This window comes from Lynx rufus, unplaced genomic scaffold, assembly GCF_022079265.1.
Source record: "Lynx rufus isolate CCGP_SWC_20201006 ecotype Redwood Valley unplaced genomic scaffold, mLynRuf1.p SCAF_6, whole genome shotgun sequence".
Classification (NCBI taxonomy): domain Eukaryota; kingdom Metazoa; phylum Chordata; class Mammalia; order Carnivora; family Felidae; genus Lynx; species Lynx rufus.
In genome coordinates this window covers 48637987-48710075 of record NW_025814878.1, presented here as the reverse complement: position 1 = coordinate 48710075, position 72089 = coordinate 48637987, and the positions used below count along the sequence as shown (strand labels likewise).

Here is a 72089-nt window from a genome sequence, read left to right as displayed (position 1 = left end):
GGGCCACCACTCAGTCAGGTGACTACCCTAGCGTCAAGGAAGCTGGGAAATGTCTTTACCCCGGGAAGTCACGTGTCCAGCTCAAATTTCTATAACTATAGAAGAAACGTAGAACAAATACTGGGGGCAAGGAGCAACTTCTGCCACAGACATCTTCCTTTCCACCACTCTTCTTCCTTGCCTGAGTTAGGAAAAAGAGAGGCAAAGAGATTTTTTAAAAAACCAGTGCCATCTTGACAGTAGAAAAGGGCACTTCATTATTTTTTTAATGTTTGTTTGTTTGTTTGTTTATTTATTTATTGAGAGATAGAGGCAGAGAGAGAATCCCAAGTAGGCTCCTCCCTGTCAGGAGCAGAGCCAGATGCAGGGCTTGCATTCATGAACCATGAGATCATGACCTGAGCTGAAATCAAGAGTCAGATGCTTAACTGACTGAGCCACCCAGGTGCCCCAGAAAAGGGCACTTTAAAGTGTTTTTCAGCATCTCAGAAATGGTATGGTGTGAAATCAAAAGGAAACTGGAAAACTGTCATGCATCTTACTCTGCCCCGCCTCAAACTCTGCTCAGATCAGTTTCCAAACATGAGCAATCAGTAGACCTTCTTTTAGACCATTGCCCATACACAATCAGAGCACAAATCTATATAAATATAACATTGATAGTAACTGCAAACACAGAATACATTTTATATCTGAAAGATAAGAGACAGCCTAACAAAACAGTCTGATGTTTATCTTTAACCATTCAGACATGGATTCAGCTGGTACCCATGGCAAATGCCTGGCAAATCCATTCTGTTGCCCAGTGGCCATCTCCATAATTCATAGTACTTGGGTGTCATAAAGATTTTTGAGTACATGTGCAAATAAGATCAGAATTATGCTCTAAGAATATTAACCTGGTAAAGTATTAAGTGGTCAGGCAAGAGAGAGAATGGAGTTGACACCAGTGAACAGATACTGCAGTGCTAATGATAAGTGAGGTATACAATGGGAATGGGAAGCTGGTTACAGATAGAGATCTACTCCAAAGGACTCAGAAATAGACTGTTTTCAGGGGACACACTGAGAAGAAGTTTAAAGAAGGAATCTGTCAATTTTGTGTTTTTAAGAGTCTCTTTTTGTAGATAATTGTTCCTCTGCCATTCTATATGATTATGGCAAGGCTGCCAAATTGCAGGACCCTGCTGTTTAACAGATGAACAGAGATGTGAGTGTGTGTGTTAGTAGTAGGAGCAGCCAAGCATAGAATCTTAAGCCCAGCCAATCATAGTACTCCATTCTCTTAGGCACAGTGATTGGTCCAGGGATGGACAATACATGCCAGTCTGGGCCAATTAGAGCCCTTTTCTGAGACTTTTTAATTTGGAGCTGTTGGGGAGGAGGCAGGAGTGGAGAAGAGGTGTTGCTTATTGGAAGTATGTGAGTGAGGAGTACCAGCAGCCTTTCTCTCTTTCCTTCTTTTTTCTTTCTTTCTTTCTTTCTTTCTTTCTTTCTTTCTTTCTTTCTTTCTTTCTTTCTTTCTTTCTTTCTTTCTTTCTTTTTTCACTATTTGGAGAATACCTGTCTGCAGTAGGAAAGAATGAAGGCAACATAGACAAGTGGGCAAAGGGTACATGGGGCAACCAGTTGAGTTCCCGGGTCCAGTCAAACTAGAAGTTAGATCACTGCCTGGACTTTCCAGCTATGGAATCCAATAAATCTCCTCTTAAGCATAAACTAGTTTGAGTTGGGTTTCTGCCATTTGTAATCAAAACACATCTGAGCTGGAAAGAAAGAAAGAAAGAAAGAAAGAAAGAAAGAAAGAAAGAAAGAAAGAAAGAAAGAAAGAAAGAAAGAAAGAAAGAAGTTGAATAATATGCTCTTGCTATTAGAAATAGACTTAATAAACATCTAAGAGTCCACAGTAAATTCAATGAAATGAATGCTTAAGCACATTGGTAACTAAGAAATATTTATTAGCAAACTATAGACAAATCAAAGGTGTTAGGAGAATGTTGAAGAAGCCAGTTTTGCTCATTTTTGTCATATTCCTTCTGACACCGGTAGTTTTTGCTTTTGAAATTATAAGAGGAAGAAAACAGATGTGTCAGTCAAGAGAAAAGGAATTGATTGAGAGGCAAGAAAAGGAGGTATGGGAATAAAATGACGGGAAGGGAATGTTGAGAGATGGCATGGCATAGCAGTTCTAGTCTGGGAGTCAGGACCTGGGTCATAGCCCTGGCTTTGTCACTACTGTTCCACCAACTTGGGTAAACCACTTTGACGAGTTGTAATTTCTACACCTGAGAAATAAGGAAACCTGGAATAAAGGATGATAAGGTCCCTCTTGGTTCTAACAATCTATCATTCTAGCATATCCTGTTTCTGCCAGAAAAATGAAGGAAGGAGGGGAATAGGGTGCATCACTATTGGATTTGCAGCTGTCAAGAGAGTGACCTAAGTTTTCTGAAGAGGTACAGCTTGGATGTCAGCTGCTCTGAGACACCCTCACCAGCCTCAGATCATCCCATGGGCAACTGAGGCTCTGACTTTACCCTGGAGGGTCAAAACATGGTCAACAATTATTGGGCTGGTGATAGAAGTAGATCCAAGGCAGGGCTCCCTGTTTATAATTCATTAAATAATTTATCTAATTCCTTAGGCAGAGAGAGAACCAACCTAATCTCCCTCTTCTCTCCCCACCCTCTTCCTACCCACTAAGGAATCCTGACCCACACCAAATCCTATCCAGAGGAGCATACTGGAATCCATCCAACCTAGCAAGTGGAGCCTGCTTGGCAGAGACCTGAGCAAACCAGTTTCACACAGGAAAATTCAATAGCCTGCTATTATCACAGCCAGGGAGGCAGGGGAGGAGCAGTCCCATCTATCACAGCAATCTGAGGAGGTGGAGAAGTGAGAATGGGAAGAAGAGGTGAATAAACAAACAGGGAAAGGAAGAATTATAGAAGGTGCTCCTGCCCAAAAGTTGGGGCTGAAGGATACTGTGTGAGAAGAAAGGAATTTCCTTCGAGCTCTTTCAAACTGTTTCTCCATTCTCCACCAAAATGGTCAGCAAGAAGTTTCTCAGTTCTTAGAGTTCTGAAAAGACTTGGTACACAGTAGGCATTTAATATATATTTACTGAAAGAAAAAAAAAAGAATGGATGTACAAATCTATTGGTCACCATGTTTACTCTCTTTGTCTGACTTTCTGATGAACCACAAAAATGGAATATACTCCATAGAAGAGAAGGCATGATAAGGATAGGGGCTAATTTCAGGCTCAGCTGAGGCTGACAGTCCCCACTGTGGACTATCCAGGCTGAGTCATAATAGGTCACCTCACACAGAGGGTGTTTCCTTCAGTCAATGAGCAATTGTTAAACAACATGCTCTTATGGACCCAGGACCATGTAGATGTTAGTCCTGGAATTCTAACTGAAGAGGGTGTTAGCCCATATAGAACAATGATATGAATCACATAAATGAATAAATAGCCTTGTTTAGGGAGAACTAGAATTGCAATTAAAGTTCAAAGAAAAGAGAGATGAATGGGGCTGGAACAGTCCAGAAAAGCTCCACTGAAGTGGGATTTGACCTTGATGCAGAGAACAGGCAAATGTTCATTCACTTGGGACAAACTTGGGTTAACATTCTGAACTCTGATCCCACCTGGGTCATCACAGTGCTATTTTCCAGCTGCATGGCTAACCCCCCTTCCAATTTGCCTTTCATAATCTGCATGGCAAGTGAGATTTCCATCACCATTAGAGCAGAGGGGAACCTCACAAGGAGCAGTGCAATTTGAGCGGTGATGAAGCCAACAGGTTTGATTCTGAAGGTTATTATTGCTGCCAGGCTGTAACCTAGACATATAAACTTGCTGCTTCAAATGTTCCATCAGGAGAATCGGCTGGGGTGCACTAATCCTAAGTGAAACCCTCTTGATTACAAAGGAAGAAACGACAACACCGTATCATTTAACCACTGAACTTCATAATGAAACACAAAGCGGCATTAAAGTTCTCTGCCTGTAATGCCTCGGTTTAAGCAGTTAATCTTATTTTAGCTGAATGGCATGTTCATTACAGCAAATAAGTAGGTAATATGTGGGATTACTGAAAGGAAAGATAAACCAGTTATGGGCATCATGTTGATTTTTTTAACTGTCTGATTTAACTTGGTATTTTTCATCAGTCAGAACTAATGTATACTCATCTAGCAGAGATTAAGTAGATGGGACTCTTGCCCAGAAAAGCTATTATATACAACTTAAGATACTAGTTTTAAGGGCAGCAATCCATGGTACTCAGCACTAGTTCCAGCTTGGAATCTTCAGTGCTTAAACTGGAGTGTTCCTGAATGGTAAGATGGCATTTCTCTCTTTTCTATTAAGTATGTTTTCACCATTTATGCTTCTCATGGGCAGCTGAAGGACTTTTCTTCAAGGTCTCAAATATCCTTCTGGGTGGAACTGCTACAAAGACGCCTTCCAACATAATGCATAGTGCAGGGATGTATCTTATCTCATTCATACATGCTTTCCTCAAGGAAGTACTGCTCTTACTCCAAACGCCATTCACTGAGCAAAGGATACAAAAGGGAGATATATAGTCCCTGAACTGGAGAAGATAACAATCTAGCCAAGAGAGAAGGGATAATAATCACAAATGTAAGGAACCCAGGAAACAATGTGAGAGGGTGTATAATCCAATGCCAGTTGCACAATGCAGTCCATAAGGGAAAAAAACTAGTACTTACTGAGCAATATGAAGCACTACATATTGGGCATTGCACTGTAGGCTCTTTGTATACTTAATCTCATTTAATTTGCACAATAATCTTGTGAGAACAGTATTATTACTTCCCATTTTCACAGCCCTCCCAAAGTGAAGGCTCAGAGAAGTAAATTGCTTGCCCAAATAAGGGGAAAAACAGGAGTTTAAGCCCAGGTCTGATTTATTCTAAAGCCCTTGTTTTTTCTGTTATGGCAAAGTGCTTCCTTAAAAAATATGAAGAAAGAGCAGAAGAAAATCCTAAAAGATGTAGTGAAAGGAGGGGAATTGGATCTGAGTCAGAATGTATCTTCAGTCCAACTTAAAAACAACAAAGTTCATTACTAGTACCTATTTGAAAATCAATTCTACTTCCAGAAACAGCCTAAAGAAATAAGCTTTCCAGGTAATGCAATGACCTTAAAACATTTTAACTCCAAAAATAATCCCCTCTTGATGTTTATGCCATTGTTGTTTTTATCTATTCATTCTTTCATATACATAGATATATGAATATCTATCTATATATTAGAGAGAGAAAAAGAGACATCCCACAGAATATTATTGTTGTGTCCAGTCATTATTATTTAAATTTATCTATATATTTTACCCTTTTCATCAATCTTTTCTTCTTATACCTGAGTTTCCATCTAGGGTCATTTTACTTCTCCCTGAAGAACTGCCTTTAGTAAATCCTTTAATATGTAGGCCTGCTTGTCAAAACAAAACCAAAAACAAAAACAAAAAGAAAAAAAATATGTAGGCCTACTTGTGAGAATTTTCTGTCTTTATGTCCATAGATGCCTTTATCTCCTTCTTAATTTTGTTTTTTTTTTTATTTTTTTTAACGTGTATTTATTTTTGAGACAGAGAGAGATAGAGCATGAATGGGGGAGGGGCAGAGAGAGAGGGAGACACAGAATCGGAAACAGGCTCCAGGCTCTGAGCCATCAGCCCAGAGCCCGACGCGGGGCTCGAACTCACGGACCGCGAGATCGTGACCCGGGCTGAAGTCGGACGCTTAACCGACTGAGCCACCCAGGCGCCCCTCTCCTTCTTAATTTTGAAAAACATTTTTGATTGGGCGTAGAACTCTAGATTGTCAATCACTTTCTTTTAGCACTTTGAAAATATTCCATTTGTCTTCTGGCTTTCATTTTCTCTTGAGAAATAAGCAATAAGTTTAGTTATTGCTCTTTTAAAGGCAATATCTTTTCTCCAGCTGGTTTATAAGATTTTCTCTTTGGTTTTTATCTACTATGAATGTGACTAGGTTGTTTTGGTTTGTTTTAAATTCTTCTTGGGCATCTTCATTTGCGGCAATGTTTTTCACCAGTTTGGAAAATTCTCAGCTATGATGTTTTCAAAAATTGCTTCCATCTCATTTTCTTTCTCCTTTGCTTCAGGGACTCTAACTATATTTATATTAAATTTTTTAATGCACCCCCTCTATCTCTTACCTACCCCCTCCCCAATCTGTATTCCCAAACTTTTTTCTTTCCCTGTTTCCTTCTGAAGATACTCTTCCAACATATTGTGAGTTAACTCTTTAACTATGTCTTATTTGCTATAAAACCTTTCCATTGAGTTAATTTCAGCTACCATATTTTTGGGGATTTGGTTCCTTTTAATGGCTTCCCTAATTGCCAATCTTACTTTTTGTTTTACCTCTTTACCTTTTGTTTTGTTTTTGAAAGAAAAACTATTTTACTTAAAAAAAAAAAAAAGTAGGCTCTGGGAACAGAAGATTAGTCCATTTGAGCCTTCAGTGTCCTGGTGATAATTTTGTCCTTCTCAATGATGTGGACAATGGCACCCATGCCTGGCATTGCATCTTGATCCACAGCATTCAGCATGGCTTGTAGGATGGTTTCAAACAGTGTTCTGGATCCATGTTAGGCTCCCAGAAGGACTCATACATCCCATTCTTGTTTGGAGTAGATGTCACTGACCACAAAGTCGTCAGTCACCATGGGGTTGCTGATGAGGTCTAGAGATCAAATGAAGAGCTTAAAGGTCTTCAGGTTCAACCCAGGGATTTCTGGCTCTGTGTAGTAGGGGCCAAACCATCTCTGTACAAGAGGTTGGCCATGATGCTCATGAGGGTGTAAGCCTTGATCTCCCAACCATCCTTCGGCTCATACAGGTTCAACCAGAACTTGAGTTGCTGGGCAACAGTCTGGACATCAGTGATACGCCCAGTCAGTCCTATATACAGCTGATTGCCCATGGGAAAGAACTTCTGAAAGTCCGTGGTCACCATCTGGGCCTGGATCCCAAAGTGCCTGTCAGCAGAGATAGCCACACAGTTCTTCCCTTTCAAGGCCATGACGGCCCCTCCATTATAGGACATAATAGACATAATTGCAGTATACTGGGACCTCCAATAGCCACAATTCCAGTCAACTGGTTAAGGCCCTCACTGCCTGTTTTACCTCTTTGAATGTATTAAACAAATTGTTGAGCAGTTTTCCATCAAGTAAAAACAGTTGACAATAAAGAAGCAATCAGCGAGTTCTAGTCCCACTTAGGATATAGAAAGCCAGTAAACACTGCTCCTACCAACTATTTTGCTTTGGGAAGAGTACAGGAGGAAGAGTAGCAGCCAAAAAAGTAAAGGTAAAAAACCCGAAATGTTAACAGAAGTTTAAAGACCAAGTATGGCTAGAATGACAACTTAGAACTCCTGGGAGCCATGGATACAAAGTGTGTGCCCCATTTGCCAGCACTTTTCCATAGGCCTCCCTGGGTATTCACAGGAAAGACTGGGTGCAGATCAGGAGAACTGAAAGAGCCTCCCTTTGGTGAGACAGGCATGCAAATGACGGCCAGCTATCAATGCGAGACAGGCATGGGGCCCATGTCCATCTTCCATACAAAGAAAAAGCCATCTGCCACTAAAGGAGTAGTACTAAATCTTCTTGCCCCTGGTCCCAAGATAAGGTTGGCTGTGGCAGAAGAGGAGTTGAAGCAAAAGCCATCAGATGCTGGAGGAAGGCAAGAAACCTACCAGTCACCAGGATCCCTCACTGATACAAAGCAAGGTCTACTGTCAGTGAGAAAGGGACAGAAAACTCACTCCCATTTAAGACCTCCCCCATTACAATGCAGTGTCCGATTGCCATGGGGGAGAAGGAGGCCCACCCTAAAGCTCAAGAGCCCAGGACCTGCATGAAACTGAGGTTAGAGGGGGGAGAAACAATGCCTGCCCCTACCATAAGCCTTGCACAAAGAAACAAGCAAGAGACCCCTATAGCTGAGGAAGAGACAAGACCATGGAGAGAGATCCCACTTAGCACGGTTATACACAGTCTGCTGAAAGTTGAAGTAGGAACACTGAGAAGAACTCTCTTGGCATTCTAGGCCACACACCAAACACAAAGTAGCTGCACAAATTCCATCACTGTAGGAATTTGACCTGTGATATACTGAAGGTAATAATACTAACAATAAAACTCAAATCCAGATCAACTACTGATGGGAGGTATTCAACCCTCACTCCTCATACTAATAGTCTGATAGAAATGTTTGCTCAGTTGTAGGTATGAATACTAGTTATTTCAGTTTCTACTGTTCTTTTTCATGCAATGTCTGGCATTTAGGCAAAAATTGTAAGATGAATTAAAAATCAAGAAGAAAATGACAATGATGTATTGTTAAGAGATGAAGTAATCAAAGAACCAGATCCAGAGATGGTTCAGATATTGATACTATCCAACAAGAACTTTAAAATAACTGTGATTAGGGGCACCTGAGTAGCTCAGTCAGTTAAGCAGCCAACTCTTAATCTCAGCTCAGGTCTTAACCCCAGGGTCATGAGTTCAAGCCCCATGTTGGGTTCCACACTGGGCATGGAGCCTACTTAAAAAAATAAAACATAAAATAATATAAAAATAACCATGATTAAAACACTAAAGGATTTAGTGGATCTAGGAGAATGCAAAGAAAAATACACCCAGACACATCACAGTAAACCTGCTGGAAATCAAAAATTAAGAAGAAATCTTGAAGGTAGACAGAAAACAACAAAAACATTACATACAGAAGAACAAATACAAGAACTATAGCAGGACTCTCTTCAGAAACTTTGCAATCCTGAAGGCAAAGGAATGATTTCTTTAAAGTACTGAAAAACTTAGACTTTACCACAATCCCATCAGGTCATTTGAATTTTTGGTGTTTGTGAAGCTAATGGGGACAAAGAAAAATGGTGGCACTATGGGAACAAGAGTAAATGACAGGGCTTAAATCCAAGGAGCTGGGTGGACTTGAGAGCCAAAAGTGACATGGATATACCTCGTGAAAGCAGACTATCAATAAGCAAGGATCTCAACCCCCAAAAGGGTTTTCCAGAGCTTGACCAGGTCAGTGACTGCATTCTCTAACTCACTTCCAGCATGGTGGGGTTGGTTACAAGCAAAATTTCAGTACCCATGTAAGTAAGCACCTATCCATGGTGTTTCAAAGACTCAGAATGAGTGGTGCAGATTTGGTGATAATAGCTAAACTACAAAGGATAGTTCCTATGATTCCATCTATTGTGGTATTAGGAGACAGGGGGAAAAGCGAACAAAGAAAAGAGGACATAAACCTAGCAGGAGGAGCCAAAGCAGCTAAACAACAATTTCATGTTTCTCCTGAGATGCTGGGTTGGAGCAGGAGTAAGTCCTGAGTGGATGGTGGGCAAAGTGTGGCAAGCAGTGTAATTTCAAGCAGTCTTAGCCCTTTCACAATGTCCATCATTTTCCAAAAGCCTCCCCCAGTAAATATACAATCTAATACTACTCCTAGAGATTTCCATTCCTAGGTCCCTCCTATATAAATATTTGGGAATCACAGGGGAGAGGTGTGAGGGGAAAGAGTAAATGTGGAGATTCTACTTGCTCACTCACACTCTTTACATCCTGTGCTAGCTGTTTGCCCACACCATAATTCTCCAAACCCATAAGTAGAAAAGCAAGAGAAAGAGCATGTGTATGTGTTGGGGGGTGAGGTGGGAAATGCTGGAGTTTGACTGATAACAGCCCCTAGGTTGTAAAAACAAAACAAAACAAAACAAAACAAAACAAAACAACAAAAAAACACTGCCTTGTTTAGTGAAGAACAGCCAAGATATAAAGAGGATTTGGATTTTATTTGTTTGTTTACTTATTTTGAGGATTTGGATTTTACAAAGCCATGGTCAAGCCCTTTATATCTCAGCTCCTATTACATTACTGGCAATAGCACTTCAAATGAACATAGAAAATGAAGTACTAATAGGAGGGAGAAAGAGAAGACATAACTTCCCCTCTGGAAACAGGGATGACTGTCAAGCTTTCTCTTGTGGGCCTCTGCCTCTGAAGATACACATTCTGGTGACCAGAAACCTACTTCCTTCTGCTTACTCTTCTGCTTCAGAAGTCAAAACAGGATAAGCTAACAACTTCCAATCCTCCTATCTACATTCTAGTTGTCTACAATTACTCCAGAAATTACAGTTGTTGAATTGTTTTTCACTTCTAATGCTATTGGGCAAAACTTTTGGATACAATTCTGGTACTTAGGTATGACAATGGAGGATTTACTACAATATCTAGCTAAAGATGGGCTTATCATTCATTCCTTTTAAAGGTTTGAAATATTTTGATTGCATTTAGGTACTGGGATGGATGTTTTAAAAAATACATCTGTTTATCACAGGAAAAATATTTTAAAAATTATTATGGAGGGGCGCCTGGGTGGCGCAGTTGGTTAAGCGTCCGACTTCAGCCAGGTCACGATCTCGCGGTCCGTGAGTTCGAGCCCCGCGTCGGGCTCTGGGCTGATGGCTCAGAGCCTGGAGCCTGTTTCTGATTCTGTGTCTCCCTCTCTCTCTGCCCCTCCCCCCGTTCATGCTCTGTCTCTCTCTGTCTCAAAAATAAATAAACGTTAAAAAAAATTTAAAAAAAAAAAAAAAAAAAAAAAATTATTATGGAAAACCTCCCTACTTTAAGAAGCATGAATTAGTCATATTATCTTCTAAAAGCCCTCTTTAGTTCCAAGGAGACAAAGAAAACTACTGGTCATTAAGTATGTTACATATATGACTAATATTTATTATACCCAACGTAATAGTTTAGAACAAGCAACCCTGGTAGAGTTGTAATTTTTATGTGTTACATGTATAATTCAGCATATGCCGAAGCTCTTTTTATAATCAATGTGATCATTTTTTGGAATTTTGGATGAGCCGAGTAGAAAAACATTTGATTAGGTATTTCAAGTCTCAATTTTAGATTTGACTATCAAACAATGGCTCAGTCATAAATAAGGAGCTCCATGATGTTCTGCTTCCTCAATTGAGAAGATAGGAAACAAGTGACACACTTTTTAGAGGGAATTCATGCAGTGGATGGGTTAGATCCAGCTGTCTTTAGGGATCCATCTGGCTCTCGGAGTCTGTGACCAGATGACCACTAAGGTTTCTTGTAGCTCAGAAAACAATGTGCTTGGAACATAATTTTTTTCCTATCTTCACCAGGTACATAGGTTACTGGTGTAAATTTTGCTTTTTTAATTCATTGCTGCTGATGTCTATTATTTATAGATGTCAAGTCTTTCATCAGGAATGCAACCCCAATAATAACGTTCTGGAAAAACATTTCGGTTTATAAGGACTACACTGCAGTAGAAGTACAGCTCATCCATGAAACATTAGAAAATGCTGTCCCCTTAGAAGTAAACTTTACCATCTACACTCTGGTGGTATTGATTTAGAGTCACATTTTAAGATAGCTAGCTGATGCTAGTTGTACATCTCAAATCCAAACAAAAAAATAAACAATCCAAAAGTACATTTTTATTAACAACAAAATGATTAGATGGTACTTTTAAAGTAGGCATTTAAACTCAATGCCTGAAAAACTGATGTGTGACGTTCAATTACATCTGAAGTTTTAAAAATATATCTTAAAAAAATCAAATATGGTGCACTGCAATTTTTTTAAGTTACTTCCTTTATTTCAAAGTGTCAAAAAGCTAAAGATGCACACACATATGCTTGTGTCTCAGAATTTAAAACTATGCAAAGAATTTATCTGTATGACTAAAAAATGAAGTATTTACCCACTTCAGTGTAATGCTTAATACTTATTTTTGAAATCTATTGCTGATGCTATGTTGAAAGAGCAATGACTCAACCAGAAAAATAGCAAAGGCTATCTTTTCTAAAGTGCTTATTTGCAACCATACCCAAAAGCAATGGTTTTTAGAAATACATAACATTGAAAGGTGATCAAAGAGTCACTACTTACAGATTCAAATATGCCATTTTGTAACTTTGCATATGTAAACTGGTTTTATCTGCATTAATGAAAGATTGCTTTCAATGGCCCTCAACTATATGCTTCAAATCAAGACAGTGTTATTAGTATCAGCAGCATGAACAATGACAATGACAGAATAAACCCCAGCACATTTTAAATGGATCACAGCCAACTAGAAAAACTGTAACGGCTTTTGGATGTGTTACATATCCAAAGATAAGCCTTCTTTTTCAACTCTACATACATAGTAAACATTAAAAAAAATTAAAAACACTTTCTTGCCTCTTTATAGAGCATTTTACTATATATGAAGGGATTAAAATTCTTGTACTATTTAACCTAATTCTTGTTTCTATACAGAGCAGGCTTCACATTCTCAACATTTAGAACAAAGCCTATTTCCACCAAGAAAGCAAGAAGGAATTAACAAATGAAATACCTAACACTAAAAACCTGAGGGAAAAAAACTGTGAACAATTCTGAAATGAAGCTTTTTTCTAGAAAGGTTGATACAAACATCCCAAAATAGAATTTGCTTTCTGACAGTGAAATATCTGACTTCATTTCTATCATATCTCGTTTAACTGATTTAAATAATTTAGAAAAAAAACAGGCATCTTAACCTAACTGCTTTCTGTATCAAACTCATCTTAACTCATGCCCTCAACATGAACCACTCAACAGTCTTCTCGTGAGCACCCCTCACGTCCCTATTTTCTGAACCTTAAGGTTTTTTTACCCCTCCTCTCTCTCCCCTCCAAAAATCTCCATATATCCCAAGAGAATCTCCATTAAAAAAAAAAATAACAACTTAAATACATATTGTGAGAATGCTACATTTGATTTAAAGTAGTAATAAATTATAAATTGCCAAATAACTTAATGTAATTCACAATGCAAATCCCTGGTAGAAAAAGAATCCATCTTGCCCTGAATATAATACAGCAGTCCAGTGATTTCAAATTATTTAAGAAATAAAGGCAAAAATAAGGTGTAAAATACAACACTATTTATAAAAGTTAAGTAAGAAACCAGTTACTGTAAATCTTTTTACAAAGATAAATGTAATGTGCCTTCCTGCTTCTAAAAATTGTTAGGGAGGTTTCTAACTAGTGGTTTCAAAAATCACTTAAAGTAAACTAGAGATTGAATTACATATTATTTGTAATGTGTGACATATTAAATATATATATAAAACAATAATACTGCAATGCTAATTTAAATTAATCTTTGGACCTGCTACTTTTTGGCAAGTATATTTCTTTTTCAAAGTCTTTGCTATAATTAATTTTTAAATGTTAGTTTTCAAAAACTTTGCTACTAAAATACTATATTAATAAGGAGATACCAGAAGTCTCAAATAGTAATAATATGCCTACAAAACAAAACAAAGATTGTCCTTGCATCTTTTGTTATTGTAACAAATACTCTTTAAAATAGACAACACTACTTGGCCTGGAAATTAAAAATACCCAAACCCTTAAAAAAGGAACAAAAAAGGAAAGAAAAATTGAAAATCCTTATTTAAAAATAAATCTGAAGTCCTTGCATTTCTTAGGAACTTGACTTGTCAAATCAGTTTATCTTCTTTTGGACCAAGCTGCATCTCCTACCATTCACCCATGGAACAGGACGTTAATTCTCCGTTTTGTAGATTTCAGTTTGAATTTTCTTGAATGTTTGCAAAGCTGGTACTGGACTTGAGACGTTTGGCTAGATAAATCAAAAGTATTATATTTTAACTCAATTGTAATTCTCTAAATGTAATTATTCATTATTTTTATGTAAACTATAGTATTCATCTAATAATTCTATGTTTGAATCAGAATAGACTCAATCTTCTAAGAATTAAAACCCAAGTCTATTTTTTTCTACCAACCTCAAAAAACCTAACTTTGCTTGAAGCCACACATGACCCTGTTAGAAGCAGCACCAAATAAAACAGACATAATTTATATCATCTTGAACATCACAATCTCAAATATGTAATATAGGTAAGAGTATTCTACTTAAAAATTGGAAGTGTTACAAGGTACAATAATAAAATTGTATATTTAAAAGTATAAGTTAGTAGGGTGCCTGGATGGCTCAGTTGGTTAGGCATCCAACTCTTCATTTCAGCTCAGCTCATGGTCTTTTATTTTTTTTTTTTAACATTTATTTATTGAGAGAGAGAGAGAGAGAGCGTGAACAGGAGGGATACAGAGAGGGGGAGTCAGATTCCAAAGCAGACTCCAGGCTCTGAGCTGTCAGCACAGAGTCCGACATGGGCTCAAACTCACAAACCGTGAGATCATAACCTGAGCCAAAGTCAGATGCTTAACCAACTGAGCCACACAGGCGCCCCAACAGCTCAGGTCATGATCTCATGGTTCGTGAGTTCAAGCCCTGCATCAGGCTCTGCACTGACAGAGGGATTCTGCTTGGGATTCTCTCTCTCAGCACCTCGCTTGCTCTCTATCAAAAATAAATAAATATGTGGATCCTGAGAAACTTAACAGAAGACCATGGGGGAGGGCAAGGAAAAAAAAAAAGGTTAGAGAGGGAGGGAACCAAAACATAAGAGACTTTTTTTTTTAATTTTTTTTTCTTAATGTTTTTATTTATTTTTGAGACAGAGAGAGACAGAGCATGAGCAGGGAAGGGGCAGAGAGAGAGGGAGACACAGAATCGGAAGCAGGCTCCAGGCTCTGAGCCATCAGCACAGAGTCCGATGTGGGACTCGAACTCACAGACTGTGAGATCATGACCTGAGCCGAAGTCGGACGCTCAAGCAACTGAGCCACCCAGGCGCCCCAAGACTATTAAAAACTGAGAACAAACTGAGGGTTGATGGGGGGATGGGAAGGAGGGGAGGGGTGGTGATGGGGGGCACCTGTTGGGATGAGCACTGGGTGTTGTACGGAAACCAATTTGACAATTAATTTCATATTAAATAAATATTTTTTAAAAAGTCTAACTTAGAAATCCAAATCTAGATTTCTCTTAAAATAATTCTATAATGTCAAAAAATTGTCAAAAAAAAGTTGAAAAAAACTTAAATGACTTACAAAAAAAAGTTACATTGAGTTATATTACATGTGCACAGACACACAAATACATATGGCTGCTAATAAAATATGTGCAATCAATTTGATTATGATGCTAATGGGACTGAATCATTAGGGTTAATAAAGGAAATCATGGCTATTTTGCTTGGTAATGTTCGTGCTTATAGTTAAATGTGAATGTTTCTCATGTTCCATAAGTGAAAAACAATTGTGCCATAGTAAAAGTATCTTACATTGGATAGCTAGGAATCTATCTACTTCAGAGGCTTTTAACATGAGAGTAGAGGTTGTGGTCAGAAGGTCTGCGATGGGACCCAGGCGTCTGTTTTTATGTTTTGTTTTAAAGCTCTGCAGACAATTCTGATATGTGTTCAAGGATGAAAACCAGTGTTCTGGTTTCCGTCAGGGTCTCTGCTAACCACCACTCTAAGATGACAACATGACTTTCTGGACCAGTGTATTGCTTCAGGCTAAACTAAAGGGCAACTTAACCTAAAAAACTGCCTAAGCTTGAAGTCTACTCTTAAGCTTCTGTGGGTTTGGGAGACAAACTAAATCAAGAGGGTTTCTTCCTATGTTGTTTAAAATTACTAGAAATAATCTAGTTTCTCACTAATTACCAAGTTTATTAAACTAACCAGGTGCAATGCCAATGAGTACATGTATCTACAACCTCCTTGCTTCCTTATTCTCTAATAAATCCCTATATCCTTCAAAATTCTACTCCAGGGGATATAAAAGGAGAGGGGAGGGAAGGGGAGGGGAGGGGAGAGGAGAGGAGAGAAATTCTACCCCAGAGATCTAGGGATGAATTCCAACAGCCCTAATGCAGAGTTGGTCTTACTCTCTGTGGGCCAACCACACTGTATACCTTTAACTACATCTGTTGTAATAATTGGATTATGGTCAGTGTGTTCTTTGAGGGCACATATTGTGCCTTGTTCCTTTTTTTTTCTTTTTTAATCGCTAATTCCTACCACAGGACTTAATAAATTGGGGCATACAAAATTGTGACATAAAAAAAAAAACAAAAAACAATGTCCATGAGATAACAGCACAAGAATTGTTTGCTTACACTAGCATTTCCTTAAATTCATAAATCAATTCATAAACATGAAACATCACAGGTAATATGCAAAAGTTCTGTCAAGTTTTGGGAATATAATCTCAGAACCTTTAATTTATATTCAGGTACATTATGGAGATCATAAAAAGGAATTTCACAGGACTAGTTATTTTAAGGAACACACCCTAGGAAATGCTAACATTAGATACACGTTCTTTTATCCAACAAATATATTTGAGCACCTAATATAGGCCTGGTACTTTCTAGATACTGATATAGTGGTGAACAAGATAAAATCCTTGTTCTGATGGAGCCTCCAGTTGAGTCAGGAGAGCAAATAAGATAGAATATAAATGAAAAAGTTAAGTTAAAAAGTGTCATCAAAGAAAGATGATAGATATAGGAGAATTGAAAGAAGGATGTCTTAAGGATGGGGGTCATAAAATGTATCTTTGAATAAGTATCTTTGGCCTAAGACCTGGATGACAAGGAGCCAGTCAAGGAAGGTAGAGAGGGCCAGTGTAAGGGCTTTGGGAAGGGGGCAGTGTGAATGAGTTTGGTGTTTGAAGGGAGCAAAAAGGCCAGTCTGCCTACATACAGCATCATGAACAAAGAAAGGAGTGGGTGTAGTGAGTTTAGAAAGGTAGATGGGGCGGGAGGGGCAGGTCACACATAGCTTAGAAAGCAGACCCTGGAAAATGTTTTGAGTTTATTCTAGATGCAACAGGAACACAGGAAGGTTTCAAGTGGGAGAAAAGCATAGTAAAATTTGTGTTTGAAAAATTACTCTACCCACTATATGAAGAATGGATTGTTGTGGGTCCAAAAAATGGAAGCAGGGATACCAGGTAAGGGACTCCTGCATTAGGGCAGATAAGAGATGGGATGGCTTGGGCTAAGGTATTATCAGTGGAGGTAGAGAAAAGATAATTTAAGATACATTTTTGGAAGTACAGCTGTCAATACTTGCTGATGGAGTGAAAAAAGGTAGGGAAGAGAATATGGGAATGGGGAAATAATAAAGAAAAGAATTAAGAAAGTAAAGATAACAAGGTTTGTGGCTTGTACAAGCAGATGGATGAAAGTGACTTTGAAAAACCCTGATCAGAAGCAATAAGTATCTTCCACAGAGTTAAACTGATTTGCAAGGCAAATACGATGCTAAACTTTAAAAGTACACTAAGCCTTGAAAAAGAAAGTTTCTCAATAGTGAGGTCCCTGCAATATTTTGTTAAAACTGTAAGTAAGTGCTTTTAGGACTCATTTATTACATATTTTATAGAATGCTAGCAATCTTTGAAAAGCTTTGCCAAATACACTCATATTACAGACTTTCCCCTCTATTAGCTAGCTTTTCAAGGTGACAAGACATTACAAATTCAGTTCAAGCTGATCTGTAAGTAGCTTTTTTTAGTTAAATATATTAGTGAGGTTAAATAAACTGTGAAGAAGAAAGGCTAGAAAGAAATTTATAAAGGAAAGAAATTTTATATCATAGGTTCCTAGACTAGGAATAACATTTAAGAGAAAAAAAAGCCTAACTTTTTTCTACAAAAGACATTCTCTATTTTAAAAATTAAAATTATTAAGGGATAAGCCCATACCTTCATTCTGATCATAAACAAGAAACCCACTAGACTTAGAAACCACTCGTCTTCAGCTAAATAGGAACTTCTAGTTAGTGCTTTTTCTGCTCTGCCCTATTTGATGGGGAATATGTGTGAGCACATGCTGTATGTGAAGTAACGTCCTTGCAACTACAATTCCAATTTATTCATAAACAAATTGTCTGTGTGTTCACTATAGTTTCTCCCCGCCTTTTTAGGTGGCTTTCTAGGTGGCTCCGCCACAGCTCTGATGGGCCTGAGAGCTGTCCACCTCTCCCTACCATGGCCGTTCAGGTCTGCAAAACCTTTGTTGCTATTCTTCTGTTGTTGCCTACCTAATTCCAGAGCTAGCTCTCTCAGTTAAAACATCTGAAAAGATACTGTATGTTGACTTTTGATTATTTGTACTTATAGACTTCTTACACATCTCTCCTATTAGTAAGTATTTACTGTAAAATTTGAAGCAGAGAGCTGTTTTAGTCTAATACAGTTTGAGTTTTCAGAGTATACATCATTTCTAAAACAGGCTTAAGTTTTTAAAATACAGGTTTTAGTTAAATAAATAAACAGTCGTAAAAAGAAACTTACGTAGAATGAGTTTCCGTTTCTTTTGTTCTGAGTGAAGAAAGCTACTAAGGTAGAAGACAATGGGTAGAAAGAGAATGAATACAGAAACAGCAATTACAGGCACTGTGTCACTGCAAGGGACAGAACAATTGAAAGTTCGACTCCAAAGTTTTCGAGTAATGTTCATCTGGAACGATAGCAAATAAAATTACTTTGTTTTACATTTAATTTGTCTTCAAGTCATACAATTCTTTTATTAGTAAAATAACAGGCATCCAGAATTTAAAACTAAATATACATCCCTAAAAAATCTATTGATAGTTGAGGACAATTTCTTCTGCCCAGGAAATTAGCTAGTTTACAATCAGTCACCGTGTAAGTTTATATCATACAGAAATTTCATATTCTAAATTCATAACACCATCCAAAGAATGTCAGCCTTTCACAGATCTCAGAGAACTTGTATCAACAGAAATATGGTTAGACCATGCTTCATTCATTAAAGAAGATTTAAAAGGGTAACAATGTGAGGTGATGGATGTGTTAATTAACTTGACTGTGGGAGTCCTTTCACAATGTATATGTATATCAAATTATCACGTTGAACACTTTAAATATATTACAATTTCATTTGTCAGTTATATCTCAATAAAACGGGGGGAAAAAGGCTCACAAAAACAAATTTTTTTTATGTTACATGTGTAATCTCACTGAGCTTGTTGCAATATTTTTAGAATGAAAATAAAAACATCAACTAAATATGTAAATACAGCTGTTCTTCAAGAGATGATATCTATGAAATGTTTAGTACCTTACCTAAGATATTATGAAAGATTCATATGGCAAATAATTGTTTAAGTCCATAATATCTAATGAATCATGGAAACTTTTTTAGGTAGTATTTCATTTAGCACCATACATTAAAAACAGATATATTTAGGGGCAGCAATACCCCATTTTCATTGAGCTTACAGTTTCTGTCAAACATGGTAAGTGATATAAGGAAACTATCAAATTTAATGTAGAAAACTGTTCTTGCCTGAATTTTGAGATATGGTTTGCAAATGGTGCTTTGTATGTTTACTGTAAGCTTTGCTTACTGTAAGAAGGACGTTCTAAAAACAGGCAGTCATGTTGATTTCCTATGTAATCCAACCTTTGTCAGGGAATCAATATTCATCTTTCTTCTTCATTTTAAAAATGATGAAATAGACTATTATTCTTAAAATAAATATTTAGTATTTACTGAGAGCCTACTAGAAGCAGGTACTCTTCCAGACATTAGAAAAAGAGCAGTAAAAAAATAAAAATCCCCATGGTATACCCATTTTAAGTTGATAATAAGTGCTTTTTGCCATCACAAATATTATTGATCCACCATAGTTCACTCTGAGCTGCTATTCATATTCATCATTCTCAACCATTAAGTTTATTAACTCTGACCTTTAGTTCTCTACTTTTAGCCAGTAATTCCTATTTCCTTTGATGCCTCAACCCTCAGGCACCATATTCCCATAAAAAGGCATGATCGCCATCTAGTGGTGCCCCACATGAAGGCTGACTATACAGTGGAGGAAAATTCTTTCTTGTTAACCATTTAATCAATATACATTACTAAAGGCCTACTATATGCTTGGCACTGTTCTAAATACTGGACAGTAAACAGAAAAGGACAGGAGGTCCTTTTCCTCATGTGGCTTATATTTCAGTGAGAGGTAACAGACTGAAAATAAGTAAACTAAAAATTTCAGATGATAACAGATATAAAGAATAAAAGCAATGGGATAGGAAGCAATTCAAAAACGGCTTCAGAAACACATGGTAGCAGGGCACCTGGGTGGCTCAGTCAGTTAAGCGTCTGACTCTTGATTTCGGTTCAAGTCAGGATCTCACAGTTTGTGAGACTGAGCCCAGCGTTGGGCTCTGTGCTGACAGCGCAGAGCCTGCTTGGGATTCTCTCTCCCTCTCTGCCTCTACCACCCCTCAGCTGTTCTCTCTCTGGAAATAAATATATAAGCTTACAAAAAAAAAAAAAAAAAAGAAAAAAGAAACACATAGTAGCAAAACCATAGACTTCTTGAATCAGCAATAGCACACAAGAAACTGAAATGTAAACATATAACAACACCCATGCCTCTGAAAATGACACATTTTATCAACCTTAAAACACCAAACGTACCAAATTGTCAACTCATTTATGAAGTACTTGATTAATGTTCATTTTAGTTTGACAGATCAGGATATTCTAAAACTCTACTACTTTATAACTAGTTATTTCTGGTTGAAGACAGCATATACAGATTCCAATATACCTCTAAAGGGGATAGTACTACTGAAGGCACAATCAACAACACTGCAAAATATGCATCATATCACAAGTAAAGTACTTACTGCATCTTCCACATCAATGCATAAATGTGTTCCAGATTCAGCCTTATTTTCAAGTTCATTCATTTTTTGCATTTCATTGTATAGACTACTCAGAGTTTTGTATGCTTCACGACAGTTTTTGCAAACTTCTGAATAATTCCTTAACTGCGTAAGACTGTGAACGCTCACCTAAAACATTAAAGGCACATTTAATACACACAATAAACATTACATCTCTTTTAACATAAGCTATTTGACCTCCTAGCAGACAGGAAACACTATAGCACATTAAAGTACTGAGCTGTGTGATGTTAGACAGGTTACTAAATCACTCTGAGCCTGTTTTATCATCTATAATATATTGCTACCACTACCTGTATTATAGGTCTCAAGGATTAGAGAAGCACGCACATAGCAAAATATTTTCGCACTTTCTAGTTACCCTTAAATTTTGAAAACCACTGCACTAGTCGCTGGTAAGTGAGAACAATAGCTCCGATGCCAAATTACTAATGTCTAAATCCCCCAAATGTCTTAAATCATCTGGTCATTTATATGGCTGCTCTTATCTATCCTACTCTCACAGAATAAACCAAATATGCCGTTCCCTGTGCTGACTTCAACACTGAAGTCTGCCTCATTGATGAAGCACTTTATTAATGCGGAAGGAAAATGCACCAAAACTGCATCCCCACTCAACCCTCTTATGTCAAGTCTTGTAATCCAGACCTCTCTAGTCAACAAAAAGGGACTAATGCCAAAGGATTATATAACCTAAAATGAAGGTAGTGGATATAATATGTAAGCTATTATGTTGCTGAATCTCAATCTTTTCCATTTCCGCGACTGACACTTGTCTTTTCAAGAGCAAGTTTGCTAACCAGTCAGTTCACATCTTTGCCTTCTCTTCCCTTATTCATTACCTTGTAGCCTGAAGAAATGATATTAACTGAATATTGGAATGAAAGAGAAAAGAAACAATTAAAGGAAACTGATGCAGCCCCCACAATGTTACCCCCCCCCCACCATCTATTTAACAGAGAAACTAAGTCTCCCTTTAGTTCTGCCACAAGAACCTTACATGGCCTGTTTTTCACAGAACAATTGTGCATTTCGCTAAATGTGTTCAAAAATTGAGCACAGAACTTTGATGGCGGAGTATAATTTAGCCATTTATATGAAAATTTAAAATGCATATATCTTTTGACAGAGCAATTTCACTTCTGTTAAAGTCATACAAATACTCAAAAAAGACATGTTTGTAATAGTAAAATACTGAACCAAAAATCTCCATCAACATAGGGACTGACTGAATAAACAGTGGCATAGCCAAACAATAAAAAGACCTACAGTGTTTAAAAGGAATGAGGAAGTAGGATTCTAGAAAGAGGATGATATTAGCACATGCCTTGTGTCCTGACTTCTTCACAAGATTCAAGAAAAGAAAGGTAAATCCAGGCACTTGAATAGCACCTTAAATACAAAGGTATGACATGCAAGTCTCACATCACAGGAAGGTTGTATTGTAATATCAGCTACTATACCAGTCCCAGAGAAACTAACCAGAACCACAGTCTTGTGAACCTCTATCCCCTGCAGCCAGCCATCCACTGGGCTCTAGAGATGCAAGAGGCTAGAACAATAGCCCTACCCTGTCTGCAGACCCAGCCAGAAAAAGGAGCCTTTCCACAGCCACCAAGACAGTCCAGGTTCTCAGAGAAGCCACCTGCAATCGCTTACTACCCAAAATGGATCCGGTCTGGAATGTAAACCCATTTTCCCGCCCAAGCACTGAGCACCGAGCCACTGCCACAGACAATGTCACCAATTAGGCTGCTTCCCTTTTGACCTCAAACTTTTTAGTTGCGTTCTTTCCAGTTTGCCTCTAGGCTCAGGCAGAAGACCCTGAGGGCAAAGCATCTCCAGAGGGGAACTTAAACTACCCCCTGAAGCAATAAGGGCGGCCCTGAGCCTATAAGACACTGCCCATGATTGACTCCAGGACGATGAGGATGATGATCAATTTGACCTTCACTTCCTGCCTGCACTACCCACCCATCTTTGCCCCACATTTTCCTAATGTAAACCTGGAAGTATTTTCAGCACTTTGGAGACAGTCTTTGGGATGCTAGTCGGCTGTCTTCTGGACATTGGCCTCATAGAAATAAATTCCTTTCCTGTTTCATCACCAATCAGTCTCTCTGCCTTTGGATTTTGTCAGCAGCAAATGGCCGACCCTGGTCTGTTTGGGACCCCCGGAGCCAGGTGCTCTTGTACCCCGGCTACACCACTCTTAAACTGGCTCCCTTCTCCTTTTAAACACATGGGCGCATGCACACACACACCCTACCTATAAAACACTGGAGTTCTTTGGGGCCCCTTTATTATCACTATAGCTTTACTCATTCACATTTGGTCTCATGACTTTAAACACCATCTGTACCTGATCTGATGATGGCCAAATCTGTATCTCCAGCTCACACCTGTCCAGAGCTCCAAGTTCACATAGAACGTTATTTGACATCTCAACTTAGGTGTTCAATAGCTATTTTGTATTAACTTGCTCAAAACAGAATTCTTAATCCCCAATCCCTTACAACCAGTCTTTCTAGTGGCCCCATCATACTCTCGGATACTCTAGGATAGTCCTGCTTCTTCTTCCCTCTCTGATCAGCCACCACAAATCTCAGGAATTACCCAATCTATCAGCAAGTCCTGTTAGATATACTTGCAAAATATATTCTGAACCAATCTGCGTTTCTCCAACATTACAGCCAGGACCCCAGTCCACACCATCTCTCTCTCCTGTGACAGCTTCCTAAATAAGTTCCTCCTTTCCGTTCTTGCCCAGGTTCAACTGAGTTTCTCCACAGCGCAGCCAGAGTACTATTTTAACATGCAATTCATATCATGTCACATTCCTGCTTTAAATGGCTTCCCATTGTGCTCAGAATTCAGTCCATATTTCTTCCTTTGTTCTGCACAGCTCTACAAGATTTGGCCTCTGCCTATCTCCCCGTATCTCATTCACATATGCTCACTGTGCTCCAGCCAAACGGGCCTTCTTCTTATTCCTTGCACATACCAAGCTCATTCTCTCTCCCAAGGCCTTTATCCTTGCTTCTAAGGGAAGCATTCTTCCCATGGCTGACTCTATGTCAAAATTTAGATTGTCTCAAAATTCACCTACTCAGAGGTACTCCCTGCCCACCCTCTCTAAAATAGCACACTACACCCCTTCCCAGGACTCAGTACTCTTCATGATCTCATTTCTTTGTTATTAGTCTTACCCCTACTAGGACATAGTTCAGAAGAACAGAAATCTTAGCTGTATTGTTTACTGCTCTATCCTCAGTGCCCAGAACACTACCTCCTGGCACGTATCAGTGCCCATTAAATATTTGTTGAATGAATAAGTGAGTGCATAGTGCCTGCTTGAGGGAATTTCTGAAAGTCAAGCTATAGAAACCAAACTCTATATGGAGAGAGAGATTTCTTTCAGCCCTCCCAACCTAGTACAACCGTCTTATCACACTGACCACATGAGCACATAAGAAAGTAAGATGAGCCTAACACTAGACATAAAAAGAAAACAAAATAAATTAAAAAAAAAACAAGCAAATAAAGTGATTCGAAGTGCAAATTAAACCTAGACATCAGAATAAATGCCCTAATGAAAAAGAATTCATTCAGCATATAGGAGAGAACTTTTAAAAATTAATTACAGCTCCAGGTATGAAATAAATGTCCATGAGTCCATATTGATATAAATAAATAAATGTGGAAGAAGTGGCAAATCTTCCTTATAGAAGATTTCTAAATAATTTAAGCAAACACTCACTCCTCCAGGACTTAGATCTTAATTTCCCCATCCCCATTCTTGTCACTTAGGAACTTGCTTCCAAAGAATAGAATATGGAAAGAGGAAGAAAAAGGTAACTTTGAGTTAAAGAGACCTAGAAAACACTACCCTGTCCAGGTGATCAAGATTAACATAATCAGGGATAAATCATGGTGACAGCATGTACCTCTGACAGGATGTGATGAGAAAGGCACTTCACTTCTGTAGTGTTCTTCCCCAAAACCCATAGTCCCAGTGTAACCATGAAAGAAACATTAGACAAACCCAAACTGGGGGACATTCTATAAAATATGTGGCCAGTACTCCTCACAATTATCAGTCATGAAAAACAGGGAAAGATTGAGAAACTGTCATAGACCACAAGAGCTAAGTGTGGTGTGATGGGAAATAGGTATTTGGCCTTTGTCTCCGGTTCCTGGCACTGGGATATCCCCAGTGATAAGAGAGCCTTTTGTATGCTAATGCATGACTGGTGGCTGGGCGTCCCTACATAGCTTCAGGCTAAAGGCTGGTCACCAGAAAGACCAAAACACGATTGGGTGTTAGAACTTTTAGCCCACCTCTGACCTCTGAGGAGGGGAGAGGAGCTGGAGACTGAGTTAATCACCAGTAGCTGAGGTAATTAATCATGCCTACATAATGAAACCTTCACACACACACACACACACACACACACACAAAACCCTCAATGTTACAAGAGCTTGCTTCTGGGTTGGTGCATACAGCGATGTGCTGGAAGAGTGGTATCCCCAGCAGGGCATGGTAGCCCTGCACACACACCCCTCCCTCACACCTTGGCCTACACATCTCTTCCACTTGGGCTATTTCTGACTTTTATCCTCTGTAATAATCAGTAAACATAAGTAAAAAGTGTACCTGAGTTCTGTGAGTCATTTAGCAAATTATTGAACTTGAAAGGGGGCAAGTTGTGGGAACCCCTTGACTTTGCAGCCAAGTCGAACGCAAGGGTAGGTAACCTGGGCACTTTGTGATGGGCATCTGAAATAAGGGCTTCTTGTGAGACTGAGCCCTTAAATCTGTGGAGTCTGACATTAATTCCAGGTAGTTAGCATCAAAATCGAATTCTAGGACACCTAGTTGGTGTCAGAGAATTAGTTATTGGTGTGGGAAAATCACTACACACTGGACATCAGAAGCGTTGTGAGTAAAACTAACTCACTTAAGGAAACAGAACAACTAAATGCAATCTGGAAATCAGGATGGAGAAGGAAGGACTTTACTGGAGAAACTAGTGAACACAAACTCTAGTTTAGTTAGTGCTAATGCACCAATGTTGGTTTTTCAGTTGTGACAAATGTGCTATAACAAAAGATGTTAACAGAGTGGAAACTGAATGAGGGGTATATGAGAACATTCTGTACTATCTTTGTAATTTTGTTCTAAATCTACTATTATTCTAAAATTAAAACTTGAAAACTCTTTAAAAAGCAAATAATATGTCATCATACCTACAACTTATTTTTTTCCAACTTAATTTAAAATGCTTCAGCAAAAAACTAAACATATCTGCACATATATAAAGAAAATATGACAAAAAGTTGGTAATTGTTGAATCTAGATGATAGATATGAGTCTTCATTGTAACACTCTTTCAACTTTTCTGTGAGTTTTAAATCTTTTCATAAGAAAAAGACTGAAAAAATAATGCATATCATTTGTCACATTTATCTGCAAAGATCTGAGATAAAATAAAATCAGCCTGCCTCTTGAAAAAAATAGAAGTCCTGAAAGGTAAAAGAGACTATATTAAAAATAATTGCTTTAAACTAGTATATACTTAGTAAAAGTGAGAGACTAAATATATGTGTAAAGAGATATTTACAAATAATCTGGCATTTGATTTCTTTCATCTGTATTTCCCAATGTTTACCTACAATAGAATAAAGCAAATAACATTGCTTATTCTTGAAACAGTAAGAAAAACAGCACCTATTAGAGCAATAAAAATTCTTGAAAATTAAAAAATACCTCACAACAGAAGAAATATAGAACCAGTGAAAAGTAGAATGCAACACTGAGGATATAATTAGTGATTCAGACAAGGACCTCTCCTAGAACACAAAAAGAAAAGCCAGAGAGAGAGAGAGAGAGAGAGAGAGAAAGGGAGAAAGCGAGAAAGCTTACTTAAGAGAAAGAAGATAAGGGGCATAGAGGAACCAGACCCAAAAGATTCAGTATATCTGTAATAGGACTATTATAAGAAGAGAAAGGGCCAGATAGGGCAAAGTAAAAGAAAACCTAAGTAAAAATTACGTATACATGAAAACAATTCAAATTGGCATTGATTTCTTTTTTTTTTTTAATTTTTTTTTTTCAACGTTTATTTATTTTTGGGACAGAGAGAGCATGAACGGGCGAGGGGCAGAGAGAGAGGGAGACACAGAATCGGAAACAGGCTCCAGGCTCTGAGCCACCAGCCCAGAGCCCGACGCGGGGCTCGAACTCACAGACCGCAAGATCATGACCTGGCTGAAGTCGGACGCTTAACCGACTGCGCCACCCAGGCGCCCCATCAAATTGGCATTGATTTCTATCTGAAACACTAAAGATAAAGTAGAATAATTCATAGAGAACTGAGAAAAAAGAATTATGGTTCTAGAATCGTAAACCTAGCCAAGCTATTACTCACATGTAAGGGAAACAAATGGACATTTTCAGACATGCAAAGATTTAGAAAGTACATCTCCCATATCCTTCTAACAAAGTAGTAGTCTAGTCAAACATCAAAACTCAAAAAAAAAAAGGGAAAGATATAGAAAGGCCTGGAAAGGATAGCAAGCACAGAAACAGTAAAATATGAATAACTGCTAATAGAATGATTATTGGGGCAGGTAAGGGGTTTTGAAAAAGATATATTTCAAATTTAATAAAAATGAGTTTTAAATTGCAGAGTATTTATATAAATTATGGGATATGGGATTCTATCTTGATCTAGGAAGACTATCGTGATAGAGAACTACAAATTCAAATATACTTCTTTAAAAAGTTAAAGAAAAACACTATGATGGCAGAATAGGATATATGAAATTTAAATTACAAATAGAGAAAAAGAAGTTGAAAAACAGGTCATTCCAATAAAAGTCAAGAAAAAGGAAAAAAAACCCAGAAAATAGAAAAATGGGTGGCAGGAATTAGACCTAAAATAATAGCACAATACATGTGAATTGGTCAAATTCCTCTATTAAAGAGAGACTCTATGTCAAATACAAAATAAAATCCATACATACATGCTACTTATATCAGAAATATTTCTTAATTATATAAAAAAGATTAAAAATGAAGAAATAAACAGAGATATAGGAAACATGCAAACAAAAAACAACAGGGGTGGCAACATTAGTGTTAAAGTAGAATTCAAGGCAAAAGCATTCAGTTGGATGAAGATAAATATCTTACATAAATATTTTATAAATTTATAACAAAAATACAATCTAAAAAGACATCAAACTCATAAACCTTTATAATCCCTACAACACAGCAACAAAATAATAAAATTAATACTTTCACAAGCACAAGGTAAATTCATCCAAAATAAAATCACATATAGAAACTTAGGGATAGCATACATAGACACATAGAAATTTAAGTAACAGAACCTGCCTAAGTTTCAGCAGGGCACTTGGTCACCTAGCTAGATATGGTTATTGACTACATTCTTATCAATGAGACAAAAACATAAATGACACGGGAATTTCTGTGAAACTTCCTGAAAAGGAAACTCCTTGCCCTTCACTTTCTTTCTTTTCCCATTCTCACAGGATTAAATGGGGTCCTGGCTGAAAGCCTCCTAACACAACTCCTTAAACGAGGGGGGAGCACAAAGGGACAAGAAATGTAGGTCCCAGAATCACCTTGTGGAATACAGCTGCCTATCGTCTACCTGTGGACCATTTCATTCTCTTATTTGTGATAGTTATTTGAGGTCTCTGTTATGACACCTTTGCTTATATTCTTCATAATATACTAACAAATTTGACCTAAAAGTAAATAAACAAATAAGTAAAAAAAAATCACTTTGCATCCTATATACATATTCTTTTCAAATGCCCATAAAACATTTTTTAAAGGTTTTTAATAACTGATTATTACATCACAAAGATATCTCAATTAGTTCCAAAATGTACACAGGCTATACTTACTGGTCACAATTTCAATGAAACTTGAGATGTACAAATGCAAATAAACCAAAGAAATCATGTCATTCCTATTAAAAAAAATAACTTTTTTTTTTTAACGTTTATTTATTTTTGAGACAGAGAGAGACAGAGCATGAACGGGGGAGGGGCAGAGAGACAGGGAGACACAGAATCTGAAACAGGCTCCAGGCTCTGAGTGGTCAGCACAGAGCTCGATGCGGGGCTCGAACTCACGGACCGTGAGATCATGACCTGAGCCGAAGTTGGACGCTTAACCGACCGAGCCACCCAGGAGCCCCCAAAAAAATAATCTTCCAAAGAACTCTTAAGTCAAAGAATAAATCAAAATTAAAATTAGAAATTTAGAAATAAAAAGCAAATACAATGCCTTTATATGAGAATCTTATTATTGGAAAGACCAAAGTTATAAACTTACAATCTGCAAATTATTTTATTGTTGAGCAAAAAAAAAAGCTAGAAATACATTAACCATTCAATTCAAAGAACTAGAAAAATGACAAAATTAACCAGAAAATATAGGAGGAATAAATGCAAAAGCAAAAATAAACACATTAAAAAAAAACAACCTAGAAACCAATAAATAAAACCAAACACAGGTTTTCAGAATGATCAACAAAAATGAACATACCTTTAACAAGCCTAAAGAAAACTCAAGGGGAAAACTGCACAAAACAGCATTTGGAATAAGAAAGGGAATGTAGCTATACATATGATAGAAATTTTAAGGAGTAATCTGTTACTAAATGCAACATGTTATCCTGGAATGGATCCTTAAACAGAAAAAAGGACATTAGTGGGAAAAGTGGTGAAATCAACAAAGTCTGGCATTTAGTTAATAGCTATGTACCAACATTGATTTCTTAGTTTTGACAAATATACCATGGTAACATAGGGTTAACATTTGGGGAAACTGGGTCAGGAATATACAGGAATTCTTTGCATTACCGATGCAAGTTTTCTGTAAATCTAAAATCATTCCAAAATAAAACATTTTAAAAGAAAGTAACCACCGAAAATCTGGAGCAGGGGAAGAAAAGATATCATTCACAATGGCACCAAAAATAATATAATACCTTGGAATAAACTTCCGAGATGTATAACACCTATATGAAATTTAAATAAATCAGTAAAACTACTAGAGGGCATGAAAAAAATAGAGAATAAAGGTGGCTGCCAGAGGCTAGAGGAGGAAGAAATGGAGAATCATTGCTTAATGGGTACAGACCTGCAGTTTGAAAAACTTCTAGAGATGGTTGGTGGTGATATTTGCACAACAATGTGAGTGTACGCTTAAAAATGGTAACATGGTAAATTTTATATTCTATTTTACCATAATAAAAAAAATAGATGATATACCATATTCCTAGATAGGAAAGCTCAGTACCATAAACATGCCAATTCCTTCCAAGTGATGAATCTAAAATGTAATGTAATTGTAATAAAATCACAAAATGATTGATTTTTTTTTAACTTGGTTCTATATTCATCTCACGGATTTATTTAGTTAACTGGGACAGTTAAGAAGCCATCAGGAAAAACTAATGACCTATGCCTCGCATCTCACACCAAAATAAATTTCAGATAGAAATAAGATGTTTTAAACACAGAAAATGAGGGGCGCCTGGGTGGCTCAGTCGGTTAAGTGGCCGACTTCGGCTCAGGTCATGATCTCGCGGCCCATGAATTCAAGCCCCACGTCGGGCTCTGTGCTGACCGCTCAGAGCCTGGAGCCTGTTTCCGATTCTGTGTCTCCCTCTCTCTCTGACCCTCCCCCGTTCATGCTCTGTCTCTGTCTCAAAAATAAATAAACGTTAAAAAAAAAATTTTTTTTAAACACAGAAAATGAAACCATAAAATTACTAAATCACAGCAATTTAAAAAATTATCTCAAAGTGGGAAAATCCTTCTAATATGACACCAAGTCTACAAGCTATTACAATTTTTTGATAAATCTGATAATATAAAAATTAAAATTTTCTTTGTAACAAAAAAGAAAAACACAATAAAAAAAAACCCCAACAAACTAGGATAAAACATTTGCAACTAACATCCCAGCAAAATGCTAATTTTCCTAAAACATTCATCAGAACACTAGTCTCTTAAACCAAAGAGTAACTAACTGATCAAATAGACTTGGTAAACACTGTACACAAAAATTACCATTTGGTCAACATAGTATTGGAAACCTTAGCCTCTGCAGTCAGACAACACAAAGAAATAAAAGGCATCCAAATCGGCCAGGAGGACGGCAAACTTTCACTCTTCGCAGATGACATGATACTCTATATGGAAAACCCAAACGATTCCACCAAAAAATTGCTAAAACTGATTCGTGAATTCAGCAAAGTTTCAGGATATAAAATCAATGCACAGAAATCGGTTGCATTCCTATTCACCAACAATGAAGCAACAGAAAGGGAAATCAAGGAATCGATCCCATTTACAGTTGCACCAAAAACCATAAAAACCTAGGAATAAATCTAACCAAAGAGGTGAAAAATCTATACTCTGAAAACTATAGAAAGCTTATGAAAGAAATTGAAGAAGACACAAAAAAAATGAAAAAAGATTCCATGCTCCTGGATAGAAAGAACAAATATTGTTAAAATGTCGATACTACCCAAAGCAATCTACATATTCAATGCAATCACTATCAAAATAACAACAGCATTCTTCACAGAGCTAGAACAAACAATCCCAAAATTTGTATGGAACCAGAAAAGACCCCGAATAACCAAAGCAATCTTGAAAAAGAAAACCAAAGCAGGAGGCATCACAATCCCAGACTTCAAGCTATACTCCAAAGCTGTCATCATCAAGACAGTATGGTACTGGCACAAGAACAGACACTCAGATCAACGGAACAGAATACAGAACCCAGAAATGGACCCACAAATGTATGGCCAACTAATCTCTGACAAAGCAGGAAAGAATATCCAATGGAATAAAGACAGTCTCTTCAGCAAGTGGTGCTGGGAAAACTGGACAGCAACATGCAGAAGAATGAACCTGGACCACTTTCTTACACCATACACAAAAATAAACTTAAAATGGATGAAAAACCTAAATGTAAGACAGGAAGCCATCAAAATCCTAGAGGAGAAAGCAGGCAAAAACCTCTTTGATCTTGGCCGAAGCAGCTTCTTACTCAACATGTCTCTGGAGGCAAGGGAAACAAAAGCAAATAAAACTACCGGGACCTCATCAAAATAAAAAGCTTCTGCACAGTGAAGGAAACAATCAGCAAAACTAAAAGGCAATCAACAGAATGGGAGAAGATATCTGCAAATGACATATCAGATAAAGGGTTAGTATCCAAAATCTATAAAGAATTTATCAAACTCAATACCCAAAAAACAGACAATCCAGTGAAGAAATGGGCAAAAGACATGAATTGACACTTCTCCAAAGAAGACATACAGATGGCTAACAGACACATGAAAAAATGCTCAACATCACTCATCATCAGGAAAATACAAAGCAAAACCACAATGAGATACCACCTTACACCTGTCAGAATGGCTAACATTAACAACTCAGGCAACAACAGATGCTGGTGAGGATGCGAAGAAAGAGGATCTCTTTTGCATTGTTGGTGGGAATGCAAGGTGGTGCAGCTACTCTGAAAAACAGGATGGAGGTTCCTCACAAAATTAAAAATAGAACTACCCTATGACCCAGCAATTGCACTACTAGGTATGTAGCCAAGGGATACAGGTGTGCTGTCTCAAAGAGACATATGCACCCCAATGTTTATAGCAGTACTATCAACAATAGCCAAAGTATGGAAAGAGCCCAAATGTCCATCGATGGATGAATGGATAAAGAAGATGTGGTGTATATATACAATGGAGTATTACCCAGCAATCAAAAAGAATGAAATCTTGCCACTTGCAACTCCATGGATGGAACTAGAGGGTATTATGCTAAGCAAAATTAGTCAGTCACAGAAAGACAGATATCAAATGACTTCACTCATAAGAGGACTTTAAGAGACAAAACAGATGAACATAAGGCAAGGGAAACAAAATATGAAAACAGGGAGGGGGACGAAACATAAGAGACTCTTAAATATGGAGAACAAACAGGGGGTTACTTGGAGGGGTTGTGGGAGGGGGGATGGGCTAAATGGGTAAGGGGCATTAAGGAATCTACTCCTGAAATCATTGTTGCACTATATGCTAATTTGGATGTAAATTTAAAAAAATAAAATTAAAAAAAATTACCATTTGGAATTCTACAACATACATTAATTAGTCCACTAACGTTCTAAAGTCCTGTAGTAAAGCATTTCCTAACCTTATCAGAACACTCACTAAACCTTTTTTTATAGGCCATGTATTAATCACACTTTGCAGAATATATTTTGGGAACTGCTTATCTAATAGTTCTTATTCTCATGGAAATTCATAATTCTGTGTTATCACATTTATTAAAGAGGAATCATATATACCTATATACTAAACATGTTTACATCTATTTGTGGGGATTACTTACCTGCTAAGCAAATTTCAAATCTAGGATTTTATCAGAGTTCTAACGTCACCCCTTACCACCACCAGGAAAGTTCCAATACCAACAGTCAAGGGTCAGAGGTGGAGAAAACAAAACCAATAAGGGCAAGTGTCTTTTTTTTTTTTTAAGATTTTATTTTTTGGGGCACCTGGGTAGCTCAGTCAGTTAAGCTTCCGATTCTTGAGTTCAGCTCAGATCATGTTCTCACAGTCATGAGATCAAGCTCCCCATCGCTTGCTCTCTCAAAAAAAAAAAAAAAAAAAAGTAAGTACTCTCTATACCCAATGTGGGGCTTGAATTCACAACCCTGAGATCAAGAGTCACAAGCTCTAGCAACCCAGCCAGGAGCCCTAAGGGTAGGTTTCTTAAAGGGTACCTTTTACATTATAATTCAATATTCAAAGCTACTTTACTAAACAGTGCCTTTAAAAGCAGGTAAAATATATTTCAGCAAATATTAAGGCAAAGAATAAGCTGCCTGTAGACAGAATCATATACTGCATTACATAATACCTTTTGCATAAACAAAGTCAAGGTAAATCACTGTCAGAACAACATCGTGTTTTAATTAAACAATGACATACCTAAGTTACTGTGTTCCATACTCAGTGTCTCATTGGATCCTCACTACAAAATACTTGAAGGCAGGCAGGATAGATTTTGCTGTTCCCACCTTATAAGTAAGAAAACTAAAGTTTTGATGATTTGCCTAAAGGCTAGTAATGTAAGAATTTAGCAGATATCCAGGTCCACTTACTCTTCTACAATGTATGTCTAGATAAATATCAATAATTAATGGTAAAACATTTTTAAAATTATTCATTACTCATTTGTACAAGGCATCATTTTAATTTCAAGTATCATATATAAAATACCTGAAGGTTATGCTCAAAGCAGGTCAAAGTGTGATTAAATAGACTGAGGAAATATAGCGTGCTATTTGACAATTCTTCACTTGTGTTCGTTAAACAATCTGTCAAACAAACAAAAATGTATGTTAATATATCTCAAGCAACAATTATAAACTGTCATTTATCTCTCAAGCTATCATATTCTGTTTCAAATTATAGTAATTCTTTATTCAAACAAGCATTATGTGTTCCACATACATGAAGCTTACCCCTTTTAGTTTCTAAAACATATTTTTTCATATCATAAACATTTTCACAAAAATCTTAATCACACATTCTCCTCTCTCTATAAAAACAATATACCAGAGCAGCTGTAGCTTAGTTGGTTAAGTGTCTGACTCTTGGTTTTGGCTCAGGTCATGATCTCACGGTTTCCTGGGTTGGAGCCCTACATCAGGCTCTGTGCTGACAGCACTGCGGAGCCTGCTTGGGATTCTCTCTCTCCCTCTCTCTGCTGCACCCCCCACCCACGCTGTCTCTTTTTCAAAATAAATAAACTTTAAAAATTAAAAAAAAAAACTACATCAAATAAAATTTAAATTGATTTTTGATATGTTACAAAGTCTTAATCGTGAACATCAGTTATCAAATACTGACTTAATAAGCACACTTAGTGCTGTGTAGGCATAAAGACTGTGTATCCTACATTCATTTAATCTAAATTTATATGCTTTTTGATCCTGTTTTGTGCCAAATATAGTAGTTCTGTGTCTCTTCCATCTTCACTAGTGAGTCATTTACTGCATCTAACAGGATCAACCTTTTAAAATTTGCTCGTTTGGACTGGATATTGTATGTAAGCAATGAATCACAGGAATCTATCCCCAAAACCAAGAGCACACTGTATACAGTGTATGTTAGCCACCTTGACAATAAATTATATTTAAAAATAAATAAATAAAATTTTGAACAATAAAATAAAATAATATAAAAAATAAAATAAACTTTGTTCTTTTGGAGCACCTGGGTGGCTCAGCTGAGTCAGGTTGAGCACCTGACTCTTGATTTCGGCTCAGGTCATGGTCTCAAGATTTGTATGATCGAGCCATGTGTCAGGCTCTGAGCTGGCAGCACACAGCATGCTTGGGATTCTCTCTCTACCTCTCTGTATGCCCCTGCCCTGCTCATGCACACATGCTCTCTCTCTCAAAATAAATAAACACTTAAAAATAAATAAACCTTAAAAATAAATACATAAATAAATAAATTTGGTCTTTCAAATCTATTGTGAGTTATGGGAACAGAGAAACTAGATGGTAAGAATTTTGCCTAAAAAATACTGATAAAGGGGCTTCAAGTAAAGTCTGGAAACAAAGATAATTATTTTACGTGTTTTTTTTTAAATCTAAAATAAATGATATTCCTCTGCAACTTAATACTCTTACTTAACATTAGCTCGAGTTCATTCCTTTCGCTTTCCATGTATCTAGGTTGTAGGTTTGAGTGCCTGGCTCTATATCCTGAAACTTGTGGCCAGCCATTTCAATCTCACTCTCTGAGAATCCTTGCCCTCCTTACATTACACACACTCACAAACATTTCCAACCCTAGACAACCTCCGTTTACTTCCTCTACTCCCAATTCTGTTTTGTAGCACACTATTATAGAAAATCTTAAGGTTATATTAAGGGACTCAATTCTAAATTCTAGTCATAGGGCCACAAAAACTTCTTATAGGCACCCTACCAATTATTCTACAATGGATGTTCCAAATATTTTCTATTCTCTAGTACCTACTCCATGCTACTCTTGTCCTCCTTGATTTCAACTGATAGCCATATATTATACCCACTCAGGGCCATCTAATATGATGTCTCTCAACTGAGAGTGGAGAGACAGGATAGGAAGCTATTGCAATTATCCAGAAGGTAGCAATGCAAACAGAAAGAATTCAATGGATAAGAGATAAACTGAACAGGTAGTGAAGGGTACTGGAATACAGTCACCTCAAAATATGCCTCTGGGGCATATAGATTATTTTGAGCTAAAGGTCACTGATAACCAACAGAAGCAGGAAAAAAAGCTCTCAAAACAGGGAACATGTTATGTTTTATAAATGAAATTTACATTTGGAGGGAAATTTCCATGTGTAAAATGTCTCCCTCAGGGTGTAAGGAAGAGGAGGACTCTTAACAACACTTACCAATGCAGAAGGCTCTGATGTAAATCTGCATTAATAACCCTGGTTTACCATACCTTTTCTGGTTCTCAGAACTTGCCTCTTCCACTCAGAAGTCTGAAACCTGTTTTCTTTTGATTAACCTAACATGATATAGAAGCCCAAATTCTAACCATCCCTTTGGATTACTTCTATATGTTACTCCCCTTATGGGGTGTTCCCATGTGTCCATGTGCAAAATACATGTTAATAAACCCTTGTTTTTCTCTTCTTAACGTGTTCTCACCTGATCTAATCTACAAAGTTCTAGCAAGAGAACCTAAAATGGGTAAAGAGGTTTTTTCGCTCCCCTACAAGAGACACTAGTGTATCACACACTATGATATATGCATGTACTGTAATTCTTATAATATTAAGAGGCAAGCATTATCATTATCTCCATTTTCTAAATAAGGAACAGAGGTTTAGAGGAATTAAGGAAGTTGCCTATGGCTACGAAACTGGTAAGTAATGACCTGAAATTTCTACTCAGTCTGATTCCTGAGACTGCATTTTCAAATACTGTGAAATTAATATTCACATCTACATTCTAAACCATTAAAGTTCAATACTGGAAATCAACAAATACAGGCCACTGCTCCTCCTTCCATAAGGAATAGATATCTTACACCACGCAGGGATTCAGGCAGTGACTACCAACTGATCAGTTTAGGCAACTGTGATGAACGGTAAATCTGCTGAACAGGGCAGCAACCAGCACTCTAAAAAACTCCTTTGTGCAAATTAGAAAAACATCCCCTCTGGGTAGATAGATTACAAAATGGCACACTCTTGCCTCCAGAAGCTGAGCTGGAATTAAGCCCCATTCACCTTCTCATCCCCTAGTGCAGGGCTTGGTGTGCACCTGGTATACATGAGGCCCTGCTACTGAACCTAATCCTAGAGTCTTTGCCTCTCTGAACTCCTACACTCTACATTCTCTGCATCTTTATCTTCTCAAGAATGTAAGCCCCATTCTGACTGTTCACCCTTATCATTTAAAAATCTGAGGGATCCCTTCACAAATTAGGAAACAACCAGAGAAATAAAGTAATATACTGAAGATCATACATTGAGTTAGTAAGGCACTGCGATACAAAATATTCTTTCAAACTTTTAATTAAGTATTCTCTTAATTATACCACTCTTTACTGCTTAAAAATGTTACTCCATCTGTCAGCTTTCAAAAAGTTCACACACTGAATTCTTTTTTAAACAAATATAACTTAAACCTCTCTTAATCCTGGTTTAGTGTCATCACAAAATCCTTTTATGCATGAGGCAGTATATATACAAAAAACACAACTACAAACATGCAGAATGTATTGGCCCAAGAGATTAAAACAGGTTTTCAGTTCTTGTAGTTGACATTTTGTAGGGAGCAGAGGGAATACAATTTCACCCATAGCAATTGCACATCTGTGTTAATGAGCCATGTCATGGCACTTGACACACACATTAGAGGGATAAATGGGGGGGGGAGGGGTCCCTGTACTGCCTACAAAAACAGTAGAAAGCACACGAATATGGGAGAGCAGTGGCAATTTCTTCGATACAAAGTACATAACTGAAATAATTTTTTTTAAATTTTTTTTTCAATGTTTATTTATTTTTGGGACAGAGAGAGACAGAGCACGAACGGGGGAGGGGCAGAGAGAGAGGGAGACACAGAATTGGAAACAGGCTCCAGGCTCTGAGCCATCAGCCCAGAGCCTGACGCGGGGCTCGAACTCACGGACCGCAAGATCGCGACCTGGCTGAAGTCGGACGCTTAACCGACTGCGCCACCCAGGCGCCCCGTCATGGCACTTGACATACACATTAGAGGGATAAATGGGGGGGGGGGGGGTCCCTGTACTGCCTACAAAAACAGTAGAAAGCACACGAATATGGGAGAGCAGTGGCAATTTCTTCGATACAAAGTACATAACTGAAATAATTTTTATTAAAAAGTAATTTATAGGATAATTATGGAAAATAACAACAAATGAAAAAATAATTTATAAAGGAAGCTTCTCTGAACAAAAGAACTTAATCTCTTCTATTTTACTGACAGCCATTCCTTTTCATTTAAAATAACATGAAAATTAAACTAAAAGCTAATACAGACTGGTCATCTTGTTAAGTACCACATTAATGCAGTACCATCAAAATTTTTTCAATGATCATTAGACAGTGGTATTATAAAGCACAAAGGAGTTCATTCATACAATAGGGTTAAAAATGTCTTCATTATTAAAGAGCCCTGACTTTCTGATTTAAAATAAAGGAGCTCCAGTAAAATTTCTCTTTTGTGCTTTTGTAGGAATTGGAAGCATAATGTTATAAGCAGTGAGAAGCTATATATTTTATAAATTAGTAAGTTAGGGAATATTAGTAATAATAAAGCTTCCTATAAGCACCAAGTGAAGTGGTTATTATGAATTTTCCACATCTCAGATGATCAATGCAGCCTCATCAAGGACAGATTAGCATAGCTTCTTTCTTAGTGAGGGCTCAAAGCATCAGCTCAAGAGGCATTCTTAAAGGTATGGAGGATTCAAGTTAAGATACAGAGACCTAAATCATCATGACAGAAATTATTACGCACCTTTAGATAAAATATTTGGCATCCATTAGGCATTTGTATAAAGATCTTTGCTGTTTTACAAAACTAGTTTTATAGAGAACAGAGACAATTACCAATTTCTGAAAAAAAGGGCAAGCTTCAGAAAATATAGTATAAACTCCTAGAACTTTGTGCCTCAATAACGTAATTAAGTTTTAAGTATGAAAACAAAGACATTTTATTTTTTTTTTAATTTTTTTTTTCAACGTTTTATTTATTTTTGGGACAGAGAGAGAGACAGAGCATGAACGGGGGAGGGGCAGAGAGAGAGGGAGACACAGAATCGGAAGCAGGCTCCAGGCTCTGAGCCATCAGCCCAGAGCCTGACGCGGGGCTCGAACTCACGGACCGCGAGATCGTGACCTGGCCGAAGTCGGACGCTTAACCGACTGCGCCACCCAGGCGCCCCATGACATTTTAAATTGTAAGACACAAAATAAGTGAGTCTAATGCTTAGCAAATTACCATGTAGATAAAATATGTAAAAGAGGGGTTCTGGTTAACTGACCTTCTGATAACCATGAAGTTTTATTATTGACTTTTAAACAATTAAGACATAGTAAGTGAAGGGTGATAGAATATGCCATTCCAAAATATGCCTCTTTGCCGTAAGGATTGTTTTGAGCTAAAGTCACTTGAAAAAGAGCAAATGCAGAGAGCTTTCTGTGAACTGCCCTTAACTGCCTAAAGACAAATCTTCCAAAAGAAACTCAACTGGCATAAATCCCTTCCCTGGGAATTTCATCAACTAGTTAAGACTGACTGTTATCACAGGAAAGGAGACCGATGGAGCAGAATCCGGAGTCCAGAAATAAACCCCAGCATATATAGTCAACTATGAGCTTAATTCATAGAGAAGAATGGTGGTTGCCAGGGGCTAGAGGAAATAGGGAGATGTTAGTCAAAGGATACAAACCTCCAGTTATAAGATGAGTAAGTTCTAGGAATCTAGTGTACAGCATGGTGAGTATAGTTAACAGCACTGTCATATATTTACATACCTGAAAAGTTGCTAAGAGAGCAAATCTTAAACATTCTCACCACAAAAAAGAAATGATAATTATGTGACATGTTGGAGGTATTACCTAAACCATGGTGGTAATCATTTTCCAATATATATCAAATCAATACACTGTACCTCTTAAACTTATATCTCAATTGTATGTCAATAAATTGAACAAGAAAAAAGAAAAAACAAAGAACCAAAACACTTTATCATAAAACAATCAATGGTCTCATCAAAGTTTGTGATCCTGGTAATTATTCAACTGTCATATGCATAGGATAACTAAGAAACATGTTGATAACAAGGCTATTCCTATATCAACAATATACTTCTGATAACTGCTGTAAAATTCTGTACAGGAGAGGGGTGCCTGGGTGGCTCAGGTATGATCTCACAGTTCGTGATACCAAGCCCCATGTTGAGCTCTGTGCAGACAGTGCAGAGCCTGCTTGGGACTCTCTCTCTCCCTCTCTTTCTCTGTCCCTCCCCTGATCGTGCACGTGCTTGCTCTCTCTCTCCACCCACCCCCCCCCCCCCACTCTCTGAAAATAAATACTTTAAAAAAAGAGAAATATTTAAAATTCTGTAGACAAGAAATGTTGATATATTTCCTTTACTACTTAGCAGACATTCTCCACAAGAACTAGTTTCCATGTTATATGTAATGTGAAATGTACGAGCTGAGCTCTTACCACTTTGAGTCTCCATCTGTTTCCAAAACCATCTTTCCTACCAAGACTAATATCATTCAAAGACATAGCAATTCTAAAGATAAAAGAAATGGGAGTGGTACATGGACGACACTCTATTTTTAATTGGGTTTCTAGCCTTCCTTTCATCAACTAATAACTGCAGAGACTTGGTATCAACCTGAGCTAGATCAAGTAGAAAGGAAAGGTGGGTTTTGGCAGTGTATTAATTTTAATAATATTTTTAAAACAATATTTTAGCTTTTACATTTTTACATTTTAATAAGATTTTATAATTTTTTATTTTTGTATTTTAAATAACATTCTTTTTAAAAAATAGCCTCTTAAATTCACTTAAAAAGATTTTTACCTATATAATTATTACAGTTTTGCATTTGCTAACAGAGAAGTTGGGGAAAAAAATAGTCATTTTATATCAAAAGATACATCTATACAAAATGGATCATATACTGGTTTAAGTTTCCATTAAAAACAAATTTTTAAAACACATCAGTAGCTTTTGCTTACTCTTTGTAATTTTTTTCCTTCCTTTTTTACCTTTTAGGTGCTAGACTAAATAGACTCCATATTATTCACCATTAAAGATCCCTACTGCTGGCCTCACCTATAAGGGGTATATTTGCAAATTTAATAACTAGATCATCAAAAAAAAGTAATGGAAACAAATGGATTAGTGGCTTAAGTTTAATAATTTCACACAAATTCTGAGAAAACTGAGCAGTCTTTTTTTTTTTTTGTATTTAAATAAAAAGGTAAATAATCCAGAAAAAATTTTTGAGAATTTATATTGTGATTTTTATGTATATACTGTAGAGGAGAAAAATAATTTTCCCTCTATTCTTCTAAGTTCTCAGCTGAGGCTCCTGTAACAAAAGACAGATAACAGGAGAAAAACAAACAAATTTATTAACTTGTATCTCTCACATATACATGGCAAACATGAGTAACTCAAAGAGATGGCTTAGAATGCAGGTTTAAATGCCACCTTCAGCTAAAAACAAAGAAGAGTATGAGGGAGTACGAGGAAGTGACCAGGAGAATCATGGTAAACAAGTGTAAGGTTTGTTATGCAGATACATGTCCCTGTCTTCTCCATTTTTAATATTCTCTTGTGAGTTGGAGTCATCATTTTCTTGGTACAGAGAAGGAAATACTCTTATAAATGGAGATTTCCTTTATAAATATAAATTTCCCTCGTAAAATGGTTATTTCTACTCTGTCTTCAGAGCTTCTCCTGTGTCTGCTGTTTATCAAAATAATTAGCTCAAAATAATCCTTATGCCAGAGGTGTATTTTGGGGTGGCATATTCTGGTCTCCTACAATACAAAATTACAACATCCAGGCAAACTTCTGACCAGGCAATCCCTTTAAAATTATAACATGTCTGTTGTCTTCCATTCATTAAAAGAGTAAACACCCCTTTATTCTTTTACATATTTTTAAAGGTCAATGATTTAAAAAACAATGACTGGGTAGGTAGGTAGGTAGATTTTCTTTCAAGTGAACAAGTAAATGGAAGACTTTATTATCATTCACCAAGAAAATAAAAGAGTAAAGATCCCATGAAATTAGTGTTTTAACAGATCTGCTTGCTAGAGATGCAATTTCATGAGAACCTGATGCTGGATCATTGCTAACAGTAACATTTTTCTATAAAATGTGCAACTCTGGTGCCTTCTTAGTGCACTGGACGGTGCATCAGTCTCATGGAAAATGTGCAACTCTATTAAAAATTTTTTTCACATTATCTAGTTTTAATTTTATGTAGTATTACTTGTTCTTTATAGTATTTTACATTTATATTAGTAAAAGATTAGACTTTCCATAATATCAAGCACGTATATAGTATAAATGTTAAACTTTTGTGGGCTAATTAAAATATATTTGCATTTTTTAGAGATTGTGCAATGAATCTGTCAAGCACTAAAAAACTAAATTAGGCATTAACTTGTAAACACCATCTATTCAGATGAACAATCTTAAAGCCTTTTGAATTTAGTTCTAGACTCTGGATCTGCAGTTCATCTATACTCTCCGAACCCTCACTCTACCTCATAAGGCTTATTGTGAAGCTCAAATGAGACAAGGGCTACAAAATTGAGAAATTTTATTTATCTATCCATCTATTTATTTACTTTATTTCTAAGATTTTATTTTTAAGTAAATGTCTACACCTGATGTGGAGCTTGAACTTAAAACCCCGAGATCAAGAGTCACATGCTCTACCAACTGAGCCAGCCAGGCGCCCTGAGAAATATTAACTGCTAATTTGTTGCTCAACTTCTTTAACTCCTCATTTTTTCTTTCCTTCCTATTTCTTCCTCACTACTTTGTAAGAGAAGATTATGCTGCTCAAGTAAGAATGCTTTATTAAATTTTGGTAAAAAATTAGAAGTTATTTAAACAATTCCTTAAAATTTTCAGAAAATGTTCACATTATCTTTATTAAATACATTTGCAAAGAGCATAATTAGAAGAGTTTCCAGGTAATTTTGGTAGAGATTATTCAATTCTAGTTAAGATGATTATTTTAGAATGTCCAAGAGAAAACAGTTGAGGGAGTACATATTTATGGAACTACTTTATTTCCACTTAAAATATAGAATATAAATTACAATGAAAGTTTAAAATGTGAATGAAAAATGAATGGAAGATAATTTTTTTAATGCATAATGCTAAAAAAGACTGACTACATCTAACATATAAATACCCTAAATTTGGATATTCTGTTAAAATTAAAAAAAAAATTTTTATTATGTTTATTTATTTTTGAGAGGCAAAGAGAGACAGAACATGAGTCGGGGAGGGGCAGAGAGAGAGGGAGACAGAATCAGAAGCAGACTCCAGGTCCTGAACTGTCAGCACAGGGCCCAACATGGGGCTCAAACTCACGAACCATGAGATCATGACCTGAGCCGAAGCCGGATACTCAACCCACTGAGCCACCCAGGCGCCCCTCTGATAAAATTTTTAAATGTATTTTTGAATAGGTATTAAACGCATATGGCATAAAATCTAAAGGGTACAAATATAAGTACAATGAAAACTAAGTCTTCTTAGTTTCCTAATTCCTCAAAAGATGTCATACTTCTCTGCACCTTGCTTCTTTCACCTGACCATATGTCTTGGCCAAATTTTAATTAGGAGGTAAGCATTTCACTTGTTGTTCAAAAGAAGTTTACTTAAGGAATATTTACAAGACAGGATGGGTCACAGGAAAACAAAGGTATCCTAAGAATTTATTCTAAAGAGTTTTATAACTACCATATTAAGTAAATATGCAGCAAAATGTTTTTTTTCTTTTTTAATTAACTGGTGAAGAAAGCTGCTTTGCATTAGTGAAGTCTTTGTCACAAAATATCTTTTTTTGTTACAAAATATCTTTTAAACAAAAGATGCTTTGCCTGTCAAGTATAAAAGTTAAGTCATACCATTCAAAAGAATTGAAATCCAATACGTATCCCATTTACTCTAATTAATTTTAAATTACTTATAATTAACATATTTTTTATATTAATGGATTTTTTAAGGTTTTAAGAATACTTAAAAACAATTCTCCTATACAGGTTAAGTAAACTCTGTTCAATCATTTTGAATACCAACTGTATACAAACTCTGTTCAATCATATTTATACTAGAAATTTTTACACTAAAAAAGTAAAGCTTTTGCTTTAAAAAAGGCTGTCAGCCCAGTCTCTGTTCAAATTACCATAAAATCTGAATTAATAGAGACAAAGTTAAGAGAGTCAATAAAAAGGAAAAAAACTTAGCAGGGGTCATTTTGCCATTTACAGTTTTTCTCATATGAACTAAACAAAAAGACAAGTCCTTAGAAAAGTTAAACTCATTAATGACTTACATATAGGTACACAGATTTTAAATCCTATGGATTTCCCCTGCCCATGCCCTACTTTGTGTTTTCTCTGCTTCTTGCCTAAACTATTATAATAACTTGTTCACTGGTCTCTCTCTTCCTCTTCCAATGGGATTCCATAAAAAGAAAAAAATAAAGGGTCTTTGTAGTAAAAATAAAAAAAAAAAGCTAGAGATAGTGATTGTACTTACCGTGGTGAGCACTGAGTAATGTATAGAATTGTCGAATCACTAAGTTGCACCCCTGAAACTAACATAACATTGTAGGTCAACTATACTTCAATAATAATTTTTTAATGAAATAAAGAAAACAAAACAAAAACAGCTTGGAAAGTCCTAGGTTAAATGTTAAAAAAAATTTTAACCTATAGTAGTCCTTACTGTCTTTAATATTCCATGTGTATTGTGAATGCCCAACATACTATAGTATATAACCATTTCTTAATGTACTGGTGATGAACTACTGCGTCAGTCAAGGTCCTACTTTCCTTTTCCAACTTTATCTCCCATTGTGCTTCCAGACCCTGGAACGCTACAACTCTGACACCTCTGTGCCTCTGTCTTTGGTGCCTCACCCTCTGCAGTGTCCTTCCTGTCATCTCTACTTCTTGAAATCACGCCTAGCCATAAAGGAATAGGATCAAAAGGTACCTACTCTAAGAAGTCATTTCAAATTCTCCCCAATGTATTTTCTATATCCCCCAAGTATTCGATAACTTTACTAAAGCATTTATTTATCTACCTTAGGGTTATCCTGTAAATATAACTTTCTTCATCACTAAATTATAAGACATGGAAAACAAAAACTGCCTGGTACACAGTTGGTATTCAAAACACTTACAAATTGAAACAGTGGTTTTAATTTTCCCCAAGAGTGCCTGAAAATAGATCTCACTGTATTATACAAATACACATAAACCTGCAAAACTGGTAGAACAGATGTTATCACCTCCCACCACCTCCATTTGACAGATTATATTCATCATCATTATTATAGTAAACAGTTAACATTTCTTCAACATTAACTATGTGCCAGCTACCCAGCTAAGTTCTTTACATAATTTTTTTCACTTAATCCTAAAAACAATCATATAAGGTAGGTTCCCATTATTGCCCCCAACTTACCCCCAAATCAGATGAAGAAACTGAAGCTCCAAGGGGTGAAGTTACATGCCCAAGGTCTGACTGCCAGTCAGTCAGGGTTAGCAAGTGGCAGAGCTTAGCGTGAAGTCCAGCTCTGACTACAAAGCTCATCCTGTTAACTGCTACACTTTTCTGCCTTTCAATATTTGCCCAAGTAATTCCCACTAATAAACCATGATGCTAATTGCAGTTCATTTAAACTTGGTAATAAAAAGTATTATCTAGCTTCAAAGATCTCAAAATTCACTAAAATAAAATCTGATATCTATACCATTGAACCATAACTGCAACATGAAAATGAAAGAATTACTTACTTGCACAATTTGCCTTCTGCCATGTGGAGTTAAAAAACTCAGATAGAATCACAACTATCTGCATTCTATCTGCCATTAAGAGGCTTCTGGCACAACTATGACTCTCTGACGTATTCTGTAACAACAACAAAAAGGTAGAAAAATATAATCTGAGTACTTTTAGACTTCCTAAACAACAGCATAAGGCAAAAGTTCTCATAAAAATAATTAAAAGATTAGAAGCATTTTAACTGTTTGATATAAGCAAATAATGATATAGTTAATAACCATAATAAAAGCAGCTAATATTTACTGGTACCAGGTTCACTAGCAAGGGAAGAAAATCTTTGCTTCTTAAATAAATATTTGCTTCTATTAAACAATCTCAACCATTTAGGGCCAAATTGTGTCTTGTTTCTTGCTTTTTACACATAGGAAAAAATTCTGGAAGGCTTTCATCAAAATGTAGCACTGGCATTATCTCTGAATAATGGAAATATGGTGATTTTTATTTTCTTTTTTGCCTCATTTACACTGCCTAAATTTTCTACAATGAACATATATTATTTACATAATTTCTTTAATCTCGGTAAATGATCACACATTTGGGTTTTATCTTCTGGGCAACTTTTGGTGCAAAAATCTTATAATCCACAAGACAATGTGACACATCCAATTTGTACCCAAATAGTTTATACCCAGATAGAATGAATATGCTTTCCACAGGTCATCTGAATAATAAAACTCACACTATGCAAATAAATAAATCCAAGTCCCTAAACTATTTGATCCTTATCTATTCCTTTTCCCCTTTGTCCCAAGAAAGGAATTAAATCATGCTGACCCTTCATTCTTTCAAAGCTATTTAACTCCTACTACTTACCAGGCACTGTAAGAATCCTGGAGTTTTGAGAACACAGAAAGTGTAAGGGAATGCCATAAACACTGGGACTTCAAGAACCTCCCCAGATTAACTACCAAGTCTTGTCAAGACTACATTCTACATGGCTCTGAAATCTGTCCATTTCTCCCCATCACAATGGTCTAGCCACCATTTACCACATCACTGCAAGAGTCTCTTAATTCACCTCTCCACACCTGCTCTTCCCCTACCCTCCTCAGTCTGTTTCCTCCACTTTCTCTCATGTAACCAGGATGGTTAATGTACGAATCTCATCGTGTCATTCTACAGAATTAAACCTGTCAATAACATCGCACTGCTTCAACATCAAAGTCTAACCCTTAAACATACTCCCACCAGGCCCACATGACCTGGTACCTGCCTACTTCTTCAGGCTCAGGTCACAGGTCTCCTTCTGGCTCATAGTACTTTGAGTTCTTTCTAGTGCTCAAACACACCAGACTCAGTCTTCACACCTGTTACTTCTTTTGGACGTATACCTTCTCTTCCCCGCCCCACACCCTCCCAGATTTTAGGTATCAGCTTTAACCGCTGACCACTCTACCTACCACCAGCCCTAGTCAAGATCAGCTCCCTTGTTATATGCTTTGGTAGCATCTGGGTTTTTTTTTTTTACTTGGCAACACTTATCACACCTGAATTAAGTAATTACTTGTATTATAATATAGTTAATGCCTGTTTTCCCTACCAGACTACAAGGTCTGCTCATTCACAGCTATATCCCTAGTAACTACCACTGGCCTGCATATAATACTCAATAATTTTCTTGAATGAATGCATTAGAAGCATTATTTTCTGATTGCTAATGAAAGATACAGATTATTATGTTATTCTATGTTGATTCTCCCCCTATATTCTTAAGAATTTGTGTATTAATCTATACTGAAAAAAAGTATGTTGACCACTTCCAGATACATACCCCTAATCACTAGCACCTTCATAAATACATATACATATCTATATCTATCTATGTACACTTTAGACAAACCAAGTAGAATGAGATAGAGCTAAGCAATTCAGAGTTTGGGGCGGGGGGGGGGGGGGGGGCAAAGCATCCTGGCAACTTCTCTGAGGATGCTGAACAGCTCAATGAAATCACCATCCATTTAAATTAAAAGAAAAAAATACTGACTGTAAGGAAGAGGGAATCAGTCAGTTCTGTATTCTTTACCTTCAGATAATAAAACCATATGCAGGCCTTGTCTCAATAATTCCAAGAGGAACTGATAAGAAAACAGAATTCTTATCAGACAATTCTATTATAAATGAATTAGCTTGCTGTACCAGAGAAACAGCTTGCTAATTTCTACCTTAGATTCTTTTTCTCCTTGTTATACTCCCCTCCTCTCTCAATCAACCCATGGACATGGATTTGGCCTAAAGAGATGATAAAGGACATCTTGTTCAAAATTCAGCTCATAGGTTTTCTCTGATTAATGCCCCCTTGCTCTGTTCCCTCCTTTAATTCAGTATCTCCTTCACCCTTCTGCTGTAAATTGCTATTGTATGAATTATAACATTTACATTGATGATTTTTTTTTCCTTTTTTCTTTTTCACAAAAGAGGTTTATCTCTCCAACTGATAGTTTGGAGCTTGGGCCTTATCCTTCTTTTCCTCCTGTATTGTTTTACCAGCCCAATATTTAAAAATACCATGTCCCGAATTAAACTCATTTAAATGAAAGACTGAGTTTATGTGAGTCAAAGAAAATACATTACTCTTGAGAAATACCCCCTCTGTGCCCGCCCCCCCACACACAGAAAGGACAACTGATTCCTTCCAGTTCACTCATAAGAAACTCAGAACACTTTTTTTCCAGAAGTTCATTATTACACATGATGATTCAATTCCAGAACCAATCCAAGGAAGCCTATAAAATCCATGAAGTGGGGTGCCTGGGTGGCTCAGTCGGTTAAGCGTCTGACCTCAGCTCAGGTCATGATCTCACAGTTTGTGAGTTCAAGCCCCGCGTCAGGCTCTGTGCTGACAGCTGGAGCCTGGAGCCTGCTTCTGTTCTGTCTCTCTCTCTCTCTGCCCCTCCACCGCTCATGCGTGCTCTCTCTCTCTCTCAAAAATAAATAAACATTAAAATCCATGAAGTAACTCAAAACTGTAAAAATCATGCTTCTGAGCTAGCAAAGCACATCTAGCTTTACTGAGGAAAGGGAAAGAGGTCAAGGTCTAGGATGTTAGGAATTCCAGGTTGGGTAAAGGGTTTTTCTGCCTTTTTAAATCTCTTTACTCTCTTCCTTTCACACAAGGATGAGGTGAGTCCGGTGCCCAGATCCACTGGTAGAATCTGAGAGGCACCTAATAAAAAAAAAAAAAAAAAGAATCTGAGAGGCACGAATGAAAGGAAGGAAGTTTCTGCCATCCCCTACCCGAGGAAGTCTCTCTTGGGCAGTGAGGAATTCATGTGGAAATTCATACACAGAATGGGTGATGGGTACCACTAGAGTTTGGGGTAATTTTTTAACTTTTTCTCAATTCCACTGTATCTACACAAATGAGGAAAGCATTTGCTCCCTCAAAAGATCCAAGCTTTGCATCATGATTCAGTCATGTTGGGCACAAAACAACTCACTTAATTGCTCAAAACAGATATGATGTCATATCATACCTTGCTATCGTGACAGGGACGAGTCTTGGGTGCTATATTTTAAAATCATAGGAATATAGATAGATGGATAGATATCCACCTTGTTACACCTAACAGAAGTATGCCTGAAAAATACTGAAGCCTAAGTTTAAGCTATGTTAAAATTAAACACAAATGGAGACCAGACTTGAATATTCCCTGATCAGGGAAAGCCAGTTTAGTCACACAAACAAAAACTTAATTTAGCTTACTTTGCAAGACAAGTGAAGCTATCTTGACCTGGGCTACTCCTTGCTTATCCCTTTGAAAATCATAAGCCAGACTTAAACTGTTCTCCCAAATTGATATGAGGTAACCACTAACCAATTCTCTTTCAGAAAATTCCTATGAAAAATAAAAAGAAAATTCCTATATTGTAACCAACGCTGTGAAGAATTAACAGTCACCATTCTATACTATGTAAACTGCTTTATAATAGTGTATCTCTGAGCCTCATTCCATGTTTTGGTTTGAGTGCTTCCAGTTCATACTGTCTTTTTTGGTGTGTGCACAATAAATTTTACTAATTACTACTTTGGTGATTCATTGGTTTTAATTGTTTTTTTCCAAACTTGACAACTACCTTTAAAACTAGCTCTTTACAGGAAGATTGACCTCATATTTATTTAATGCAAATAAATTTCCTATATATGTTTTAAAAAAAAGATTTACCTTAAGGAATATCAGGCTGACTTAAAGCAGGATGCAATTCTATATAAGTTTTTGTCAAATCAACTATGATTGATGAAATAATTCCAATCACATTTTTGTGAGACTACTTGTCCCCTCAATACAAGAGGAACTTTCCCCCTCCACAACCCTAATGTCATTCCTCATGTTTTTCCTTTACAAGGCATATCCGGCCCACACCTCATGACTCCTACCAGCCCTGACACTCTTATCCTTTCCTACTCTAGACCCTATAAAATTTCTTATTAGTTAGGAACACGTATTCTTTCTCTTTCTTTCTTCCTTCCTTCCTCTTTTCTATTAAACCCTTCACAGGACCTACCACATGACCAGAAAAGCACTAAGGGTATCAAGAATGGAGGGTAGATATATCATTTCCTAAAATTTTAACTCCCATTTACTGAGAACTATTACTATGTGCTAGTTTTCTAAGAGCTCCTTTCATCTTACAGATAAGAATACAGACACAGAGAATGTAAGTAATTTGCTCAGAGTATATGGCTAAAAGATAAACTTTCATATGTCAGCTCTTGTAATTCTTGTAACAGTCACAACAGGTGCCTGTTTTTTTCCATCTTACCGAGGGGTCTATACTAAGTCTAATACTAAGTCTATACTACACTAAGTCTGTACTAAGACTATAAATAATTAATCCAAGACCAAGCTGCTATAAAGTAGTGCATCTGATATTTTCTGGCTACAAAGCTCAATCTTCCTAACCACTGCCATACTAGAGTTTCTCCACTCTACTTGGAGTTTCAGGAAAGGGTCCTTTCTGGGAACACCAAGTAGAGATGGGAAGAAGCTGTATTGGAGTGGGGCGAAGAGGGTAAAGGAGGGAAGGGAAAGGAAAAGTAGGGTTAAGGGTGTAGGAGACCCAAGAAAAACAACCATACCTATCTGCAAATATGTACCAAGCTGCCCAATAGCAGCTACGGAGGCAAAAATCGAAACTCCAAGCCCTATAATGCCACCCACTCTTCTGATGCCCCAAACTCCACAATCCCAGTCCAACCCTTTTTTCTTACAAACAGGAAAACTGAGCCCCCCCCCCCCCCAGAGTTACCATCATTACATCCTCCTTTCCCAACCCTCCAAGCCGGAGGTCCAGGGTGTGCTCCGCTACCCACCCCCACGGCTCGACTGATGTTGTCCATCTTGTTCGCGACCTGTTGGAAGAGGGGGGTAGCAGGTCTGACAGAGGCGCACCGGCCGGGCGCTGCGCACTAAGCACCCGGTCAGCTCTGCGCTGCTGTTGGCGAAGTCCAGTAACAGCTCCCGACACTCGGGATCCAGATCCGGCAGGTCCGGAGGTAACGACAGTGGCCCCAGCCTTCCGCCCTGCAGCAGGGTCAGGGACAAGTCCTCCACCTCCAGCAACTGCTGCTCAGACAGGAGGTCGTGGAGGACCCTGTGGGGGCTGCTGACCACGGCGAGCGCTCCCAGAACCAGCCCCGACCACAGAAGCGGCACCAGCAGCAGCCGCCGCAAAAGCAACGACCTCCGCCACGCGACTGGCGCGTCTGGCTCCATCGCGGGGTCCGCAAACCCCAAAGCACTCAACCCGCCTCTCCCCCGCGAGCCGGCGCAGCTGACGGCCGTCGCTTCCGGCTTCCCTGGGCGCAGGCCGCGAGCGGGGTCACGAGGCGCGCGCGTCATGGCCCCGCCCCGGCGCGCGGCGCCCCGCCCCATTGGCTGCCGAGAGCCGCGCGCGCGCTCGTGCAGAAGCGCGCGCACAAAGGCAGGTTCGCGCTCCTGGTCGGCTACAAGCACCTGACGGAGGGGATGCGAGACCGAGGGTGGCGTCAGGCTGTGGACCGCAGAGCGGAGGCTCCCCACCTTGTGAATACAGGCGTCCAACGCTTTGAACAACTGAATCTCGGGGGTCTTGGCCCTCTGTCGCCCACCGCTTTGGGATTCCCTGCGTTCTAGAAGTCTGAGGAGTTACTTCACACAGCAGAAAGACGGACGGCCTCCGCCGTGAGAATTACGTGAGTTCCCCGAGAAAGCCTTCCGGCAGGTGCCTTTGCAGGTTTTTGCTTGGTAGTTTCTTAGCATAATTTCCTCCCTCATCCTATTTGGAAGGAGTAATAACGTCTGTTAATTATTTTGGGTAGGGGAGCCCAGTGGCTTCCGAGCTTTTTTTCCCTTTTAACTTCAAAGTGTCAACATCAGCGTTGTCCAATAGCCTTTCTGCGATAATGGAAAAATTCTATATCTGCATTTTCTAATACGGTAGCCACTAGCCACTTGTGGCTGCTGAGCGATTGTGACTTAGCTACGGCGACCGAGGAAATTAATTTTTCATTGAACTTAATTTAAATGTAAATAGTCCCATGCGGCTAGCGGTGCCGTGTTGGAGAGCGCAGGTCCAAGTTCTCTCCCAGTGTAAGCCTGGTCCTAGGGTGGCTAACGTCCGGGTTTGCTTGGTACTTGGAGGCGTTCGCGAGGTGCAGCACAAACCTGCAGCCAGGGCAAAAACCTGGGAAGTCCTGGGCAAACCGCGTAACTGCAAGCTCCCGATTTCTGACATGCCCGAGGCCATGGGAGAGGCCACTCCAAGGAGCGCGCCGATACCACTGCTGGGCTGCAGGATGTAAGCTAATGACCTGGAAAACGGTTTTCTGACAAGTATCTGACGAACACGTGTGGTAGAAAAAATATTTCCTGGTGTTTTGTATCGTCCTGCTTTCATTTCTGCCTTGCAAATTGCAGGGCTGCTGTACTAACTCCCATTCAGCTTATGGTGCTAATTTATGTTTCTGAGCATTCTTAAAGTTTTTAGCCAGTCTGTTCGGTTATTGTTTTGTATTTCTAAATTTGCTCGTGATGGCTAAATTTTGCTCCATTTTCTTTAGCGAGAAACTGAATTAGTAGGAAATTTGACTTATGTAACGATAAATATATTTCCAGAGAAATAAGAAGAGAAAAAATGTCTTAATTTTCTCAAATGTTATCCTGTCACGTTTAGGTCTTTCTGTGTATTTCTGTTTCTATGTATCTAAGAGTTCTTTCAGGCATCATCATGAGTAAATTGTTTAAACTCTGAAAAGTAATGTAGCACAATCAACAGCATGACAAAGATACATACTCTCTGACCCAACAAGTCCACTTCTAGGAATTTATTTTAAACATATACTGACCTTGTATAGACACCATGACTAACTGCAGTATTGTTTGTAATAGTTAAAAAAAAAAAAAAGGCTAAAAGAGAATGTGAAAGAAATCACGTTTTCCCCTTCCCTTCCTGGAACAAAGGGTGTCAGAGAACAGGTAAGAAGAGGAGGACAGGGGTGCCTGGCTGGCTCAGTGGGTAGAGTGTGGGACTCTTGATCTTGGGGTTGTCAGTTTGAGTCCCATGATGGGTGGAGAGATTTTTTTTTTTTAATCTCAAAAAAAAAGAAGAAGAAGAGGAAGAGGGCATTAGAGGATAAGGAGAAAGCATCAGCCTGATACAGGTATTGGATCATGAGTAGAGTAAGAAGAGGGACGCCTGGGTGGCTCAGTCGGTTAAGCATCCGACTTCAGCTCAGGTCACGATCTTGTGGTCCATGAGTTCGAGCCCCGCATCAGGCTCTGTGCTAACAGCTCAGAGCCTGGAGCCTGCTTCCGATTCTGTGTCTCCCTCTCTCTCTGACCCACCCCCGTTCATGCTCTGTCTCTCTCTGTTTCAAAAATAAATAAACTTAAAAAAAATTTTTTTAAAAAATGAGTAGGGTAAGAAGAGTTTCCATGCAGGGGAGGGGGCAGCAGTGAGTGGGAGTCTGCTTATATTCAGAAGGATTGATCAAATAAGTAAATATATTAAGGATAATGAAGGTCCAGTTTCTCACTCTCAGAGAAGGGAGTTACAAATATGAAAAGAGAGACCAGTAGAATGAACTCTGTAGTGTTGGATTAGAATTAGCAATGTCAGTGACTGGACATACATACAGATATAGAAATAAATATAGTTGTATATGGGTGTGTGTGTGTGTGTGTGTGTGTGTATTTTCCCTGGCTTTGTCCACTGAGAAGGCCTGGTAGCAGAGGCACCCCTTTAATAATAATGAGCACATATTGGGCCCAGGTGGTAGCTTCTAAATATTACTCTCCCCTAAAGGAAACTAAGAATCCTTGGAGAAATAACTGATTCCACCACTGGGGCATCGGAAAAACACAAGTTTAGCCTGGATCATCTTGTTGTGCCAGAAAGTAAGAAAGTGCTCAAAGAATTGATGGGGGGGGGGGCGCCTGGGTGGCTCAGTAAGTTGAGCGTCCGACTTTGGCTCAGGTCGTGATGTCACTGTTTGTGAGTTCAAGCCCCGCGTCGGGCTCTGTGCTGACAGCTCAGAGCCTGCAGCCTGCTTCAGATTCTGTGTCTCCTCCTCTCTCTGCCCCTCCCCTGCTCTGTCTCTCTGTCTCTCAATAATAAATAAACGTTAAAAAAATTAAAAAAAAAAAAGAATTGATGGGGACATGAAAACAACATACAGCTTGAATAGGCTCCCCCTGGCCAAACCTGGGACATTTTGAGCATCAAAATAATATTGGTCAACATGTAATAATCCATTGAATAAAATAGGAAACCGCAAGCCTATATTGATACATTTTTTTAGGTTTTATTTATTTTTGAGAGAGAGAGAGAGAGAGGGAGAGAGAGAATCCCAAACAGGCTCTGCACTGTGAGTGCACAGCCCAACTCGGGGGTTGAACCCATGAACTATGAGATCATGACCTGAGCCAAAACTGAGAGTTGGATGCTCAATCGACTGAGCCATCCAGGTGCCCTGCCTATATTAATGTATTTAAATGAATAAATTGAATATTTAATGAGGAATAAGATATTTACATATTTTAAAAGTTCCTCCCCCCAAAATACTTATTAATTACAAATGGAAAAAAAATGATAAATTTATAGTGGAGAAGTCTGTCAGATCCCACGTTAATCAAATGGTCAACATGAATATCATCCAATTGGATAAATAGAAATTGTATGCCACCTGATGGAATGTAGTTAGAAGATCACAACACCACTTCTGTTATATTCCTGCCGAAGATACATAACATGATGCTAATATGAGAAAGCATCAGACAAATCAAATTAAGGTTCACTCTATAAAATAGCTAGCTTGTAATCTTCAGAAGTGTATGGCTATAAGAGGGAAAGATTGAGGGACTGCACCTGACATAAAGGACATTATTGGAAAACTAGTGAAATTTGAGTAGAGTCCGATAATTAGATGGTAGTAATGTATAATGTTCCTGATTTTGATAATTATATTGTGTCCATGTAAGAAAATATTTTTATTTGTAGAATATGTATATAGAAAAGCATTCAAGAGTAATCGGATATTAGGTCAGCAACTTACTTAAGTATTCTGCTGGGTGGGACAGAGTTGTAGGGAGGTTATTGTAAACAGACTTTCAGACTTTTAGCTTCAGTTTACCTACATTTTCAAAGATACCTTAGGTCCTGTATTTCCCATGTTTCTTGAGAATTCTATAATGTAATCCACTTGCTTTTTTTCCACTGTAGGCTTAGGATTCAACTATTCCGGTTCTGCTAAATCAGTTGTCATTAGTCCAGTTGCTTTCCAGCTTCCAGTAGTCTTATTTTGTTTTCTCTCCTCCTGCTCTCTATGTCTTTGTGTGTCAAAAATCTTTTTACTGTCATTTTGGTGGGATTTCAGGAAGGAGCAGATCTAATCATGTATTCAACTTGCTATCTTAAATGGCAGTTTCCTCTGTTTTACTTCACTCTTTAGTAATTAGAGTGTGTCTTATGCCCCCCACCTTCACCCATTAGCTGATAACCTCATGGAGAATATGAACTGTGTCCTGTTTATATTTGTATACTCAAGTACTGGCCTTAGTAAAGTACTCAGTACACTTGTTACATTGAATTTACGTTGTAATTCAAATGTACATCTGCTTTAAATGGTTTTTCCATTGATACATCAGTAGAAACTTATACTTCTATTTTCCAAATTCTCTAATATGCAAAAAAACCAAAACAAAACAAAACAAAACAACCCACAATAAGTTAACTCCTAATGCCCATAAACTTTGCATGCCTGACTGGAATGACCTGAACACATGGAACATGTAAATCATATTCATTCATTATACTTTGCAAAGAGTCTCATGTATTCACTCTGGTGACCAATCTCATTTCCAAATCTCCAACCCCAAAATAGAGTACTTTATAGCCTCTGCATTGGGGTATTTTTATTTATTTATTTTTTTTTATTTTTTTTTTAATTTTTTTAACGTTTTATTTATTTTTGAGACAGAGAGAGACAGAGCATGAACGGGTGAGGGTCAGATTCAGACACAGAATCTGAAACAGGCTCCAGGCTCTGAGCTGTCAGCACAGAGCCCGACGCGGGGCTCGAACTCATGGACCGTGAGATCATGACCTGAGCCGAAGTCGGCCGCTTAACCGACTGAGCCACCCAGGCGCCCCGACATTGGGGTATTTTTAAAACAATGAAGTTTAATCACATTTACCTGACAGATTATCTGTCAGGTAATAAATGCATATTTCTCTTAGATGAATTTTATTAGAACTTTAACTTTGTATCAATATATTTTTAAATAAATATCTCCTCAATAAAGAAATGAATAGAGGGGTGCCTGGGTAGCTTAGTCGGTTAAGCGTCCAACCCTTGTTTTTGGCTCAGGTCATGATTTCACAGCTCATGAGATCAAGCCCTATGTTGGGCTCTGTGCTGACAGCGCACAGCCTACTTGGGATTCTCTCTCTCCCTCTCTCTCTGTCCCTCCCCACTCGCCCTCTCTCCCTCTTTCCCTTTCTCTCTAAATAAATAAAAACTTTAAAAAACGAAATATTCATGAATATGTGTACTCCAGCATTTGTATATTGTGAGTGGCCAAATTCTGATCATTGAATCCATTTCCCAATAACAGGAAGACTCATGGTTAATTAGATATATAACATATGGTGCTGTTTTTCTCCTATAGCCAGAATTCATGAGTCCAGGAAGCAAGGGGTAACAATGGGAATGGTAAATCTCACTATTAAGCCTAATAATTCACTAGCACAATTTTGCTTCCTGTCCCCATGACCTTATGTTCCACTGGTCTAGAGGTCTTTGTTCCAAGGGGAGGAATGTTTCTACTAGACAATACAACAATGATTCCACTGAACTGGAAATTAAGACTGCCGACTGGCCACTTTGGGTTCTCCATGTGTCTGAATCAACAGGCAAAGAAAGGAGTTACTGTGCTGGCTGGGGTGATTGATCCTGACTACCAAGGGGAAATTGGACTACTCATCCACCATAGAAGGAAAGAAGAGTATGTCTGAAATACAGGGGATCCCTTCGTATTACCATGCCCTGTGATTAAGGCCAATGGAAAACTACAACAACCCAACCCAGACAGAACAACTAATGGCTCACATCCTTCAGGAATGAAGATTTGGGTCACCCTAACGGTAAAGAATCATGCATGACCACCTGAGATGCTGGCTGAAGACAAAGGGAAAACAGAATGGGTAGTGGAAGAAGGTAGTTATAAATACAAGCAATGACCATGTGACTAGTTATAGAAGTGAGGACTATAATTGTCATGAGTATTTATCCTTACTTTGTTATGCATGTGTGTGCGTGTATTTCACAAATACCTTTGTTTTCTTCCCTCTTGTATTTCCTTATCATATAATGTAAGATATATTGACTTTATGTCATAATATTTAAGTATTGTTAATTTTACATTATAGAATTTGAATTATGGGATATCAAGAAGAGTGAACATCATCCAACAATATTACCTCCCTTTCAAGGGAAAGGGTTAGAATGTTTTTGGTTTATGCAAGATATTATATCATGTTAGGTAGAATTATGACCTTGTTATTGTCATTATTTAGAGATTAAATTTGGTTTAAGGAGATGCGTATGGGTTCCAAGTTGACAAGGGGTGGACTTCTTTCTGATGGTTAATTGTATATATCAACTTGACTGGGCCATGGAGTGCCCAACATTTAGTCAAACATTATTTTGGGTTTGTCTGTGAGGATGTTTCTGGATAAGCTAACATTTGAATGAGTACACTGAATAAAGCAGATTGCCCTCCCTAATTTGGGTAAGCTTTACTGAGTCAATTGAAGACTTAAGTAGAACAAAAAGGCTGGGTCAGAGGGGACTCCTCCTGCCTGATTGCTTTGAGCTGGGACATTGATTTTTTTTTTTTTTTCCGGCCTTAACACTTGAACTGAAACATCAGCTCTTCTTGGGTCTTAAGTCTGCAAGCTTGTGGACTGGAACTGAAACCATTGGCTGTTCTGGTTCTTAGGCCTTCCGACTCACAATATAACCACACATCAGCTCTTCTAGGTCTGTAGCATGCCAACGGTAGATCTTGGGTCTTTTCAGCCTCCATAATCATGTTAGGCAATGCTTTACAATCCATCTCTCCTCCCCACTCTCTCTATCTATATCTAGTTCTCTCTCTCTCTCCCTCTCTCTCTATATATCCTATTGGTTCTATTTCTCTGGAGAACCCTGACTAACAGACATATTTTAATTATATATTGAAAGGTGATTGCCCTACTTAAAAAATCTTATTAATTGTTCAATGTTTATTAATAACCATATATGGATTTTATGTATCTTTTGGTAGTTTCAAAGTATGTTTTATTATTATTTGTTATCCATTTAATTTGTTGGGATATATAGATTGCTAAAGAAATGAACAAGATGCTATTTCTATACAGTATGCCTTCCTTAAATCAAGTTTTAAGTATTCTTCAAGAAGCATAGAAGGATGATAACAAGTAGTACTTGCTCCAAATGTTGCCATAGGTAAACTGGACAACATGAACTTCCTGAGACATGGACATTCATAGACTTACCTTGTTTGTAACATTTGCTTCCTTCTGCCTCTGTTGTCATGTACACAGTGAACGTGACTTACTTACAAAGAAGGCAGTGTCAAATTGTTTGCTATGTTTCTTTTGTAACGGATTTTATTTTTCTTCCAATTTTAGTCCTGCCTAATTGTTCCATTCAAGTAAAGTCATTTAATCTCTCCTGTTCTGATTGATACTTTAATTATCCAGGTTTAACCAGCTGTGTCCACCTCAGCCTTTTATGAAGAAAGGAGAGCTATGGTTTCTGAATTTGAGTAATGAAACTATAGACAGGATCATTTTTTTCTCCCCAAAATTAGAGAAAGAAATTACCCACGAAAAGAGCACCATGGGGGTGGTGGTTGCCTATCCAGTCCCCTTTATTAGTCTCTTAACATTTTAAAGACCATGACGGTTATTTAAACTAATTACTTGAGGGGCACCTGGGTGGCTCAGCTGGTTAAGCATCTGACTCTTGATTTCTGCTCAGAACATGACTTCACAGTTTGTGAGTTCAAGCCCTACATTGGGCTCCACGCTAATGACAGTGCATAGCCTGCTTGAGATTCCCTCTCTCTCTGCCCCTTCCCTACTTGTTCTCTCTCTGTCTCAAAATAAATAAACAAACTTTTAAAAATAAAATAAAATAAAATAAAATAAAATAAAATAATGATTTGAGAGGCACCTGGCTGGCTCAGTTGGTAGAACATGCAACTTTCAGTCTGGGGGTTGTGAGTTTGAACCCCATGTTGGGTGTAGAGATTACTTAAAAAAAGGAAAAGAGATTGGGGCACCTGGGTGGCTCAGTCAGTTAAGCATCCGACTCTGGATCTTGGCTCAGGTCATGATCTCACAGTTCATGAGTTTGAGCCCCACACTGGGTTCTGCACAGATGGTAAGGAGCCTGCTTGGGATTCTGTCTCTCCTCCCTACCCCTCCCCCAGTTGTGCATGCTCTCTCTCTCAAAATAAATAAATAAACTTAAAGATTATATGATGATGAAATGAGTTAAAAAGTAATTACTTGATTTTATAGCAAAGAAATATATATATGCATATAAATATTATATTATATATAAATATAATATATATAAATATATATACATATAAATCTTGGACTTGTCAGATCTCATTTTGACTCCTCTGGAGCACCTCGATTGTATTCCTAGATCTTCAGAGACTGGATTCTATGTGCATTTGAAAATAACTACTAGCTGAAGTGATAGAGGCAATAATGTGACTGTAGAACTAACAGGTAGGCTTCTGTCAAGACAGTCTATCTCTTGGCTCACTTTTGGTTTCAAGAAACAGAAACCAACTCAAGTTAACTTAAGCAACAAGTGGAAAATATAAGAATGAAACCAAGGCCATGTCTCAGGGATGAGACATTCTCTCTTTGTTCCACTCTATGTATCTAACTACCTAATCTTCATGGTAGAAAATATGGCTGCAAAAAATGTTTTTTATATCTCCTGCATTTAAAGATTTCAACCTAAACACAGACCAGATCTCTTACTCCCCGTTCCAAATTTTCTAAGACTGAATCTCTGTCCAGTCCAAACTGTATCTAACAACGTTAGGGGACATAATTTATAACCATGGCTGCTTGGAGACTATCCTGTGACTATGTAGATAAGGGGAAAGGGAGAAGTTTGCAGAGAAAGGAGAGCCGATGTCAAACTTAATAGGGGTCATTTGCAAGACCCTTCGCTTTCCTCCTAATGGAAAATTGATATTAAACAGTATCTTAGGGGCACCTGGGTGGCTCAGTTGGTTGAGCATCCAATTCTTGATTTCAGCTCAGGTCATGATCTTATAGTTCATGGGATCAAGCCCTGCCATGGGCTCTGCACTGATAGTGTGGAGCCTGCTTGGGATTCTCTCTCTACCTGTCTGCCCCTCCCCCACTTGTGCTTTCTCTCTCTCTCTCTCTCTCTGTCTCTCTCTCTCTCTCTCTCTCAAAAAATAAATAAATAAACACACACAAAAAAAAACATAGCTTGCTGGAGTCCATGTTGAGGAAGAGGAAATGGATGGTATAAAAAGTAGATTGGGTAAAAGGAAAACTTTTGAGGCAACTGGGTTTTTGGTGACTTTCTTTAATTCAAACCATAAGTATGGTTTCTTGAAATACAGCTCATTATTTGGGCTATTCTTACACGAAGAGATTTAATTGAGTGTGGCAAATTTATTACTGGATTTTGAGCCATCTTCAAATTCAGATATATGTTAAGTATCCAGATCAGCTTTGTAGAAATGACTAGAATGGACAAGTAGTGACTCAGTTATTTCCATCCTATAAACCAGTGGGTTACAGCCTGCGATCCCTAGACATCTAAGAGTACATAAAGAAAGAATTAAGCAAAACTAAAAGGCAACCAATGGAATGGGAGAAGATATTTGCAAATCACATATCAGATAAAGGGTTAGTGTCCAAAATCTGTAAAAAACTTATCAAACTCAACACCCAAAAAAATAATCCAGTGAAGAAATGGGCAAAAGACATGAATAGACACTTCTCCAAAGAAGACATCCAGTTGGCTAACAGACACATGAAAAAATGCTCAACATCACTCATCATCAGGGAAATACAAATTAAAACCGCAATGAAATACCACCTGCCTCCAGTCAGAATGGCTAAAATTAACTCAGGCAACAACAGATGTTGGCAAGGATGCAGAGAAAGAGGATCTCCTCTGCATTGCTGGTGGGAATGCAAAGTGCAGCCACTCTGGAAAACAGTATGGAGGTTCCTCATAATGTTAAAAAAAGAACTACGCTACAACCCAGCAATTGCACTACTAGGTATTTATCTAAGGGATACAGGTATGCTGTTTTGAAGGGGCGCATGCACCCCAATGTTTATAGCAGCACTATCCACAATAGCCAAAGTATGGAAAGAACCCAAATGTCCATTGACAGATGAATGGATAATGAAGATTTGGTATATATATAGAATAGAGTATTACTTGGCAATCAAAAAGAATAAAATCTTGCCATTTGCAACAACATGGATGGAACTAGAGGGTATTATTATACACTAAGCAAAATAAGTCAGAGAAAGACAAATATCATATGACTTCACTCATATGTAGAATTTAAGATACAAAACAAATGAACATAAGGGAAGGGAAGCAAAAATAATGTAAAAACAGGAGGGCCATAAAACATAAGAGATTCTTAAATACAGAGAATAAACTGAGGGTTGCTGGAGGGGCTATAGTTGGGGAGATGGGCTAAATGGGTAAGGGGCATTAAGGAAGACACTTGTTGGGATGAACACTGGGTGTTATACATAGGGGATGAATCACTGGAATCTACTCCTGAAATTATTATTGCACTACATGCTAACTAACTTGGATGTAAATTACAAATAAATAACCAGAAAATAAATAGGCACAAAATGAGATAAAGGCATTTTCATATTTCACTGTACTGATCAGCTAGTGGTGTCAGTAAATTTGTTCCCTGTGCCATCTAACATTAAAAGGGGCTTACTTTAATTAAAAAAAAAGAAAGATCCATAAGCTATTTCCAATATTTCATAAAGCCCAAAAGAAACCATAAATTTACCTGACGCAAAGCTACTTAAAAAACATCAAAATTTTCTGTTTATACTGTAATTATTCCAAGGCAGGAAGTAAGCCTATTATTCCATGCTGATCCTAAGCTCTGTATATATCTATCTGTCTGTCTGTCTGTCTATCTATCTATATATCTATCCATCTAGATATATGCACACATACATACACACACATATACATAAACACACAAATGCATACATAATACATACAATAGTTCATTAAATAGATTCTGGGTAAATGAATTACATCCTGGGAGAAATGTGACTTTAATAAATTTATATGTGGCCACTATTATTCTGTTTATATTCTAAAGGCTATAGAAAAAGAAATTTAAAGTTCAAGATTACCAAAGTCAACTTTCCTGGACATCTATAAACATGAGATAACTAGGCATCTCTCTAAAATAATAAGGCCTAAAATAATGACCTCTGGAAAATCCTCCTACTTTCCTCTTAAAATATATTAAAATATCATCTAGCCCATTATTAGAAGATGTATTGATTACGATAGTATAATGCCTTAATGATGAAGACTTGTGGGTGATAAGTTGTTACCAGAAATGTTCTGCCTTTAGAGCATGAATTTTGATCATCCTGTGAATGTCAAGACCTTGGATGTTTAGGATTTCCTGAAAGTCCTCATCTCCATAATGATCACAAGCACTTGTTTATTCTTCTGCTTCATTCCATGATTAGGCCTTCTCAACCCAGATGGGAAGAACAAGATGGATAGGGGGCGCCTGGGTGGCTCAGTCAGTTAAGCGTCCGACTTCATCTCAGGTCATGATCTCACAGTTTGTGAGTTAGAGCCCCGTGTTGGGCTCAGTGGTGACAGCTCAGAGCCTAGAGTCTGCTTCAGATTCTGTCTCCCTGTCTCTGCCCCTTCCATGCTCATGCTCTGTCTCTGAAAAATAAATAAACATTAAAATTTTTTTAAAAAATAATTAAGATGGATGGGAAAGGTTTCTAAAATATTTATTCTCTACCTGTAGTCCACACTGTCAGAGATCTTTCATGCCCTTAGCAGTGGTACACACATTTACCTGAAATCCACTTTGGAGCAAAGCCACTCCTCTTCCTATAGCCAAGATATCTCAGTAGGTCATTTTGAGCAGCCTTGAACACTTCTCTCACCTCATCAAGGCTCAAACCTCTGCACTAAGTTGTTTTCCATTTTGCCTTTCAGAAAATGATTACAGTTGACCCTTGAACAACATGGGTTTAAACTGTGGAGGTGTAATTATACATGAATTTTTTTCGATAAATACAGTACAATACTATAAATATATTTCCTCTTATGTTTGTCTTAATAACATTTTCTCTAGCTTTATGGTAATAATACAGAATATAATACACATAACATACAAAATATATGCTAATCGATTGTTTATGTTATCAGTAAGGCCTCTAGTCAACAGGAGGCTATTAGTAGTTAAGTTTTGGGGGAGTCAAAAGTTATACATAGATTTTCCACTGCACAAGGGTCACTGCCCCAACTTCTACATTGTTCAGGTCAACTGTAATCCCAATTCAAATAAAAAAGTCCATAATTGCAACTTCATCTTTAAATGTACCCTCTACTGGGGCACCTGGGTGGCTCAGTCAGTTAAGCATCTGATGTCGGCTCAGGTCATGATCTCACAGTTTGTGGGTTCAAGTCCTGCATCAGGCTCCGTGCTGACAGCTCAAAGCCTGGAGCCTGCTTCAGATTCTGTGTCTCCCTCTCTCTCTGCCCCTCCCTGGCTTGCACTCTGTCCCTCTGTCTCTCAAAAATAAATAAATGTTAAATGTACCCTCTCCTTCAGTCTTGGAAATGATATATCTAAGTTTGAAAAAAAGTTAATGAGATTAGAAGCAATAATGTAGACACAAATTCTAATAAGACTTACTACTTTTTTAAAGCATTGGTTTAAGTATAAAGCTACACAGAAACAGACCCATAAATACAGAGAACAACTGATGACTGAGAGAACGGAGAGAGTAGGGGGAATGGGCAAAATGGGGGGAGGGGAGTGGTAGATACAGGCTTCCAGTATGGAATGAATAAATCACAGGAATAAAAGGTACAGCACAGGGAATATAGTCAGTGGTATTGTAATAGCACTGTATGGTAATGGATAGTAGTAGCTGTACTTCTAGTGCATAAGGTATAGACTTTTTGAATCATTATGTTGTACACCTGAAACTAAATGTAACATTGTATATCAAATATACTTCAATAATAAATAAATAAATATAAGGCCACATATTTATTCAAAATTGATTCATATTTTATGATGGACTAATCACTTCTCAAATGTGCTTCTTTGTAAGGCTATGAAAAAGGAAGAGTAGGTAGGACATGCATTAATGAGTGTAAGGTTTTCTCACCCTTAAATACTTGTACAAGATGTTCTTTGGAAAGCAAATGTAGTGAAAATCCCCTTTTCTTCCTTGAAGCATCTGTGAATCTTTCTTCTTTATATAAAATGAGGTTTTTGGTGAACACATGACAAGGAAGAGGTTCGATGTAACAAGCAATCATGTTATTTCAAAGAGTTCCATCTCTAAGTTTCCACGCTGAAGCTTTTTAGAAAGGATAGGTTGCAACATGTGAGCAATTTAAAAGTGTAACATTTCATTTACAGGTTCAGAGTAGCTTTCAATTCCCTTCCTAGTGTGCTTCTAATTAAATCTTAATTGTACCATACACTGAAATGAAAGAAACACTGATATACTGGGTTTTCAATAAGAGAAAGTCAAGATGGCCCTCATAAAATGGCTAGCTAATCTAAAGAAAAGGAATAAAATGTGAAAACGAGCCTCAAAATTAAAACCTGACATTTGAAGCTGCATAATTATTAAGTTATCAGAAATAACATTTTTTGATAGACCCAGATGATTTAAATATATATGATTATAGTAGATCACCAGAATGCATGAGGAGTAGTGAGTAGGTAGCAAATGTAATAAAAATGATATATCCAATAATTTAAGTTGCTACTTTATCATATGCCAGTTTTCAAATACATCCTCATGAAATAAACATTTTTAGAGTTGATTTATCTTAAAGTCAAAAGAAGAAAGGACCAAAAATGTAAGTAGCCCAGTGCTACTTTCAAGATTTTTGTCTGAATTATGGGATAATTGTTACACTTGTTTCATTACTCCTCTTTGGCATGTTCTTGGGTAATTTATATTTTCAACTTAGAGTGACATGATTTTCAAAAACAAATCAATTCCCCTTCCATTAAAAAAATTTTTTTTCTAACCTTTTGTATTTATTTTTGAGAGACAGAGAGCACGAGCAGGGGAGGGGCAGAGAGGGAAGAAGACACAGAATCCAAAGCAGGTTCCAGGCTCTGAGCTGTCAGCACAGAGCTTGATGCGGGACTTGAACCCATGAACTGTGAGATCATGCTCTGAGCCAAAGACAGATGCTTAACCTACTGTGCCACACAGGCACCCCAATTAAAAAAAATTTTTTTAATGTTTTTATTTTATTTTTGAGAGAGAGAGTGAGCAGGGGAGGGACAGAGAGAGAAGAGGACAGAGGATCCAAGGCAGACTCCACACTGACAGCAGAGATCCTGAGGTGGGGCTTGAACTCACAAACCGTGAGATCCTGACCTGAGCTAAAGTCTCTGACACTTAACCAACTGGGCCACCCAGGTGCCCCTCCCCTTCCATTTTTTAATTTTTCCTGTCTATAGAAGTCATAATTCCTAAAATGTGGTGATTTTGAATTTAGAATTTAAATGAGCACACTCTTCCATTATCCCCTGCAACTAGCTCTATAGAGAATTAATGAAATAATAACTTAAATGGTATACCAAGAAAGCTTCCAACAACTATGTGGAACTGAAAACAAAAGGTTAATTTCTCATGTCTACAGGTCTAGAAGATAAGATCTCAGCCCTAGGTTTTTCTCATAGTCTGAGATTAGGAATTTATTCTTTCTTTCTTTCTTTCTTTCTTTTTTTTTTTGAAAAATTAACTACAAAAAAAGCACATATGATAATGTACCAAACACCCATGTTCCCACAACCCAGATTTTAACAGTTATTAGCATTCTGTCACATTTTTTGAAAGTCATTTCTATAAAAGTATTTTTTAAATTCCCCTTCATCCTTCCTCTAATCCCATTCCCTCCCACTCCCTCCCCAATCCAGACTATAACCCACATAATGTGATGTATTAGTATCTATTGCTGCATAACAAATTACTTAAAACATTTATTTTCTTACAGTTTCTGTGGATCAGGAATCCATGTGCTTTTTTAAATTTTTTTTTTCAATGTTTATTTATTTTTGGGACAGAGAGAAACAGAGCATGAACGGGGGAGGGGCAGAGAGAGAGGGAGACGCAGAATCGGAAACAGGCTCCAGGCTCTGAGCCATCAGCCCAGAGCCTGACGCGGGGCTCAAACTCACGGACCGCGAGATCGTGACCTGGCTGAAGTCGGACACTTAACCGACTGCGCCACCCAGGCGCCCCAGGAATCCATGTGCTTTAGCTGGACTCTCTGGTCAGGATCTCTCACAATGTTGCAGTTGAGATGTTGCCCCGGGGCTGCAGTCATCTCTAGGTTCAACTGGGGTAGAACACTTCCAAGTTCACTCAGAGGTTGTGGGCAGGATTCAGCTCCTGGAGGATTGTCAGACTGAGGGCTTCAATTCCTTTATGGCTCTTAACTAAAGGCTGCCCTCAGTTCCTTGGCACATGGACCTCTCCATAGAGCAGCTCACGACACGTAATTTGTTTCATCAGAGCTAGAAGAGCCAGAGCCAACAAGAGAAAAGTCAATTTTTTTATACCCACTCTTGAAAGTGACACCATAACTTCTGTTCATTACAAGCAAATCACTAAGCCCCAGTCACACCCAAGGTGGGGAGATTATACAAGGGCACGAAGACTAGGAGGAAGTATTCATTGGGGACTATCTTAGGGGTTGGCTACCAAATTGTGTCTTTCTGGCTATTATACTTTTCTATGAATATCTGTAAATGAACATTTTATATACATAAACATAAAAATGTGCAATGTTTCATGTTTCCAATTTGTAAAAATGATTATGTAAGTGTGTATTATTATGCATCTTGCTTTTTTCTCTCAACATTATATTTTTGACATCAATTCATGTTGATCTGTTTACATCTATTTAGTCCCTTTTAACCACTATTCAGTAGATTGTGTATTGAGTCTATAGATTACCACATTTTACTTAAAATTCTACTCATTCATTTTCCTGGTAATGGACATTTGTTTCCCTTTTTGGTTTTTTTTGTTTGTTTTTGGGGTTTTTTGGTGTTACAAAGTGACAATGAGCAACTTTGCACATGTACATATACCGGAATTTCTATAAACTTAGAAGTTATTTAAATATTATAACATCCTTTCAAATTGTTCTCCTGAGAGATTATACCTGTTTATACTTATGCCAGTAGTTTAAGAGATTTACCTTTCCCCAACTTGCATGCCACCCCTTAACTGGTGATACATGATATCTAGTTGTTGTTATACTTGTTTTTTCCTAATTACCTGGAAGGTTGAGCATCTTGATGTTGATCACATGTTGATGAATCATTTGGGTTTCCTAATCCCTTCAGTTTCTGTTCATACTGTGGCCATCTTTCTATTGAGTTGTTTGTGCTTTTCATTACACTTTGATTATATGTTTTTTTGTCTTATAAAAAACATTTATGCAGTCAAATATCAATTCTTTGCCTTTATGATTCATACTTTCTGTGTCTAGTTTAAGAAATTTTCTATGACCCAAGATCCCAAAGATATTCCCTATATTCTCTTCAAATGGTTTTAAAGTTTTGGGTTTTTTTTATCTTCAAGCTTCAGTCTGTCTGAAATTTGCTTCTATGTTTTGTTTGAAGTTGAGATCTTAATTTTATTTTTCTCTATGGAGAGTGAATTGTTTTGACATTGTTTATTAACTTATCCATCTTTTTACCCCAGATTTCAGTAACACCTCTGTTATAAATCAAGATCCCCTAAAAGCAGAAGTCTGTTTCTGGGCTTTCTATCCCCCTCAGCTGATCTCTTTGAACATTTCTGAATCAACTGATCTCTGTAATTGCTAAAGCTTTATAATGACTTGATATTTTAAAGAGCAAGTCCCACCTCCTTGTTCTTTTTTTTTTTTTTCCAGAACTCTTTGGGATATTTTTAGATATTTACTCTCCCATTTGCATTTTAATCATTTTCTCAAATTACATTAAAAAATCTCCCCTGGAATTTTGTTAAATTTATACATCAAATTGACATGCTTTGAAATCACATCTTCCCAAAGGAGCACATGGTAGGTACCTCTATTTAAAAAAAAAACAAAAACAAAAAACAAAAAAAAACCTCCTTATGTTCTTCATAATATGTTACAATTTTCTCCATAAAGAATATATACATCTTTTGTTAGATTTATTCCAGGTACCTTTATAGTACATTTACTATAGTGAATGGTATCCTTTTTCTACTAGTTTTTTAATTGTTTACATAATGCTGACTTATAGAAATGCCATTGATTTTTATGTTAGTATCATGTCCAGAAAATTAAACTTCTTCATTAATCTTATAAGTTTGACTATAAATTACTTTAGATTTTCCGTGTAGGTTATTATAGCATCTGCAAATAACAATTTTTACTTTTTCTTTTCCTGAATGGACCTTTATCCTTTGTTTTGACCACCCAGCATCTGAACTCTTTCTGTTTGAGGAATTTCATACTTTACAAGTCCAGTTGTAGGACAAAGACTGCTCCCTCTTTAGGAGCTTAAAATATTCCAAATTTCTTTCCCAGCTTTCTATACAGCTGAGGAACGAGCCATTAATGATGCTGTAGTGGTGACAGCAGTGACATTAAGAACAGTGTTGGAGCAGAGCTGACCTCAGTGTTAGCAGGGGTAGCAGTTGCAGTCAAGTTGCAGAAGCAGAAGTGATAATGGTCTATCAATAATATCTAGGCTTCAGTGGTGGCAGCAAAGGATTCCTTGTCAGTCCATTTCTGCAGCCTGATATAGACACTTCAGGAAACTCAGCCTTAAGCCTGGTTTTTCAGCTCTCCCAATGATTCTGTGAGCTGTCAAATATTCTGGTTTATAAGCTATTTATCTGCTTAATTAACCAGAGTAAGCATCTATTGCTCATAACTAAGAACTCTAAGAAATATATTTTGGCTCTTTGAACCCCTTATTCTTTTTTTTTTTTTTTTTTATCCTAGTGGATTGTCAAGGATCTCCAGTACAGTGTTGAAAAATTGGAGTGATAGTATTTAGTATTGTCTTGCTCCTAGCTTTAAAAGGAATGTTTCTGGGGGCACCTGGCTGGCTCAGTCAGTAGAGCATGTGATTCTTGATCTCAGGGTTGTGAGTTCTAGCCCCACATTGGGCATGGAGATTATTTATTTAAAAAAAAATGGGGGGCACCTGGGTGGCTCAGTTGGTTAGGCATCTGACTTTGGCTCAGGTCATGATCTCACAATTTGTGAGTTCAAGCCCCACATCAGGCTCTGCACTGACAGTGCAGAGTCAGCTTGGAATTATCTCTCCTCCCCTCTCTCTGTCCCTACCCCTGCTCACATTATCTCTTTCACAAAAAATTTAAAACTTTGAAAAATATTTTTTAAAAATGTTTCTGAAGTTTTACCACTCAGCATGCTGTTTGTATGTTTTTAGTAGATATCAAATAATCAGGTTAGGGAACTTCTATTAATCTTTTGCTGAGAAGTTTTTTCTTAAATCATGAATGGGTCACAATTAGGTCTTTAATCCATTTAGAATTTATTTTTGTGAATGAAGGAAGAAAGTGGTCCAATTTCATTCTTCTGCGTGTTGCTGTCTGGTTTTCCCAACACCATTTGTTGAAGAGACTGTCTTTCTCCCATTGGATATTCTTTCCTGCTTTATCAAAGATTAATTGACCATCTAGTTATGGGTTCATTTCTGGGTTTTCTATTCTGTTCCATTGATCTATGTGTCTATTTTTGTGCCAGTACCATACTGTTTTGAACACTACAGCATTGTAATTTAACTTGAAGTCCAGAATTGTGATTCCTCCAGCTTTGCTTTTCTTTTTCAAGGCTGCTTTGGCTATTCAAGGTCTTTTGTTGTTCCATACAAATTTTGGGATTATTCTAGCTCTGTGAAAAATGCTGTTGGTATTTTGATAGCGATTGCATTAAATGTGTAGATTGCTTTGGCTAGACAGTTTGACAGTATTTGGTCTTCCAGTTCTTAAGCATGTGATGTCTTTCCATTTCCTTTTCTTTTTTTAAATTTTTATTTATTTTTGAGAAAGAGAAAGAGAACTCAAGTGGGGAAGATGCAGAGAGAGAGGGGGATAGAGGATTCAAAGTGGGCTCTGTGCTGACAGCAGAGAGCCCGATATGGGGCTTGAACTTGAGAACTGCAAGATCATGACCTGAGCCAGTCAGATGCTTAACCAACTGAACCACTCAGGTACCCCAATCTTTCCATTTCTTTGTGTCATCTTCAGCTTATTTCATCAGTGTTTTATAGTTTTCAGAGCACACATTTTTTAGCTCTTTCATTAAGTTTATTCCTAGATATTTTACTGTTCTGGGTACAGTTGTAAATGGGATTGACTCCTTAGTTTCTATTTCTGATGCTTCGTTATTGATGTATAGAAATGCAACACATTTCTGTGTGTTGATTTTGTATCCTATAACTTTACTAAATTCATGTATCAGTTCTACCAATTTTTTGGTAGAGCCTTTGGGGTTTTCTGTATATAGTGTTACGTCATCTGCAAATAGTGAAAGTTTTATTCCTTCCTTGCCAATTTGGATGTCTTTTATTTCCTTTTGTTGTCTGATTGCTATGGCTAGGACTTCCAGTACTATGCTAAATAACAGTGGTGAGAGTAGACATCCCTAGTTTGTTCCCAACTGTAAAGGAAAAGTTCTCAAATTCAAGGTGGATTAAAGAACTAAATATGAGACATGAAACCATAAACATCCTAAAGGAGAACACAGGCAATTATTTGCCTGTGTTTGACAGCAGTCATAGCAACTTATTTCTAGATATCTCTCCTGAGGCTAGGGAAACAAAAGCAAAAATAAAATATTGGGACTTCATAAAAATAAAAAAACTTCTTCTGCACAGCAAAGGAAACAATCACCAAAACTATAAGGCGACCTGTGGAATGGGAGAAGATATTTGACAGTGACATATCTAATAAAGGGTTATATCCAAAATGTATAAAGAACTTATAAAACTCAACACCCCAAAAATGAATAATCCAATTAAAAATGGGCAGAAGACATGAACAGACATTTCTCCAAAGAATGCATACAGATGGCCAACAGACACGTGAAAAGATGCTCAACATCACTGACCATCAGGGAAATATACAAATCAAAACTACCTCACACCTGTCAGAATGACTAAAATCAACAATACGAGAAACAACAGGTATTACTGAGGATGTAGA

The 72089-nt window shown here is 37.5% G+C and overlaps 1 protein-coding gene, 1 long non-coding RNA gene and 1 pseudogene across 2 annotated transcripts; 1 reads left to right on the top strand and 2 right to left on the bottom strand.

Moving 5' to 3' along the window:
• Positions 1-5803: 5803 nt before the first annotated feature.
• LOC124528864 (proteasome subunit beta type-3-like) lies at positions 5804-7318 on the bottom strand (annotated as a pseudogene).
• A 4240-nt stretch (positions 7319-11558) lies between these two features.
• On the bottom strand, positions 11559-51874 carry OSTM1 (osteoclastogenesis associated transmembrane protein 1). Its single transcript, XM_047101815.1, is given in 7 exon segments — positions 11559-13759; positions 18358-18523; positions 20728-20895; positions 34137-34234; positions 45986-46100; positions 51346-51399; positions 51401-51874. Coding segments are annotated over 7 exon segments (1131 nt in total). The 3' UTR covers positions 11559-13703.
• A 153-nt stretch (positions 51875-52027) lies between these two features.
• Positions 52028-58298, top strand: LOC124528954 (uncharacterized). The gene is made up of 2 exons (XR_006966256.1): positions 52028-52206; positions 57426-58298. It is a non-coding gene; the product is annotated as an uncharacterized LOC124528954 (long non-coding RNA).
• Positions 58299-72089: the final 13791 nt, after the last annotated feature.